Source organism: Cervus canadensis, chromosome 12 (genome assembly GCF_019320065.1).
Source record: "Cervus canadensis isolate Bull #8, Minnesota chromosome 12, ASM1932006v1, whole genome shotgun sequence".
NCBI classification, from domain to species: Eukaryota; Metazoa; Chordata; class Mammalia; order Artiodactyla; family Cervidae; genus Cervus; species Cervus canadensis.
Window position 1 is genome coordinate 4,981,255 of NC_057397.1, and position 72,089 is coordinate 5,053,343.

Below are 72,089 nucleotides of genomic sequence, written 5' to 3' on the forward strand. Positions count from 1 at the left end.
CATCAGAAAGGGACTGAGTGGACAGCAGCAGAAAGTCCCTTATAAGCAGGGGCTCCTCCTCCAGTGGATCTTCCTGTCCCAGGGATCGAACCCGGGTCTCCCTCATTGTAGATTCTTTTCTGTCTGAGCCACTCGAGAAATTGGGATTGTAGTATTGAAGACTTAGCCGTCCAAACGTGTCCCCCAGCCAAAGACAGCCCTGTTAGGTCTGGAGGGAAGAAAAAAACAAAACTTTTGTTAAGTCTCCTTTCACGTTTTCCTCTCTCTCTCTCTCTCTCTTTTTGTGTGTGTGTGAATTTATTTGTTTTCATTTTTGGCACAAGAAAAAAGCAGCTTTCTTACTGTCCCACCTCTCTGAGTCATAACTTAACTGGAGTCAGAAAAATAAGATGTTTCACACAGAATTCTACAGCCAAGTTGATTTCCTGCTTGAGTTCCAAGATGGAGCAACTGAAAATATTAGGTGTCCCTGAGGTCCCTGAGGCCTGAGGAGGGCACAGCCTAGAAATCCCAAGCAAGTCGAATAGTGGCCTGCTTTCACTGTCACAGGACTCTCTGCTGACCTCCCTGTCTACACGGGGTGATGCCAAGTGGGGAAGGGTCAGCATGCAGTGAACCAGGGTGCACTTGTTCCTAAAGTGTCAAAAGGTAAATGGCTCAGGCTCTGCGGGCCTCATGGTCTCTGCACTCCAATTACTCAGCTTACTCCAGAGAGCAACACCAGCCTTCGACTTCACACCAACAAATAAGGGAGCTGGAGTTCCAACAGAACGTTGTTTCGGAAGGCGGGATCTGACCCATGAGCAAAGCTAACCTCTGCTTTGGAGAAAAGAAGGCTAATGCAGCCTATGAAATTGCAGAGCCCTGATCTTCTGTGATTCTGATATCTTGTTTATAAAACGGAATAATTTTTGACCCCCCCCCCCCCCACCAAAAAAAAAAAGTCAAGGCTTCCCAGGTGACACAATGGTAAAGAATCCACCCTCAATGCAGAAGCCGCAAAAGATGCAAGTTCAATCCCTGGGCCAGAAAGATACCCAGAGGAGGAAATGGCAACCCACTCCAGTATTCTTGCTGGGAAAATACCAAGGATGAAGGAGCCTGGTGGGCTACAGTCCATTGGGTGGCAGAGCTGGACACAACTAAGGATGAAAAAAAAAATGTACAAAACATACGAGTAGACTATTTGTATTTAAATGATTTAATTGTCACTGTAGCTTGGAAAGATTGATATGATTCTTGTTGTGTGGATATAGAAACTTACAGAAGATAAGAGACTTTCAGCCCAGTGATGTAGTAAGTGAGGGGCAGGACTGGAAAATAAATTTGATTTTAAACTAAATGGATCGGGATGGGGAATACATGTAACTCCATGGCTGATTCATGTCAATGTATGGCAAAACCCACTACAATATTGTAATTAGCCTCCAACTAATAAAAATAAATGAAAAAAAAAAAAAAAAAAAACTAAATGGGATGCCAAAATACATGAGTACCTCAGCTATAATCATAAAATAAGAAACCAGCATTTACAATGCTGGTAAGTTTCTTTGGGATTCTTTATGTCTTTTTAAATTTATACTTCCACATATTTTCTTATTTTATTTTATTCCTGTGAAGTAGCTTCAATATATATATATGTATATATAATATATATATATATTATTATACATATGTATAATATGTATATTATATACATATAATATACATGAATGGAGAAGGAAATGGCAACCCACTCTGGTATTCTTGCCTGGGAAATCCCAAGGGCAGAGGAACCTGGCAGACTACAGTCCACGGGGTCACAAAAGAGTCAGACATGACTGAGTGACTAAATAATATACATGAAAGCACTTTGCATAGGGTTAAGCCTGACTGCATGCACTCACATGTCACTACCAACGTGTAACTTCATAGAGGCAGGGTGAGCACTAGCCTAGCATAAGAAGACAAGAGGCATGGGATTGAACTGTGAAACACCAAGAGCTGAGTCATTCCTCCAGGGAGGTGCCAGAACAGTGCAGAATACCAAACAGGGAGAATACCAAAATGTGCAAACCCACTCTGGGGTCTGCTGGGAAGGAGGAGGAGAGCTCTGTGGATCTGGGAGACCATGCTGCTGAGGCTGCTAAACCAACCACGCTTCAGGAACTGCAGTTGATATGGTGTCAGTGTAGAGTGGAGATGAGATGTGAACAAAGGAATCCCCAGGGAAGAGAAGGAATTCAAAGAAAAGAAACCGCTGTGACTCAAACTCAGGTGAGATCTAGGGCTATGTTTAAGGATTAAACTGAGAATAGTTCACCCCTGCAGGTATCTGGGCAAGGGTTTGACTTTAGAAGAAGAGAATGTGGAATCTTCCAGAGATTTTTTAAATTGTAAACACATGCATGCTTAGTCATGTCCGACTCTTTGCAACCCCATGGACTGTAGCCGCCCAGGTTCCTCTGTCCATGGGATTTCCCAGGCAAGAATACTGGAGTGGGTTGCCATTTCCTTTTCCAATAACGTATATGGCATGGATCAAAAACTCTAGCAGAGTCCATAGTATAATATGATCAACTGGGTTCATTCAGTTCTGTCATTTCAGTCACTCAGCTGTGTCCAACACTTTGTGACCCCATGGACTGTAGCACACAAGGCCTCCCTGTCCATCAACAACTTCCAGAGTTTACTCAAACTCTTGTTCCTTGAGTCAGTGATGTCATCCAACCATCTCATCCTCTGTTGTCCCCTCCTCCTCCTGTCTTCAATCTCTCCCAGCATCAGGGTCTTTTCAAATGAGTCAGTTCTTCACATCAGGTGGCCAAAGTACTGGAGCATCAGTCCTTCCAATGAATATTCAGGACTGATTTCCTTCAGGGTGGACTGATTGGATCTCCTTGCTGTCCAAGGGACTCTCAAGAGTCTTCTCCAACACCACAGTTCAAAAGAATCAATTCTTTGGCACTCAGTTTTCTTTATAGTCCCAACTCTCATGTCCATACATGACTACTGGAAAATCCATAGCTTTGACTGGATGGACATTTGTTGGCAAAGTAATGTCTCTGAGTTCATTTCCAACCATATATGACACACACGTGACTTAAGCTCTCTAAGCCTCAGATTTCTCTTTTATTGCAAAGAGATCATAGAAGTTTTCCTACAGCACCTTGTTTGTGGTTCAGTAAAGACTGATTGGTACTAGTTGTTATTATCCTAGAAACCTGTGCATCAAGGTGAGCTGTTAAGTATCATAGAATATTGATAATACAGCAGGTGGATGTCTGATCACACTTGGAAAGGATGGAGCCAGAAAATCTCTATTCAAATTTCCACTTATTCATGGGGCAGGAGCCACCTTCAAGTCATAGCTATCCTTTCTGGGTCCAGAGGAAGGAGTAAACTGACTATCGTGACCAACTGGTCAACTGAAAAGGGATGGGGAGTGGGGCTAAACCTGACTTGGATAATTAAGACCCCTGAATGCCTGCCAACATGTTGGACTGCTCTCCTGTGGGCAAAAGGCATGAGGAAAGGCAACTGCACCTTTCATTCTACTGAGAGTCAGAAGTGATGCTCCATGTTTTCACTGACACCATCTCGTTCAACCTGGAAGCCAGCCCTGAGGAAAGAGAAGCCAGCTGATTTGCCAGACTACACAAAAATCAGCGTTGAGGTTTGAAAATATGCCTACTTCTAAACTCATGCCTTTTCTCCAAATTCTATTACCTACTGTATTTTGTATTTTGATGATACATACACAGTTTCCTTCTGTTGATTTCCTACCTAGAATATTGCATGTGCTCAATCACTGAGTCATATCTGACTGTTTGTGACCCCAGGGACTGTAGCCTGCCAGGCTCCTGTCATGGAATTTTTCAGGCAAGAATACTGGAGTAGATATCCATTTCCTCCTCCAGGGGATCTTCCCGACCCAGGGATAGAACTGGCATCTCCTGCATTGACAGGCGGATTCTTTACCACTGTGCCACCAAGGATGACGTTGTTGTTGTTCACTTGCTCAGTTGTGTCTAACTCTTTATACCATGGACTGCAGCACGCTCAGTCACATCTGACTGTTTGTGACTCCATGAACTGCAGCACGCCAGCCTTCCCTGTCCTTCACCATCACCTAGGTTGTATTTTCACAGAAATTGCATTTCCACAAATATTTACTAAGCATGTAAGTGAACAGGTAGATCACCTCATTAAACTACTTTGAAGAAAGTAAGACTGAACCATTTCATTTAATTCATCTCATTTCATTTTCATGAAACCTCAAGTTTGGTTATAAGATTCTCATTTAACAAAGGAAGCAACTAAGGCTCCAAAAGGCTATCTAACTTAAAGTAGAAACTGCCAATAGATTGAGTTGCTGAAATTCAGTATCTGCTTACACCCCTCCCAGCCCACTTTACCTAGCACCGCCTTTGCCTTACGAGATCTCAGTAGCTTAGACTCTCATGTTTCTGTACCTGCTGGGAGCATCCAGAACCCCAAGATCCACTTCAGGAGGTTGAGGAGAGAGGCATTCTCTGATGTCTATAATAACACCTTATGGTCATAGATTTCATCTACTGCTAGATCCTCTGATCCATTTCCTCTTGGATATATTTCCTTAAAGTGGAAACATGGATTGCCAGAGATGGTTCTATTGATGGGAAGATTCTGGCATGAGCATCAGGTGCTAATGGTTCCAGGTCAGCTGAACCAAAAGAGCAGTGTCTATTGACATCCCTGAGAAAATAGGTCATTTACACCATGGACTGTGAATATCTCCTCACTCAGAAGGCAATAGCCCCAGACACTAGCTCCAGGGAACAGATATTCAGAGAGCTATTAACTCATTCAAAAAGGTATTCAGAAGCATTACTGTATCTTGCGCGTGTCAGGAATAATACAGTATGTAACTCTGGGCACAGAGAATGCTGAGACCTCAGCAGTGAGCACCTGGTGGAGGAGCTGGATTCTATTTAGAGAATTCAGGGGACTAACACAGCTTCTCTCCAGGAGAAACCCTCCACGTTCACTAGGGCACAGGGGACTCTGGGTTTCTTTACCCATATATTCAGTATTAGAGGCATGTGGTACCAAGAGGCAGGAAGATGCAGCGATTGAAAAGATCATCTCTGTAGCACACTCCCTAGATTAATTTCCCTTCCCAGTCACTTTTTGGGAAATTTCTTCAGCCTCTCTAAGTCTTTTTCCTCCTCTGTAAAATGAGGGTTAAAAAAAGAATATGTATGATAATTCAATAAGTGAATGCCCAAGAAGTATTTATAAGCATTTAATAAAGTTTAGCATTACTATTCACCCATTATAGAGCCAGACATTGAGAGGTGGAGGGAAAAAGTAATTAATTCAAGTATGTGAAGACTGACAGTAAAATGTAAGGAAGCAGAAGGCAACAGCCCCACTCATCCAAAAATCTTTTCATTTATCACCAGATCACAGATTAAGTCTGGGGGCAAATGAAGACGTGATCCAGAACCTCGCATCTCCTCTCCTACCCCCACCACTGTTCACCACTGTGTGGCTTTGGTGTCCTACTGAATATGTAATCTGATGCATTTTCCCACTCAAAATTAGAAGTCTACTTGGTTTCAGGTCATTAACTATTTCTTTATTTCTCATGGGTCATCAAGTGCACAGAAATGAATTAAATTTTAATCCTTGATACATAACACTCTCTCCATTGGTCCATTCAAGTTTCCCTTTTCTCTTCTCTCTGTTAATAATAAATGCACAACTAAAAGTTTGATACCCAATTTGATACCCAACAGAGGCCATAAATCCCTCATCCTGATTCCCCTCTATCCTTCCAGCCCCATGTCCCCACCCAAGTAAACATTTCTAAATTCTGAGTTCATCATTGCCTTCTTTGCATTTTAAATATTTTTTCATATCTGTATGTGCTCAAGAAAAGTATATTTGCATATTTGTTTTTTTTCTCTCTAATATCATTAAAACAAGATCTCATGTTATATGTAATCCTTTGGAATCTATTTTCCAATTGAAAATTATGCTGCTCACTTTCATTCACACTATTGAAAGGGGGGGTAGTTTATCCATTGCAACTTGAACACTATGCTTAATGTACATTAGATCATTTTTCCATTCTCCCATCAATGAGAATTTGAGAAATTTCCATGATTTTTTGTACTTTTAGATACTCTATTGATGCACAATCTTTCTAACCCCTGAATTTTTACTTTCCACTTTTACTACTTGAATAGCAGAGGAATGATGCCTCACAATCTTTATTGTCTTTCCCTGAATACTAATTCAGAGGAAGATATCCTCATATGTTTATATGTATCTTCTGGCCAATAACCATATATTGAGTAATTTTCTGAGAATCACAGAGCCACGGGGCTGGTAGTCAAACCTAAATCATTCAGATTTTAAAGCCAGGCCGTTTCCTGCAGTAAGCGGTAATGATGACAGCATTGGAAACAGACAGCGTTAGTATTGATGTAGCTGTCGGCTCTGAGAGTTCTTTGAACTTCTTGTAAATTTTTTAATGTAGACATTTGGAGCTCATTTCATTGACAACAGATCTGTGCTTTCACAATGAGATATTTATAAACCATCCTCCAAGCTAGATTCTTTGGAAAGAGGAAACGAATCTTTGAATAACTTTGAGGGGGAAAAACGAGGAAAAAAAAAAATCAAACTTCCTTCTGCATAATCACTGAATTTTAGAGTTGGAAGAAAACTAGAAATATGTGCAGCCTCTCCTAGCTCTCTAGCCTGCTACTTTATTTTACAGTCAAGAAACCTGGGCACCCCACCTCAGCGTGACTTCCTCAGGGTTACAAATTGCTGGTAGAGAGGTATCAGCTGTCTTTTGATGGGTGATGAACCACCCCATATTCAGTGGCTTTAAACCACACTAATGTCATTTACTCATAATTCTATAGATTTTCAGTTTAGTTCAGCAGAATGCTTTTTCTGCTGGGCTTACTTAGAGTAACTTTTGCTATATTGGTCCAGTAATAATAGGTTGACTGACCTAGGGTTTTTGAGCTGGGATAGCTTGTCTTTGTTCTATGATGCCATCTCCTTTATTAGACCAGCCTGGACTTCCTCTCTTGGTTGTGATAGAGTTCCTGGTAGTAGAGAAGGTAATCCTCAGTCCACAAGCACACGCCAAACCTCTGCCTTTTCACATTTATTGATTTCACATACTGTTGGGCAGATCACATCACATGGTCAAGGCCAGATTTCATGGATGAAGAGAAAGATTTTTAACTTGATGAAAGGAACGGCAAAAATCACATTTTTTTTTTTTCACACTGTAAGCTATTTTTTTTTTTTTTTAATGAATTGACTTGAACTATCCTCCATAATGGCTCTACCATTCTGCATTCCCCTCAACAATGAATGAGAGTTCCTGTTGCTGACATCCTCACCAGCACTGGGCATTGTCAGCGGTTTAGACTTTAGCCATTTTAGTCAATGAGGGGTGATATCTCAGCTTCAGTGTGTTATTCCCTAGAACCTGTGGTATTGAGCATCTTTTCATATGTTTATTTGGGCCAAGTTTTAATCTCTAGATCAAGTTGGAAAGAAACAGTGTCAGCATTTTAAAAGTGTATCCATAAAGTGTATATAAAAAAGTATACAACATATAATATAATAATATATACATAAAGAAATGGGAGGAGTTTATAGTCATTTTTTTTTGCAATCTACACCACAGATACATGTATAATATGCTTTCATTAACAGTTGATCTCTTTTTGCAATAAACAAAAGCAACTATAAGCAGTTTATAAGAGAAACTTTTTCCTAGCATTGATCATTTGTTAGGTTAGAGACAGGAAGTGGCACATAGTATTTTATCTAATACTCTCTCAAATGCACGATGGTAGGCATGAAGACCCCACTTCAAAGCAAAGAAAGTCAAGTTTTAAAGAGAGGCGCGGGTGTTGGCAAGCACTGTTTGCCCTCCTGTCCTCTCCTGGCCCTTCCCCTGGTCGGCCCCCGTCTTTGGGCCACATTCCCCGAGCAGCTGCATTGGACATCTTCCAGGGTTGGCCAACAGGAGGCACTAGAAATACAGTGAACGGAACGAGAAAGACACGCAAGGGACATTTATTTCTCTTTTTGCTTTTCTGCCTCAGGCTGTATGTCTGACAGCTGCTGCCTCTGAAGCGAACCTCCCTCTCTCTCCAGGCAGGGCCACCTTACTTTCTGCTTTCAGGTCTACGGCACAGACCTTGGTAACAACAATACCCCCTGCTCTGTTACCCCGAGAGGTAACAGAAGCTTCCTCTCCTGCTAATGCCTCAGTTGCCTCATCCTCCTCCACCTCCCCCATCACCTGTGAATCCAATCCCCTGTACAAAACCCACCTGTATTATTCAGTGCTAATATTTTAATCTCCTTTGGTTGGACTCCGATTCACATTGCAGCTTTTCCCAAATTCCCATAGATTTTCAGAGGTGAAAATAAATATAGGTCCAGATTGAATCCCCAAGCTTCCCATTCCCTGCTTCCTCCCTTGTGAAATATTTGTGCGTAATATAGAATAAACCTTCTGAAAAATAATTGATGTCCCCAGAAAGATTAGAGCAGATGCTGCTTCTATAAAAACGAGAACAATATCATCTGAAGTAAGAATAAATATCAATTCAACAGTTTAAAGATAAATTTGAAGAAAGCCTCTGGGAAATAAAACAAAAAGTCAAAGAGACGGATACTTGGAGAGGAAACATTTACAGATTACTATCCGCAAAGAAGATTTTATAAATAATGCAATGTACACACAGCTTCTAGTAATGATAAAGTGGTTTGGCGAAACTCCTGTGCCCACGAGTCATATTTATAAAATCTGGACAAAAGATTAAAACCACCACCACCACCATCCTTTTTGAAAGTAACCAGAGTAGGAAGAAATTGGAGAAAGGTATCCGCTGTACCAAGGGAGATGTAACCTTCTGTAGCTTTTTCTTTTAAAAAACACAAGGTTATTCTTCAAGCTGGCTTCCATGGCGGCTTAGTCAGGAAAGGGTTTGCCTGCAATGAGGGAGACCTGGGTTTGATCCCTGGGTGGGGAAGATCCCCCAGAGAAGGAAATGGCACCCCACTCCAGTACTCTTGCCTGGAGAATTCCACGGACTGAGGAACCTGGTGGGCTACAGTCCATGGAATCATAGGAAGTCAGACACGACTGAGTGACTTTCTTCTTTTCTTTCATTCTTCAATCTACATGAGCTGTTGGGACAGTAGAAAGTTACAATCTTACTGGTTTGTGGTGTCAAAGGAGAGAGAGTCTGGAACAACAGAGGGATGTTTAGCGGGGAAATGAAAAGGAAGCAGCGATAGGAGGAAGAAGTGCTGACATGCCCTATGTAATCCCTGTCTCTAAACTGTGCATCACACTGGGAGATGTCAAGGGGCCCAGTGAAGAAACAGAAGCTGGAAACTGAAAATATTGAGAAGAGATTACAGCTGATGTTTAGAGAGAGAGGCCAGTGAACTAGCAACTATGTGAATGAGATTTATAGGAATTAGCCTAAGTGAAATAAGCCTAATACAAAAGAATGCATTCTTTATGAGTCTATTAATGTGGAGTTTTAGAAGAGGCATAACTAACCTATGGTGAATAAAAATCATAAAAGTGGTTGCCTCTCTGCTGGGGTGGGAATTGACTGGGGAGAGACCTCATGAAAATGTTTATCTTGAGAGGGGGATAGGTTATATGGGTGCATATATTTTTTAAGAGCATGCACTTAAGATGTGTATGCTTCAATGTATAGAAAGTTTACTTCAAAATTTTATATTATAATAATGTGCTCAGTCCTGTCCAACTGTTTGGGACCCCATGGGCTGTAGCCTGCCAGGCTTCTCTGCCCATGGAATTTTCCAGGCCAGAATACTTGAGTGGGTTGTCATTTCCTTCTCTAGGGGATCTTCCCAACTCAGTAATCAAACCTGTGTCTCTCATTTCTCCTGCATTGGCAGGTGGATCCTTAACCACTGAGCCAACTTGTTTTACTTTTATCTCTCAATAAAGTATAATCTCAGTGAGGTGGTGGGATCTTACTCATTTGGTTTCACTATTATATCCTGGCAGATAAAATAATTTCTGATATATAGTAGTTGATTCATCAATATTCATTGAACAAACTAATGATTTGGGCTTTCTACAAATCCTTTATTGACTCCTAAATGTCTACATCTGTGACATTTACAATTACATTTTGCAATCTGTTTATATTCATACTGTATTCATCACATAACCAGAATATCTGACAATCACTATACATAAAGTTTTATTATGTGAACAATGATAGAAACCAGTGTTAAATGGAGAGGGATGTTTGAGTGGGGATTAATATAATTCATCAAGTCAGTAGAGTATTTTCTTTTCTTTTCTTACTAGGCAACCTCAAGAGCCACCTCACAATAGCTAATGAGTGTCCCTGCATTAGTAACACAACTCAGCAATATGTTAAAAAGCAATAAAAGACCAAGAATAAATGAAACCATTCTAGTTCCAAAAATGCAGGAATATTTTATATTGGAAAATATACCAATATATTTCAGCTCCTTAAAATATTATTAATGAAAACCAAAATAGTCTCATCTAAGTAGACAGTGAAAACACATACTTGAGTAAATGAAGAAATCTAGTTAGTTCAAGGATGATAAGAATCGATATTGTAAAGACTTTCTTCCTCTTTAAATTGATTTCTACATCCAAAGCAATCCTAATCAAATCCCAAAAGGGTTTTTCATGGCATTTGACAAAGCATTCTAGCATTCATATGGAAGGGAAAATGTGTAAGAATAGCAGAGCCTATCAAGAGGTACAAAGTTCCAGTTATAAAATAAATAACTCATGAGGATGTAATGAAGAGCATGGTGACTATAGTCAATAGTACTACACTGCAAATTTGAAAGTTGCTAAGAAAGTAAATCTGAAAAATTCTCATCACAAGAAAAAAACATTTGCAACTCTGTATGATGGCAGATGTTAACTAGATTCATTGTGGAGATCATTTTGTAAATTATGCAAACATCGAGTCATTATATTGTGCACCTGAAATTAACATAATGTTGTATGTCAATTATACTTCAATAAAACAGAATAATCTAGCTAATATTTCAAAAGAAATGTTGCTGTTTGATCAGAAATAAGTTATTTTAAAGCTTAAGTAATTAAAAGATAGTGACGTATGTGTAAACTGCATACAGACTGGTCATTAGAGCAGATAAGTGAGTGCATTAATAGATTATCTTGCATTTGGAAATTCAGTTAATGGTTGACATTGAAGACGGAGACATCTGTTACACAGCCCTAATAGGTGAGTCCCTATTGAGGGTTGTGTGAATGGCGCCCCCTAGTGAGGGAGACCGTGCATTATCTGCAGGGTCCTGAAAGTTCTTCGGAAAGGGGTAAACTAGTTCTTGGGCTTCCCTCATAGCTCAGTCAGCCCGCAATGCAGCAGACTAGGGTTCGACTCCTGCGTCGGGAAGATCCCCTGGAGAAGGAGATGGCGACCCACTCCAGTCTTCTTGCCTGGAGAATTCCATGGACAGAGGAACTTGGTGGGCTACAGTCTATGGGGTCACAAGAGTCAGACACGACTTAGCAACTAAACCACCACCAGCATCACCAAACTAGTTCTTTACATGGCTTAGGATCATTAAGTCATATATCTGAAGAACAAATAAAATTGATCAACACTTCACACATTTAGACAAATAAGTGATCTAAGAATACAATCTTAAAAAAGAATTTCAACAAGTTTAAAAGAAATTATGTGAGAATATGATTATATTGTTTGTATAAAAGAAATTATCTCTAAAAAGCCACAGGAAGCAGAATCAATACAGGAAAAAAAATTCAACTGAGTCAAACTTCACTTCTGTGAAAAACTATCTCATAAAACACACAGAAATAAGTAAAGTGCTGAGAAAAAATATGTGCTGCAATATATCAAATTGCCCAAGCTATGTACAGAAACTCTTCAAATAAATCTAAAAATAATATAACTTTTAAAAGTTTCACAAGTTAAACCTTCTTACAAAGAAAAGAAAATACAAATTATAAATAAAAATTTAAAAGATACTTAACCTAACTATTAATTAGGAAAATTATGAGGTACTTTTTTTTTTGCAAAATAGATTTGTCTATTCTTTTTTAATTGAATTATATGTGTTGTTAGCAAGTTGATGGAATTAATATATATATATATATATATATATGTATGTATATTCTCATAAAATGCTGCTGGGATTGAAATTTGATAAAGTATCATTTTATATTTCTATTAAGGGTGGAAGATTTTTACAATATAAATGATCATTAATCCATATCATAAAAAAGTAGAGAAAATGGACTATAGCTCTGTATACTAACCAGAAAGATTTTCAAATTTTATGCTACCTGAAAGCAATTAAAAAAATCATATTATATTCATGATTTAAAAATCATATTTAAAAATCATATTATCAATCAAAATGTAGTATATAAATCCACGAAGCAAATACGTAACTGCTTACATATTTATATAATTTCTATATACATAAAGTGAGGATAGAGATGGTAAAATATAAATTATATAAAATAAAATCTCCATCCTTCCCTTAGTAGATGAAAGTGTGCAAGAGAAGAGGGGCATTCATTCTATCTAAATCATATAAAAGTCTTTTTATGAGAAATTATTCCCAATTTCTATACTTGCAATATACAAAAATGTAAAATAATATGAATTGAATTATGCACTGTGTGAAATAACTTTTAAATTAATTTAATTTACTTTGTTATTTCAGATCTTGATTTTTTTTTTTTTGCTTTCTTCAGTGAATCATATTTTAAATCAATTTAGTTCTTCACTAATATTTTCTCTACCTTTCACTAGGCTGGGGCTTCCCTGGTGGCTCAGATGGTAAAGAATCTGCCTGCAATGCAGGAGACCTGGGTTTGATCTCACCTGGATTTGATCCCCAGGAAGGGAAGATCCCCTGGCGAAAGAAATGGCAAACAACTCCAGTATTCTTGCCTGGAAAATTCCATGAACAGAGGAGCCTGGTGGGCTACAGTCCATGGAGTAGCAAAGCCTCGGACACGACTGAGCGACTAACACTTCACTAGGTTGAATTTAAAAGCAAACATTACTTTGCCAACAAAGGTCCGTCTAGTCAAAGCTATGGTTTTTCCAGTGGTCATGTATGGATGTGAGAGTTGGACTATAAAGAAAGCTGAGTACAGAAGAACTGATGCTTTTGAACTGTGGTGTTGGAGAAGACTCTTGAGAGTCCCTTGGACTGCAAGGAGATCCAACCAGTCCATCCTAAAGGAGATCAGTCCTGAGTGTTCATTGGAAGGATTGATATTGAAGCTGAAACTCCAATACTTTGGCTACCTGATGTGAAGAGCTGACTCATTAGAAAAGACCCTGATGCTGGGAAAGATTACAGGTGGGAGGAGAAGGGGATGACAGAGGATGAGATGGTTGGATGGCATCACTGACTTGATGGACATGAGTTTGGGTAAACTCTGGGAGTTGATGATGGACAGGGAGGCCTGGCGTGCTGCAGTCCATGGGACACTATTGAGCAACTGAACTGAACTGAGGTTGAGTTTGCTCAAGCTGCAGACAGGGAACCAATATGGCCTCTGAGCTGATGTTTCTGTTTCATCTGGAAGTGGGGGCACTCCTCCCAGGAGTGTCCTAATGATGCTCCCTCCACTGACATGGCTTTGTACAGTGCATCATCCCATCTCATGCTAAGAAGAAGGCATGAATTAAGTAGCTACTAAAAGAATTTTGTTCTTTATATTTATCTTATAAATTTGACTCAAGCTCTTCTGCATTATGTATATCTTGTATTTAAAGGAAAATACATGTTTACTGTTTACATTGAGTATCTCACACACCATCTTCAAATACCTCTGAAACTCCTAACTCTACATACCATGTGGTTTTTGACATGAAATAAAATATTAACACATTATATTTTATGCTGTAGATAGCTGATGTTGTTGTCCTATGCACTCTAAGTGATATAAGCCTTCAACTTATGGCTGTTCCTCAGATCAAGCCATATCTTTTGTTCCTACTCAAATTTTTGAAGATTTCAAAGGGGAGGAAAACAAAATAGAATGTGTGATAAAAGATTTGTGTTTACTGAAATATTAATGTTCTATGGCAGACACGTGTGGAGCTGGCTGCTGAGTTCTTGAAACTTGAAGGTACTTTGTGAATCTTGTCCAAATCGCTCCACAATTTAATATCACATTTTCTTTCTGGAGCCTCCTGCCTCAGTCACAAAACTTCTGACAACACACATATTTTCTAGGACAAGGAGGCTGTCTGAAACACATATTTTCTCTCAGATCAAATATACAGTCTGTCAACAGTGCCTTATCCTGCTTGATGTTATGCATTTAGCATTTGGCTTGTAGTATAGGGCAATAAAAGAGGAAAGAGGCTGAAGCCACAAAGCCCAGACAGGAGAGGAGTATGAATGGTATTTTTACAAAAGTTTAATTAACTTCAGGAGCCAGGGAAAATCACTTGTGAACTTTTTTAAAGCAAGTCTTCAGTAATTTCTAAAGATCAAATGGAAAGATATACTGTCACACGGCTTGCTACACAATCATCTACACACCCCACACACCTGCATATCTCCACCCAGCATCACACACTCACGTACACATGGATATACACAAACACCAACCCCCACTGCCGTCTGAAATACCACAAATAATCCCACCCACAGACAGACACACAGACACACATTCTCTCTTTACTCACCACTGTGGCCCTGTGATTTATATTATGATAAATATAAATATATAAATTATATAATACAACGAAATACAAATATATAAATTTATATAGATATATAAATATAAAATATAAACAAATACGATAAATATAAATCTTAACCCTGTTTCTGGCACAGAGCTCTTAAACCCTTTGGGATGTTCTCTGTGATGAGAGCAATAAACGTGTCTCTTTGATGTCACCTTTTGGACTCATCTAAACTGTGGTGTTGGAGAAGACTCTTGAGAGTCCCTTGGACTGCAACGAGATCCACCCAGTCCATCCTAAAGGAGATCAGTCCTGGGTGTTCACTGGAAGGACAGATGCTGAAGCTGAAACTCTAATACTTTGGCCACCTCATGCGAAGAGCTGACTCATTGGAAAAGCTCTCATGCTGGGAGGGATTGGGGGCAGGAGAAGAAGGGGATGACAGAGGATGAGATGGCTGGACGGCATCACCGACTCGATGGACATGAGTTTGAGTAAACTCCGGGAGTTGGTGATGCAGGGAGGCCTGGCGTGCGGCGGTTCACGGGGTCGCAAAGAATCGGACACGACTGAGCGACTGAACTGAACTGAACTGAAGGTTAGATGAGGGCTCACTGCCTGGAGAACCAATCTTGTGATTAAAGGATTGGAATTTTCAGTCCTACACCCTGACCTCTGGGGAGGGAAGAGGACCTCGAGGTGAAATTAGTCCCTGGTGGGCCATGATGCAATGAATCATGCCTCTGTAATAAAGCCTCCACCAAAAAACCCGAAGGACTGGGTTCAGAGAGCTCCCGGGTGAACACATGGGGGCGCTGGAAGAGCATCTCGCCTGGAAAGGGCGTGGGAGCCTTCTGCCCTCCTTCCGGGTCCTGTGCGTCTCTTCCGTCTGGCTGTTCCTGAGTTCTATCATTTTACAATGAACTAGTGATTTAGGCTTTATTTTTTTGGGCTCCAAAATCACTGCAGATGGTGACTGCAGCCATGAAATTAAAAGCAGCATATTAGAAAGCATAAAAGCATATTAGATAGCAGCATAAAAGATAGCATATTAAAAAGTAGAGACATTACTTTGTCAACAAACGTCCGTCTAGTCAATGCTATGGTTTTTCCAGTGGTCATGAATGGATGTGAGAGTTGGACTGTGAAGAAAGCTGAGCACCGAAGAATTGATGCTTTTGAACTGTGGTATTGGAGGAGACTCTTGAGAGTCCCTTGGACTGCAAGGAGATCCAACCAGTCCATCCTAAAGGAGATCAGTCCTGGGTGTTCACGGGAAGTACTGATGCTGAAACTGAAACTCCAATACTTTGGCCACCTCATGGGAAGAGTTGACTCATTGGAAAAGACCCTAATGCTGGGAGGGATTGGGGGCAGGAGGAGAAGGGGACGACAGAGGATGAGATGGTTGGATGGCATCACCGACTCGATGGACATGAGTTTGAGTAAGCTTCGGGAGTTGGTGCTGCAGTTCATGGGGTCGCAAAGAGTCGGACACGACTGAGCGACTGAACTGAACTGAGTGATCTAGGGAGTGAAATGTTTCTCGGAGTTCTGTGAGCAACTCTAGCCAATTAACTGAATCCAAGCGGGGTTGAGAACCTGTGATTCAGGGGTACAGATGGCAACCTAGGCTTGTGGAGGAAGTCTGAAGGGGGAGAGTGGGGAGGGGTCGGTCTTGAGCTCTTTGCTGTGGAATCTGATGATCTCTCTGGGTAGAGCCAGGCGCAGTGGAGGAGGAGACACTAAGCTGGTGTAGGCCGCCCAGCTGGTGTCGCAGAGGATCGCTCCTTGTTGACGGGGGAATCACCACCCCCATTCTGGAATTGGGTCCAGGGAGCCTCAAATAAAATAACCACCAACACATGTGTATATTCACAGACCCATCAGTGTACATACACGCAAGCGAACATACACAACCCGCTGTTTTCAATCCAATGTGACCGTCCAGCAAATGCATTTCCCAAGTAAAACCACTATCTGGCTGAAGTTACTCGCATCAAAGAGAAGACAGTAATATTATCTTGGCAAGGATAATGATCAGAATTGAAGAATAAAAATATAAAGTAAAACAGACACTTCTCTTGCTTTCAGCTTTTCCTAAATCCTATTCAGCCTCCCACCCAATCCATGCCCTCTGGCTTTGGAGGCAACGCAGGGCGCCCCCATCAGGCTGTCCACACGCCACCTTCTCTGTTTTCTACCCCCTTGTGAGAAATGAGGGCATTCCGGGTCTTGAGCTGTGACTCTTCAGTCTCCTCAACTCTCACCTTGACTCAAAATTTAAGTTCCTGGGACTTCATTGTTTTTGTGGCACTCTTAAAATTTTACCCCTTCCCCCCACCCTTGGAATTTGCCATTCGGGATAGAATTGCCAAATAAAACATAAGGCACACATCTAAATTGGAAATTTAGATAATTAATTAATTGAAAGTATGAACCCAGAAACGGATGGGGCATAGATATTCTAAAAAAATTGCTTTTTATATAAAATTCAAATTTAGCCGGGCAGGCTATATTTTTCAAATGCTCTTATATCCTTTTTTAAAAAATCAAAGTATAATTAATTTACAATATTGTGTTAGATTCGTATGTACAATATTGAGACTGGATATTTTTGCAGATTATATTTCTTTACAGATAATGGATATGTCAGCTGTGCTATATCGTGTATCTTCTCCTTGTTTACCTATATGTTTCAAATACAGTAGTTTGAATCTATTAATCCCATACCCCTAATTTGTCCCTCCCCTCTTCCCACTCCCCTTTGGTAATCACAAGCTTATTTTCTACATCTGTGAGCTTGTTGCTATTTTGCATATTCATTCATTTGTATCATTTTTAGATTCTATGTATCAGTGATATCATATAGTATTTCCCTTTCTCTGTGTAACTTATTTCTCTAAGTTTAATATTCTCTGGGAACTTGTCTTCTTGGCTCCGTGGTTAAGAACCCACCTGCCAATGCAGGAGATGCAGGTTCAATCCATAGGTCAGGAAGATCTCCTGGAGAAGGAAATGGCAGTCTACTCCATTTTATTCTTGCCTGGGAAATCTCATGGACAGAGAAGCCTGGTGAGGTATAGTCCATGGGGCTGCAAAAGAGTTGCACACAACTTAGCAACTAAGCAACATTATTCTCTAGGCCCATTCACATTTTGCCTGTGGCAATATTCCCCTTATATTTTAAGGCTGAGTAGTATCCCATTGCATACATAGACTATATGTTCTTAATCCAACAATCTATTGGGGAGTATGTGGGTTGCTTTCATTTCTTGGCTATTGTAAATAGTGCTGCTATGAACACTGGGGTATCTTTTTGAACTAGTGTTTTCATTTTTTTTTTTTCCTGAATATCTACCCAGGACTGGTATTGCTCTATCATATGGTAGTTCTATTTTCAGTTTTTTAAGGTATCTCTATACTGTTTTTCATAGAGGCTGCACTAATTTACATTCCCATCAATAGTGTACAAGGGTTGCTTTTCTCCACACACTCTCCAGTATGTATTATTTGTAGACTTTTTGATGCTAGCCATTCTGACAGTTGTGAGGTGATGTTGTGCAATTGTGAGACATGCAATTCTTGTGAGATAGTTGTGAGACAGTTGTGAGATATGCATATTGAAATCAAAATGATTAGTGATTTTGAGCATCTCTAATAATAATAATTAGTGATATTGAGCATCTTTTCACATGCCTATTAGCCACCTGTATGTCTTCCTTGGAAAAAAAAAAATGTGTTCAAGTCTTGGCAAACTGTACTTTTAATTGCCACACTCACAACTCTAATTCTGAATGAGAAGCAGGATAAAAAAGAAAATGGCAAAATTTTTCTTTAATTATAATTTAAATTTTTTTTTAATTAAAATTAAGTACAAACATGCAAAAACAGTTAGAGGGAAAACATTTCTTCTTCCCTGGGGGTGACCTACAAGGAAGTGGGCAGAGACAGACCTACATAAGAAAAAGCTTAGAAGGTCTTCTTTTCCTATTGTAAATTGGGGGAAAACAAATTATGTTCCCTTGTGGCTCAGCTGGTAAAGAATCCGACTGTAATGCAGGAGGCCTTGGTTCAGTCCCTGAGTTGGGAAGATCCCCTGGAGAAGGGAAAGGCTACCAAGCTCAGCATTCTGGCCTGGAGAATTCTTGGGGGAGCAAAGAGTCAGACATGACTGAGCAACTTTCACTTTCACTTTTCTAAAGAAGTTACAAACTCCTCTGAATTAAAATTCTCTATTTTTAGTTGAAAAGAATCTGTGTTATGTTCCTATATAACTATATGATCTTAGACACAGAAAAGATTCTAAGAATCTCAGCTGGTTGAGGGAATAGTTAACATTTGGTCCTTCACTAACTGAATGAGATGTCATAAGACAGTATACGGCATAGGCGGAACCAGGTTCAATAAAAGTAGATGTCTTGGCAAAGAATCAATCTAAAAGGAGTCACAGATTAAATATCAATAGCACCATGTTAGGACATTTCTTATCATCATGTTATTGGTCCCACACTCAGGAATGCAATCATTTTATTCTTTTGGTCTTCTTCTATATAATGAGAAGATTACATTTGTTCAATATTTCTCCCCTCTAAGTAGAATCCTGTAACTCAAGTCCGTAATAGAGTATACTGCCCTGTGGATCTCCATTAGCCAGCCAGAATGGATGTTGGTGTTCCAGCGTACCAGCGTACCATACAGTATAACCGATCTGCCTCTGACCGGTTACGTACTCAGCATGCTTCTGGCTGCACGTAAGATAATAACTGAATTAATGCAGCTTAAAATAACGTGGGTTATTTTAAGAGATAACAGTGAGCTCAAAAATTTGGTTCACTACTCAGATGAATCGTAGAATTTCCAGTCTTTTCTGATTAAAAAAAAAAAACTACCTCCTTAATCTATTGGCAATGTCTCAACAGATTGTAAGACATGATGGTAAAATGGCTATGACAGCTCCAGGGGTTGGGACCTCATAAAGCAATGCTTGTCGTGGCAAAATAAGAGCATAGTCACCATGGCACCACTCTTAATTAGAAGGGATGCCTTGCCTAGAAGCCCACTCTGCTCCTGTTCCCAGGAGGACTGTCTTGTGTCTCATTGACTAGTAATGAATACCCCCCAAATGAAGAATGAATAAAAAATTAGAATAAAATTATTTTGCAAGTCCTAATGAAAGAATAGATATAGCCAATAATTATCAATGACTGCAGACGTCACCATAAAAGAGGCAATCAGACCTGGTGTGCCTTCTGCTGGATGAAAGTCTTGCTCACAGGGTTAAAATTGACCAAATCCCTAGATCTAATTACTGATTTGCAGAAAATGTAGAGAGGTGTCTCAGATGGGTCAGTGGTAGAGTCTGCCTGTCGATGCAGGGGACGTGGGTTTAATCCCTGGGTCAGGAAGAGCCCCTGGAGGTGGAAATGGCAACCCACTCAGTATTCTTGCCTGGAGAATCCCCATGGACAGAGGAGCCTGGTGGGTTACAGTCCATGGGGTCACAAAGATTCAAATATGACTGAGGTGACTTAGCACACATGCTATGTAACAAGTGAAAACAATGTATGTACATTATTTGAATCCTAATTAAAGCAACCAACTCTTAAGATAAAGAAGATTATTGTCCATTTTAGACTCTATTTTAAGGGGTCATTTCTGTCACCAAAAAACGAGGGGCCTGTCGGTGTTTACCCAGGGTTAACGAGCCATCTGACTGAAATGGCCAGAGAATGCTCATGTCACCACACACTAGGAAAAGTTATTTCCAAACAGACATATTCTAAGGTTTATGATATTTTCACATTCACTTTGTTTATTTGCTTCCTGCCTTCCCCTTCCCACTGGGAGTACGTTCAGAAGAGCCAACTGTTACGGAAGTATTTTTGGTCCAGAGCTATTGAAGGAAATGTTCAGAATCTCCTGGGAGAGTCTGTCCTCAGGAGGCAGGCCGCATGAACCTTGTGGGGCTCAAAGACACAAGATGCAGGAACACACTGTAACTTTAGAATTTATTGACAACCCATGTTGTCTGAGCTATTTTCCAAAGTAATAGAGAGATGATCCAGATAGCATTTTACATGATATAAAGGCTTTTTATAATTGTTTTTTCATGTGAACTCCCCAACCACTACATAACAGAGGTGGTTGGTGGAAGGAGGAAGTTGTACCTTGTTGAATGCTTTCTAGGTGCTAGACACCTTGTTAAAATTAGTTCCTTAATTTATAAACAACCCTGGCCAGTATATTTTCCTTTTTCATTTTATAGATTGGAGATATTGAAATTATCAGAGATGATGCAAAAAGACCATGATAATTAAGTGGTTGACTTCAAATGTGCCATGTGGTATAGAGAGGATGAGTTGGGGTAGCGCCTACTCTATTTCATGATGACTCAAGTGGTATCAACTACATTTCTTGAAAGAAAAAAATAAAAATAAAAAAGTTACAGTCTGTGCAGTTCCCATGGGAATACTGGTCTGGAATTCAACTCTTCATTTGCCTGTTCTATATATCTTCTATATCTTGCCTGTTCTACATATGCCACAGCTGCTTCTCAAGAATCTATCTGGTCACAATCTGTCATGCCCTCAGATTTTGCTGGGGGCCATGGGGGAAGCAGAAGAAGCATGAGTCACGTCTGCAACATCAAAGCACACCTGTAACAAAGGTGCTTAACCCCAAGAACAGTGTAATCTCACTGAAACACAAAGGTGCAGATAGAGCTCATTACCGTATCAAGAGCCAACAACACAAGAAATTTAGGAGGAATGAACTTAGTGGATAGTGAGAGGAAGGAGCAACAGAAAGTGTTCTTTCCAATAATCAGAGGTAAATTCTATTGTATCTCCCATTGCCAGGTAGCTGTGCACTGTGAGCAAGTCCATTAACCTTGTTGAGGCTTGATTTCTTTGCTGCAAAATGTGGATAATTACATCTACTGAGCAAGGCTTTATGTGTGCTCTATCCTTTGTGCTATCTTATTTCTCTTAGCAAGCTGGGAGCCACGGCGGGACATGTGCTGCGTCATGGCCATCAATGTTGGAGTCTTGCTCCTAATTAGCTCAGACACAGACGTGCCAATGAGTCAAAATATTTCTGCAATGGTGGACAGAATTACCTCCTACTTTTGCTTTCTAGAACTAGAACTTTCTAGGTTTTTTTTTTTCTTTTTCCTGTATAAAATAGGAATAACAGTAATACAATAGATGTGAAAACATGCTAACTGCAAATGGCATAACAGTGTTCAGTTCAGTTCAGTTCAGTCAGTCACTCAGTCATGTCCAACTCTTCGACCCCATGAATCGCAGCACGCCAGGCCTCCCTGTCCATCACCAACTCCCGGTTAGGGGATGTTAATTACTAAGCAAGTTATTTTTATATACAAATGGCTTTCTTGAAAGTGCAACACTGAAACTACAATAGTAGAGTGTCTCTTTTAAAATGTGCCTTTCACATATCAATTATATCTACTGGTTTCAAAATATATCCATAGAGCTACTCATGCAGACTCCAAATGCACCAGTTACCTAAAGCAGAATTATTCCTTTTTCCTTATCGCGTGTTCTAAGAAATCCCAGCCATGAAATCAGTCTGGGGATTGGCCATGCTTGGATGTTAAGAAACTGAGGATGCTGGAAGAGATACAGCATGTTTCACATACACATCTGTGCACACAAGCATGCTCTGGTCACGCTGTCTTAAAAATATATTTACTCAATGTAAGGTGTACAGTTGAGTTTTGTGTAGGTTGATTTCTAAAATAGCACATTTTGTGAGAGTAACAGTAGGTGTGGTCCATAGCACATTGACCCCTATTAAGTTGAAAAATGCTGCAAATAAAAATATTGCTAATAAATATAGCAAAAATGTTTGCAGTGTGATACACAAATGGCTAGTGTATCTACTATAAATAATTCAAAGTCATTACTCCTCAAGTAAATGAAAATTAAAGCCATGAGTTGATACTATTAGATGCATATCTTTTTAAAAATAACTATACTGAATGCTAGCGAAGGGCATGGAACAACTGGACCAGAATTCTCAAATACTGTGAAGGCCTGTTTAAAACAGTACTTGCAAATAAATTGGCAGTTGATTATAAGTTAAGTATACACTGCAACACTTGATTTTATGTGTCAAACTGGCTAGGTCATGGTTCCCAGGTAGTTTTCAAACATTATTCTAAATATTCTGTGAAGGTGTTCTTAAGATGAGATTAATCAATAGTAAGTAGATTCATTTCCTAATTTCTCTTTTGATTTTTCCTTTGATCCATGGATTATTTATAAGAGTATGTAAGTTCCAAATATTTGGAATGTTTCTGGAGATTTTTTTCTTATTGATTTCTAATTTATTTCAGTTGTGGTCAGAGAAATGCTTCATTAGTTTCAATCAGTTTAAATTTATTAAGACTTGTTTTATAACTGAGAATGTGGGGTTTCTTGTTAAGTGTTTTGATTACTCTTATTTACCTTGTGTAGTCTCTCTATGCCCCAGTTCTTCTGCGGGGTGATGTGGTAAAGACAGGTGTCATCCTCTATGTGTAGAGTGGTTGATACTATAGGAAAAAGCCTCAAACTTATGAAACTTGGAGCTTTTATAGGAGCTGTGATAGCTCAGTTGGTAAATCATCTGCCTGCAATACAGGAGACCTGGGTTCAATTCCTGGATTGGGAAAATCCCATGGAGAAGGGAATAGCTATCCACTCCAGTTCTCTTGCCTGGAGAATTACATGGACAGAGGAGCCTGGTGGGCTACAGTTCGTGGGGTTGAAAGAGTCGGACACGACTGAGTGACTAAACACAAAACAGCAAGAGAAGGGTAGAAATCATCACTATGATGGGCAGAAGTGACGTGACATGGTGATTCCCAATGGCTTGACCAGCAAAGGTCTTTGGTATTGGCTAATTGATTTTTGTGTCCCTAGACAAAAGTTAGTGAGCAGCCAACTAAAGTTGTAATATTTAGGATAAGCTAAAATCTTTAGGTCTGGCCAGCAAGTTTCTCATTTTTTCTCTTCAGAGAGATGACCAGAAGTGTGGACATACGATGATTCATAGTTAGTGACTACTAGTTTGGCTTAATGTCAACGACTTGGAAAGAATAAAATTTTAAAATATGCCTATGAATGCTTGCCAAAGAAAAATCTCAGAAGAGAAAAATTTTCATCATCATTGAGCAAATGACAAAATTTTCCTCATCATTGGGCAAATCAATCCATCTTGTGGATGTCAGTCAACCTCTTTCCCAGTCACGTGTGTTCTTCTACAGCGGGTTTATGGACCAAATGGAATTGACAAAGGCGGTGGAAGCCATGCGTGGGCTCAGCTACAGAGCTTCCTCTCACCAAGGCTCATTTGGCTACAGCACCGCTGAGGAGCTCTGCTGCTAACAGCACAGATGAACATCACTCTCCAGAGGGGTCCGTCAGTCACCTCAGGGTAGACTGATCATATTTGACCATGTCTGTTACAGACGAGCGATGGTTTACTCTACTGCTCACTCAGGGCACTGACTCTGCCCCAAATTCTGTGTCAACTCACCTTCTTTGGACTTACATAATTCTCTATTTATTATCATTGTTGTCCACATAGGATTCTTTATGGCCAAGGAACTCATTTTACAGAATATAAAGTGCAACAATGGTCTTTTGCCCATGTAACTCACTTGTCTTTTGATGCTCCCCATCACCTGAAAGGAGAGGGCCTGAGAGAAAATTGAATGGCCTTTCTGGAGGCTCAATTACAGTGCCAGCTGAGAGGCAATAGCTTACAGGCTGATGCAATGTCCTTAGGATGTACATGTGCCCTAAATCCGCCAGCAATACATGGGGCTACATCTCCCCTAGCCAGGACCCAAGGGTCTAAAATCGAAAAGAGAAAATGGGAGTGGAACCTCCTACTACTAACCCTGAAGATTCATTAGTGATCATTTTCTTCTTATCTCCACAACACTGGAATCTGCTGGTTTGAAGATCTTTGTTCCTAAGAAAAAGAAATGTTCTCATCAGGGAACACAGCAATAGCAGTCTATTGAACTGGAACATGAGGGGGTCATTTGGCCCCTTAGTGCTTCTTAGGCCAGTAAGCCCAGGAAAAAAAGGGAACTGTTGTCCTGGCTGGTCTTAACTACTGCATTGGTCAAAAAGTTCATTTGGACTTTTCTGTACCATGTTATGGAAAAATCTAGACAGACTTTTTGGCCAAGCCAATACACAAAATAAGGATAAGGAAGAATTTGGTTCCTACATACGATCATGATAGAGAAGGTTATATCTGGAATGCAGGAAATCTCCTTGGATGTCTCAATATTTTCATATTTTCTGATAAAAGTTAGTGGAACTCTACACAGTCCAATACACCTAGGACTACTAATAGCCCAGAGTCTTTAGAAACAAAGATCTGGAAGCACTAGTTAGGGAAACATTAAACACCAGTTAATGTATGTTTGCTGAGGGCAAAGGAAATATAGAATAGTAGAGATAGAAGGAAATTATAACTGTGAACTACAAACATGTGACCAGTTACAGGAATAAGTAGTAGTTATTAGTATTTCTATTTAATTTTAACATGGATACATTTGTGATTATATTAACAAATTGTTTTCCTTTTCCATGCCCTAGTTGTAGATGTGTTAATCACCATTAACATTATATCTCAATGTTTGCATTAAATGACATCTAACAGGTAACATGACACCATTTGAAAAGGAATTAATATGACACAAAGATGAATAAAAAGAGACTTGGTATTTTCTTTAATGGGGAGGTTTAGCAAGTTTTTATTTATGGGAGGGATATTAGCATATGCTGGGCTTTGCTGGTGCCTCAGCTGGTAGGGAATCAGCCTGCAATTCAGGAGACCCTGGTTCAATTCCTGGATTGGGAAGCTACGCTGGGGAAGAGATAGGCTACCCACTCCAGTATTCTTGGGTTTCCCTGGTGGCTTAGATGATCAAAAAAATCCACCTGCAATGCAGGAGACCTGGATTCGATCCCTGGGTTGGGAAGATCCCCTGGAGGAGGGCATGGCAACCCACTCCAGTATTCTTGCCTGGAGAATCCCGTGGACAGAGGAGCCTGGCGGGCTACAGTCCATGGGGTCACACAGAGTCGGACACCACTGAGTGAGGGACTAAGCGCATCTACACATGTTAGATGAAAGCGCAGAGGGTGTTTAGAGAGGTGAAACAACACTGCGCACTATAACAGTGGATACACTACATTATATTATACATTTGTCAAGAGTCATGGAACTAGGTGGCACAAGGAGTGAGCTCTGAAATAAATATGGATTTGGTAACAATAGATATCAGTTCATCAATTTAGTAAATGTACCACACTAAGAAAGATGATGAAAATAAGTGAAACTTGGGGTGGAGAAAGAGAATATACAGAAATTCTCTGTATTTTCTGCTCAATTTTCTTTCTGTAAACCTATAACTGCTTTAAAAATAAGTTCTATTAATTAGAAAAAACACTTCAAAGTTGTGATTTCTTAGAAAAAGTAACCGGCAAGTATCCTTTTCTTTCTCTGCCTACCTCCAGCTAGCCATCCTTCCCCACTTCCACCCTGCTGGTCAGCAGCAACCCCAGGTGCTCAGCTGTGAATTCGCAGAGGGAGGAGCCACGAAGACCCTCGACCGCCCCTCACCCCATACCTGCCCTTCATGGCTACACCCCAGGGACTGCAGGCACCCATCATCCCAGAAACGATGGCTCATTCTCCCAAACAGAACAAATATGTGCTCAGACATTTTCTGATTCTTCTGAGAACTTTCCTTCCCCAGCTTCTCCTATAGTCGTGTAAGATCTAATCCTTGATATGAAGTTCTTATTCCATAATACGTGCATGGCTTCTGCTTCCCTGATTAAACCTTAACTGGATAGGTTGAAAAATAGCCTTTCCATTATATTCTAAAGACTATCCGTGGAAGCAGGGCAATCATGTTTACGGTCACCAAGTAAAATTAAAAGGCCATTGTGAAAAAAGACAGGAAATTTCTATTGCTTCATTCCCTGGTGATAGGCCTTCAATATTTGTTTCTCATTTGTGGGCCTGTGGATGAAGACTTTATCTGGAATTGCAATGCATATTTAAAGTGACTTGCTATTAAGTGTCTTGCAGCACTGGTAACGTGCGCTTCTACAGACCACTTAATTTGTATACCTTATCCAGGCACACATTCTGCAGAATAAATAAACAGTAACTCATTCCTGTGCTTGATAAGTGACTAGGCATTGTATATTTTAAGCAAGTTAGACCATATCTAATTCAAACTGCTTTTAATAGCTTATATTCTTCTCCCAACAGCTGCTCCACACAGCAGAGGTAACTCTGAACTAGACCACAAGTGTTTATGTAAAAATTTCGGCACCGGATATATTATCTGCCATAATTATACCTTTGACAGATGCAAATGTGAAGCCTAAAACTCTGAACATGTTGTGAAATGTTTTCTAATTAACTAATTCCCTATGTTTCTTGACCATTGTTAGCGATAACATTTTATGATTAATCAGCCTGATGGGAATGTGTGTGTGTGCTTGTGAGTGTGCATGTGCATGCATTTGTGTGTTCACATGGCAATGTTTAGGCAATGGTTCATTGTTGTTTAGTCACAAAGCTGTATCTAACTCTTTTGCAACCCCATGGACTATAGCTCACCGGACTCCTCTGTCCATGGGATTTCCCAGGCAAGAATACTGGAGTGGGTTGCCCTTTCCTTCTCCAGGAGATTTTCCTGATCCAGGGATGGAACTCTGGTCTCCTGCATTGCAGGCAGATTCTTTACCAACTGAGCCACTGGGGAAGCCTTAGGCAATGACACAATATCTGTTAACTGCCCCTGTAGTTGTCTCCTAGAAGACAGGCAAACCTACTGTTCTATTGTCTTCAACCCGTCCTGTCCATTTGAATGAGAGCCTGGAGTCACTTTGAAAGAAAACTAACAGTAGAATTTCCAGCAGCGTGTGACAGTTGGACTATAAAGAAATTGAGCACCAAAGAATTGATGCTTTTGAACTGTGGTGTTGGAGAAGACTCTCGAGAGTCCCTTGGACTACAAGGAGATCCAACCAGTTCATCCTAAAGGAAATCAGTCCTGAATATTCATTGGAAGGACTGATGTTGAAGCTGAAACTCCAGTACTTTGGCCACTTGATGTGAAGGACTGGCTTATTGGAAAAGACCCTGATGCTGGGAAAGACTAAAGGCAGGAGGTGAAGGGGGCGACAGAGGATGAGATGGTTGGATGGCAATCACTGACTCAATGGACATGAGTTTGATCAAGCTCCAGGACTTGGCAATGGACAGGGAAGCCTGGTGTGCTGCAGTCCATGGGGTCGCAAAGAGTTGGACATGACTGAATGACTGGACTGAAGTGAAAATTTTTCACTGTCCATGAATAAAGCTTGTTCACATGTGTGTGTGAGATTGTTTTTGTTTACTATGTAGCCACATTAATTCATTTACACATTGGCTGCTTCTACACTACAGTGATGGGGTGACTGTAACAGAGACCTTGGTGTACTCACTATGTGTCCATTTACAGAAAACATTTGCCACCGCCTCGATTAGAGTATTGTCTGGTATATTTTGGTATTCAAATAACATTTTCTGATTATTATATCTGGAAAAGGTGCAGTCGCTACCAAACTGAATCTGTCTATATATCCATGAATAATAACTTAATATTTAGCAAGTCTCAGCTCTTCAACTAAATCTTACAGAAGAGTTTTGTCCATCTGATCAGCCTCATGAAGCCCCAGGGAACAAATAAAATATAAAAGCAATTGAAATCTAACTTCTAAATTTACATGGGAACTGGGAGTGGTGGGAGATATTAGGGGACATATGATGGGCTACATGTTTCCAAATATCTTTATAGTTCAATGAAAATGTCCAAAGAATAAAGTTTCACAACTGAACTTTTCTCTGGCCTTTTACTTTAAAATTATTATTCAATTATTTTTCATTTAATAACAATTGGATTGGCCAAAAAGTTTGTTTGGATTTTCTTAAAAAAACACAAAAAACAGAATGAACTTTTTAACCAACTCAATATTTCATAATCATCAATCAAGAGAAACAGAAAAAAAGCCCAAGTTTTCAAGAACCGTGGACTCCAGTCATCTCATGAACTATCTTAAGAGTCAAGAGAGTAAAGTAGAAAGATGATGGAAATTTGTTCAATGACTTGAACTGATGTATAAACCTACCTGAGGCTCAGTTTTCCTATCTTTTAAATTAATGAATTAAAAATTCTCCTGTTTTAAATTGCTGAATTACAATTTTCCTTTCCCTCACACTATTGTTTTGAGGTTTACATGAGAGATTACACTGTCAAGATCTACACATATCTTCCTGGTATCTAGTACAAAATAGGTACACAGTGATTAAATAAAGTTTCATGCTTCTGAAAGGAGTTTTGATTGAGACTCTAATACGCCAAAAAAGAAAAAAAAAGCATATGCTGAAGACATGGATTGCTTGGATCCAGCCCCAAAAGTCTTGGATTTATTTCTAGAAGGTAAAGTTCAAGAAGACTATGATTAAATTCCACAAAAAACAACTCAAAACCTCCAAAACAGATGCAAGTGTCATCATGATTAACCCACAGAGCACATTTTAATGCTTTTATAATAAACCAGAATGAGTACATTGCATTCCCATCCACAGAGTGAGCGGTCTGGATATTGCACATTAATGTGAGTTACAGTGTCTGAGAGCTGTTATTTCCAAAGGTATATTAATAATCCCAACTCTGTCTCCAGGGAGATTGCCATGGAACTCCTCCAAGGTGCTAGTTTAGAAATCTGGAGTCCAGAGCAGGTCTACACAAAAATCAAATAAGATAACATAGACAAGCAAGGCAACCTTTCAGGTAATTAAGTCATCATCTTGTAAACACTTGCAGAGAGTATCTGGATTGGTCAGGACCTGTCAGACTTTGCTTTATATCAGAATTATTCGGGAGAACTTAGTTACAACAAAGATGCCATTTACAGATCATTGAAGGGAGATGCAATTTAGTGCCACCTTCCTGAAAATTTTCCCCTCTCTGATTGTTTCTTCTCTGTTTTACTGGTTTTTCTTCCACTTAATTAATTAATTAATTCATTGTCTCATTCATATATTGATTCAAGAAGTCATTTTCCATGACAGATACTAGATTCTGAGTATATTTATTTTTTTTAATAAAGTAAACATGTCCTTTGTCCTTGAGTTGTGTGCAGCATATTGGGCCTATCTGTTCAATTTTTAGTTTCTACTATTCTAGGTAATAAAGATAACACACTGGATATATCTTTAAGGAATTGAAATTCTGATGAGAAAGACTGAGAACAAATAATGCTTATACAAAGTGAACTGATCTGTACAAAAGACAACTCATAATTAAATGTTTATGCTGATGAGGGATTGACTATTGTGTACTGGGATTGAGTCTTAGAAAATTTCTTTAGAAAGGAGAAATATTAGAGGTATGTGCCCTGTACCACATAGAAGGAGAATGTTATTGGCTGAATTATGTTCCCCTCAAATTCATATGCTGAGTACCCAGTACCTCAGAATGTGATTGTGTTTGGAGATAAGTCCCTTAAAGGGGTAATTAAGTTAAAATGCAGGGCTTCCCAGGTGGCGCTAGTGGTAAAGAACCCACCTGCCAATGCAGGAGACATAAGAGATGAGGGTTCAATCCCTGGGTCAGAAAGATGCCCTGGAGGAGGTCAGTGACAACCCATTCCACTATTCTTGGCTGGAGAATCCCATGGACAGAGAAGCCTGGCAGGCTACAGTCCCTGGGGTTGCAAGGGGTTGGACACAGCTGAACTACTCAGCATGAAAGTGAAAGTGAAGTTGATCAGTCGTGTCTGACTCTTTGTGACCCCATGGACTGTAGCCCACCAGTTTCCTCCATCCATGGGATTTTCCAGGCAAGAGAACTGGAGTGGATTGCCATTTCCTTCTCCAGGGGATCTTTCCGACCCCGGGATTGAACCCAGGTCTCCCGCATTGCAGGAAGACGCTTTTACCCTCTGAGCCACCAGGGAAGCCCACACATAAATTAAAATGTGGTCATTTGAGTGGACCCTAATAAAATATGACTGGTGTCTTATAAGAGGAAATTTGGAAACAGACGTACATAGAAGGAAGGCCATGTGAAGGCACATTGAGAAGATAGATGTTTATAAGCCAAGGAGAGAAGCCTTAGAAGAGACTAGCCCTACTGACACCTCGATCTTGACTTCCAGCCTCCAGAATTGTGAGCAACTTTGCTGTCAGAGCCACCAGTTTGTAATTCTTTTTATGGTAGCCCCAGCAGTCTAATCTAGGTGGGGGGGGGACTGAATAGACACTCACCTCTCTTCTTTGAAGCCCTCCAGTCACTCCTACTCTCATTGATTTTGCTGTAAAACTCTTGAACTTTTTTCCCCTTGTTTTTATTCTTTGGGATTACATTATTCTTTTCTGCCTTATATAATCTTCACTTTTACTGTCCTGATACCTAACTGTATTTTGAAATTACTCGTGAAGTAAGAGAAAGAAGCAGAGTCTCAGGACCTCATAAAATTCTAGTTATGCTACTTACTCATGGCCCTAAATGAATCTCTTCCTGATTTCGAGCACCACTAACTGGGCTAGTAGATGGAGACAGTGCATAATTTACCAGCTGGCTGTAAAGAATAAATATAAGACTACAAACCTAAATGCTCAGGAGACTAGCCACGTAATATATTTATATTCTAGTATGTATTGAATCTGGGTGTCTTGAGGCAATTTATTCCAGTTTAATGAAACTAATTTATGGAGGAAAATGTTCATATTGAATCCAAACCTTACTCAGTTACCTTTTACTCTTTAATACAAGTTCTACTCTCAGAACCAGAGCACAATATCTCTCTGTAGAGTCAGAAAAGTAAATTAAATATTTTTTCCTCCCTTTATTTAGTTTGTATATTTTTTGGCTAGTTGTATAATTTGATGCTTCTCTGATTGGTAAAGAGACCAAGTCAGTTTTACTGGATCACAGGGGAGAAGGAAGGTAGACTAGGGATGACTAGGACTTTTCATAGGGAGGTTGCTATACTGAAATTATACTTTTAAAAAATCTGGAAGCATCTGTGGGGGCGGGGGGGGCAGTCGGGGGTTCAAAGGACTTATACATGAATGAATGGAAACTGGAGAGTCCAGGAAGAAGAAAGTGAGAGCTTCAGGTGAGACGCTGTGATGGGAGGAGGACAGATAAAATTCCAGAGATGTTTGTCAATATTACCATTGACATTTCCTCTTTAAATACCCTAATAAAACAGATAACTTTTCTTAGCCCCAAAGTAACATCCATTTAAAATATTGTAGTAAATTGAAACAAATAAATAGAATAAGTTAAATGTGACTTAAAATCCTATCATTTAGAAAGAATCACTATTAGCTTTTTGTAGCCCTTATAGCCTATACACACACACACACACACACACACACACACACACATATACACATGTTTTTTAATTCACGAAGTGCAATTTGTTTTCTATAGTCTCATTTGTAGCCCAATTTTTGTACTTAAAAACTGATAAATATTAAATATCTTTACATGCAGAAACATATTTGATTTTGTAACAGGGTTTGGTGTATATTATCGGTACCTTTGTAAATGGTACAATCTTTCTAGAAGGTAATTTGTTAGAAGCTTAAAGTGAATCAGCACTTTGATGTCAGTGTGGTATTATTTATGTTTTAATTTGCATTTCTTTGATGAGAATTTCAAAAATGATATTTTCCATATTTACATTGGCTATTTCCATTTACTATTTTTTGCCTTTTATTTTATTATTTTAACTAATTTGTTTATTTTAATTGGAGATTAATTACTTTAAAATAATTTTTGCCATACATTGACATGGATCAGCCATGGGTGTACATGTGTCCCCATCCTGAACCCCCCTCCCACCTCCCTCCCATCCCATTCCTCAGGGTTGTCCCAGTGCACCAGCTTTGAGTGTCCTGTTTCATGCATCAAACTTGGACCAGTGATCTATTTCACATAAGGTAATACACATGTTTCAATGCTATTCTCTCAAATCATCCCACCCTTGCCTTCTCCCACAGAGTCCAAAAGTCTGTTCTTTATATCTGTATCTCTTTTGCTGTCTCACATATAGAGTCATTTTACCATCTTTCTAAATTTCATATATATGCATTAATATACTATATTGGTGTTTTTCTTTCTGACTTACTTCACTCTGTATAATAGGCTCCAGTTTCATCCACCTCATTAGAACTGATTCAAATGCATTCTTTTCAATAGCTGAGTAGTATTCCATTGTGTATATGTACCACCACTTTTTTATCCATTCATCTGCAGATGGACATCTAGGTTGCTTCCATGTCCTAGCTATAGTAAACAGTCCTGCGATGAACATTGGGGTACACATGTCTCTTTCAATTCTGGTTTCCTCAGTGTGTATGCTCAGCAGTGGGATTGCTGAGTCATATGGCAGTTCTATTTCCAGTTTTATAAGGAATCTCCACACTGCTTTCCATAGTAGCTGTACTAGTTCGCATTCCCACCAACAGTGTAAAAAGGTCCCCTTTTCTCCACACCCTCTCCAGCATTTATTGTTTGTAGACTTTTTGATAGCAGCCATTACTTTTTCTTGAATGGAATATTCATACTCTTTACTCATTTTCCTATCTATGTATCTATAATATCTCATTTATTGGTAAGACAGATTTCACCTATTCAGTAATCTATTATCAGTCTTGTATTTTGGTGATTTGTAATTTACCTTTTTATTTTATAAGGTTGGATGATTATAGAGTCCAATCACTTCTACTCTGATGAATTAATCTATGCTTTTTCTGTCACCAAAGAACCTAGGTTTGCAGGATTTTGAAAGTTAAAGAAGACAGGAAAAAGGAAGGAAGGAAGGAAAAGAGGAAGGAAAGAAGGAAGGAAGTAAAGCAGTAGTAACCAATGATTTGGCAGACTATAGTCCATGTGATTGCAGAGTAGGGTACTTAGCAACTAAGATCATCACCACCAATGACCAACCATATTTTAAGTTATCATTTTTTGAAACTTGCCCCTAAGATGTTGCAATTCAAACAGTTTTCATCAAAAGACAAGAAAAAGATAAATTCCAATTCAATCTCTTCCTGAAACCCAATACATACTTGAATGATTTGACTAAACCTTGAGTTCACTAAGTAGGTTAATTGAATTATGTGGTTTCACCCAATGAGAATTTCTTTTCACTTGTCTCCAGAGGAGTTTGAATGTTATCAGGCCCTTTCACTAGAGGTCAAATGGTGATAGCTTCTGGGATCAATTAGTGAGTTGTCTAATTAGATTTGGTTAACCAGCTCTGAACCATGACTGATTCTTGTATGAGTAATGCCTCTTCAGTGTATGGGCTTTGCTGACTAACTTGGTGACTTCTGATGGGCTGTATACAAAGAAAGGCTTTACCCATTTGCAGAGATTATGTCCCATGAAGAAGATAGAGAAAGCAGCAGCAAGTAAAATCTGTAACTTTCCCTTTTTTCAACATGCCTATAATTCATGGAAATACATTTGGGCACTCTTGTGTTGAGCATGATTATAATATTAGTACTAAACTCTTGTGAAAGTGAAAGTGTTAGTTGCTCATTCATGTCCAACCCTTTGTGACCATATGGACCATCAGGCTCTTCTGTCCATGGACTTCTCAAGACAGGAATACCGGAGTTGGTTGCTAGTTCCTCCTCCAGGCGTCATTCCCTACCCAAGTCAAACCAGCATCTCTTATGTCTCCTGCAATGGCAGGGGGGTTCTTTATCACTAGCACCACCTGGCAAGCCTCCAAACATGTGTGTGTGTGTGTGTGTATTAGTCACTCAGTTGTGTCCAACTCTTTGTGACCCCGTGGACTGCAGCCCTCCAGGCTCCTCTGTTCATGGGATTCTCTAGGCAAGAATACTGGAGTGAGTTGCAATTTCCTTTTCCAGGGGATCTTCCCCATCCAGGAATCAAACCTGGGTCTCCGGCATTGCAGGCAGACTCTTTACCATCTTAACCACCAGGGAAGTGATACCCTGTAAATTGTTTCTGCTCATGAGTTAGAGGTGAAAGAGCATAAGCACTGAAATCTTATCAGTCCTGATTCAACTCTTGACTCTATCGTTTACCCCTCCACTTTGCCAATCACAGCTTACTGCTTTCCTGAGTCTCATCACCTATACACAAGCTCTAGAAAGTTCACTTCTCCTAATTCTGTTTCCCTGAATAAGACTAATGTTCAGGTAGTTAATAACAACCAACCTAAAAATGGTGACTGTTGCTCAGGGGTAACTTTGTCCCCTCAAGCATACTACTTCTACCCTCAGTGAGCTCACAACAAGCTTGAAAGGAGTCACTTGGCTTCAGGGAAACCAACAGAGAATCAATGACACTTGGCCTCTAGAGCACCAGTTAATGTTACCTCCAATATAGAACCGTCTCTGATTGATTCCATTGCCTTACGTCTTGTGTGTGTGTGTGTGCTCAGTCGCTCAGTTGTGTCTGACTCTTTGTGACACCATGGACTGCAATCCACCAGGCTCCTCTGCCCATTGGATTTTCCAGACAAGAATACTGGAGTTGTGAGGCGAGCAGAAGTAATGCGACTTAGATTAGGAGTAGGCCTTCCTACTATCAGGTAGCTTGCGCTTAACAATGACCACTGTTTGCTAATTAGGACCAATTAGCTTTCACCGATGTTTGCCAATTAGGAAATTAGGAACGGGGCGGAAACCCCCAGGAAAGTCCCGCATGCACGAAAGTATTGACCAATGAAATTGCTTTGCAAACGTGTAACCAATCCGCTTCTCACCCTATAAATTTGTGTAACAGCTTGGGCTCGGGGCTCTCTGACCCGCACCACTGCGTTGGTTGCGGGTGGAGAGTCCTGGCTCGAGTCAGTAATAAACTTCCCTTCCTGCGAGTTGCATTGTCTTGGAGGCCTTCTCTCTTCCCGCTCGGGGATTTGGACAACAGGCGTAACATTTGGGGGCTCGTCCGGGATCCCTTTACCGGGGGAAAAGAACACTTCCAGGACAGAGGGGAAGGATAGATAATAGCACCGGTGCTCAGGAAAACTCAGGGGGCCCGAAAACCCAGCGCTGTGTTGTCAGCTGTCCGTATGTTTGTCTTTGGCTCTCCGTGTTTGTGTGTGTGCCAGCATTGTCTCAGGCAGGACAGGAAGTCCAGAGTAAAACCGGGGCTCTGCTGTAAAGCAGGGAGGTATCTGGCACAGGAGAAAGCTTTCTCTAGCTGGCGTAAGGCCGAGGCCAGCGAGCGCGCTAGAAGGCAGCCGGCTCTGTGGGAAGGAGAGTTCCTCTTCTGATCCCGAGTCTGGTCTGGTCAGGGGGCCCAAAAACCCAGCGCTGTGTTGTCAGCTGTCCGTATGTTTGTCTTTGGCTCTCCGTGTTTGTGTGTGTGCCGGCATTGTCTCTGGTTTTTAATTAGACTCTTTTCAGGCAGGAGTTTCAGCGAACAGGCGAATGGTTGTGGGGCAATTGATGAGTCCCGGCCAGGGCTACACTCTGGTGGACTCTGAAGGCCCTACAATAAGTGAGCCTCAGTAACTAGAGCCCAACCAGGTGAAACTCTCCTTTCACTACGATTGTCAGCAGCTGTTGCAGGAGCAAATTCTGGCAAAAGCACGGAAACGGGTCCCAGGGGCCGACGGGAGGCCAACCGCTCAGCCTCATCTTGTGGACAAGGGGTTTCCTCTGTTGCGGCCTAACTGGGATTTTGAGCAAGCAGAAGGTAGGGAGCGTCTCCGAGTGTACCGCCAGACTCTGATGGCTGGCCTGCGGGCCACAGCAAGAAAGCCGATTTAGTAAGGCAAGAGCCCACTAAGAGCCCGGCAGCCTTCCCAGAGAGGCTAATGGACACCTATGGACCCCCAGGCTGAGGAGTCACGTGCTACAGTTCTGTTAGCGTTTGTAAATCAGGCAGCCCCAGATATTAGGAAGAAATTACAAAAGATAGAGGGATTGGGAGAATAATAGGGAGACTCCAGAAGAAAGAGAAGAACGAATTCAACGGGAGGAAAGGGAATTAGCTGAGAAGATCAGGAAGGATAGAATGAGGGAAAACCGGAAGAACCAGAGGGAGCTAGCCCAGATTCTTTTTGTGGGGATAAAAGCCAGAACAGAATTGAGGGAACATCGAGACCCCTGGACGAGAGAAAAGGAGAAACCAAAAAGGCAGGCCCTAAAGAAAGATCAGTGCGCGAACTGCAGAGAACAGGGGCACTGGAAAAACGAGTGCCCTAAGAGGAACCTGAGGAGAGGTACGACCCAGAGACAGAGAATCTCCCCTGAAACTCAAGTTCTATATGCGGGGGAAGACAGTGACTAGGGGAGTCAAGACTCGGCACCCCTCCCCGAATCCTGGGTAACCATATATGTGGAAGGGAAACCCGTTGGCTTCATGGTAGACCAGCTTGGTGCAAGGAGCCACGGGGACAAAAAGATATTAACGAAAAGTAGATCTGGGGACCCACCAGGAGTCCCATTCGTTTTTGGTGATACCAGAATGCCCAGCCCCTCTACTTGGAAGAGACTTGTTGTGGATGTTGGATAATTGCAGTCATGAGGAACTGGAAAATTCTGCTGAAGGTTACATGTTAGATCTGAGGTGTGGGGACCCTGAAAATCCAGAATGTTTTCCTATTAGCCTGTCAAATGTAGGCTTTGTACCTCTCTATGGTGGAGATCAGACCCAGAAAGTTCTTGCTCTTTTTGCACTTAAGGACTTACTCACAGCTGTGGCACTTGACCTTGCTGATCAGTGGTGGGCTATTGATGATATTGTGAACATCTGTCCCTTCTAGAGAGGGGCTTAAGCAGGTGAGAACTCTTGGGGAGAGAGTGGTTAAAGCAGGAAATGGAGAGAAATGAGATCCCATTCCTGTGTCATAGCAGTACTGATTATGCTAAGAAAGGAGAGGCCATTGGGTTTTATTCAGTTACAGAGCTGGGAGAATGATCCCTAGCCTTAAGAGATGAATAAATACCCGTTGGCCTGGGCTGAAACGGCAGGGATGGGACTGGCCAAACAGACATCCAGTCATCATTGAGCTAAAGGCCTAGGCAACTCCTGTGAGGGTGAGATAGTACCCCATGAGCCAGGAAGCTCGGTGGAGGATCGCTCCCCACATTCGACGTCTCATGGATGCCGGAATTCTCAAGCGGTGTCAATCCCCTTGGAACACCCCCTTACTGCCAGTGAAGAAGCCAGGGGGGACAGCAACAAACGGGTGAGTGACATACACCCCACTGTCTCTAACCCGTATATCCTCCTGAGAAAGATGCCTTTTTCAGCCTACCCCTGGCAGCCCAGAGCCAGGAGATATTTGCCTTTGAGTGGACCAAGGGGGAAGGCCAACCGATAATCCCACAGAGGTTCAAGAGGCGCTGAGTGAGGACCTCTACGAATATCAGACTTGCCACCCAGAGGTCTTTCTGCTACACAATTAAAAGCCCAGCAAGAGGTCACCTGTTTGGGGTATAAGATCAGGCAGGGGCAAAGGTGGCTAACCCAGACCATGAAGGCCCAAGACCCCCCGCCAGGTGAGAGAGTTTCTGGGGACTGTTGGATATTGCAGACTGTGGATCATGGGGTTTGCTGAGAAGGCCTGGCCCTTGTATGAGGGAAGTAAAGAGACCCCAAACTGACTTGGACTGAGCCAATGAAACAGGCTTTCCAGACACTCAGATGGGCCCTACTAGAAGCCCCAGCCCTTGCCCTGCCTAACCCAAATAAGCCATTCCAGCTGTTTGTAACTCCATGATTGCAGCGAGATACTGGCTGAGGCCCTGGCGGCACAAAAAGACTTAACTGATGTACCCCTAGACAACAGTGAGCTAGTACGGTTCACCGATGGGAGCAGCTATGTAAGAAATGGGCAAAGGAAAGCTGGAGCTGCCGAATATGGCTCCGTGAAGTTTTATGCATTGTGTGGCTTTGGTGGGGTCTTAAGTTGTGGTCTGACACACACTGCTGTTGTTCCTCTGGATTGGGTGAAATGCCGTATGCAGGTGGACCCACAGAAGTACAAGGGCATTCTTAATGGATTTTCAGTTACACTCAAAGAGGATGGTTTCCGTGGTTTGGCTGAAGGATGGGCCCCGACCCTCATTGACTACTCCCTGCAGGGGCTTTGCAAGTTTGGCTTTTACATGCTTGGAGAGAATGCCTATCTGTGGTGCACATCACTGTATTTGGCTGCCTCTGCCAGTGCTGAATTCTTTGCTGACAATTAACTTGGACCCGCCTCCCACAGGGGTTCAAGAACTCCCCTAATGAGGCTCTGAGTGAGGCTATGGAAGCTGCTAAAGTTCGAATTCAAACCCAACCAAGTTATGGTAACACTCTGAGGGATGCAGCTCCCAAAATGTATAAGGAAGAAGGATTAAAGGCATTCTACAAAGGGGTTGCTCCTCTTTGGATGAGAAGTTTGCCTGCTTTGAACATACTGTTGCCGATTCCGTGGTGTCTGTGTTGAATAAGGAGAAGGGTAGCAGTGCCTCTCAGATCCTCAAGAGACTTGGATTTAGAGGTGTATGGAAGGGTATCATCATGATCGGCACTCTGACTGCACTACAGTGGTTTATCTATGATTCTGTGAAGGTCTACTTCAGGCTCCCTCGCCCTCCTCCCCCTGAGATGCCAGAGTCTGACAGAAGAAGCTTGGGTACACTCAGTAGATAAATGAAAGCAAATATGGACTGAATCTGCATGTTGATCAGTGTTTGAGGAAAATACAACTGGATAATCCAGGCTTGAGAAGCGTGAATGAGGTACTGAGGGGAAGAGCCAGGGCAACACTGGGAGATAGATTTCACTGAGGTAAGGCCAGGCAAGTACAGGTATTGCTATATGTTGGTTCTGGTAGATACCTTCTTGGGGTGAGTGGAAGGGAGAGCTTAGAGGAGATAGTGCCTAGGTACAGGCTGCTGGTGACCATGGGCTCTGATAACGGACCTGCCTTTGTGAGCCAGATTGTACAAGGGCTGGCCCAAGCTCTGGGGACGAAATGGAAGTTATATTGTGAATATAATCCCCAGAGCTCAGAACAGGTTGAGAGAATGAATCAGAACAAAGTTGGCAATAGAGACTGGCGGGGACTGGGTGACCCTCCATCCCTTCGCACTCTTTCAGGCACGTAACACCCCTTATAAGCTGCCCTTTTGAGATTCTGTATGGAAGACCCCTCCTGTGTGTATTAGAACCTAGATGGAAAGGCCCTTATGTTTTCCTTACCACTCCTACTGCTGTAAAGGTCGACGGGATTGGACCCTGGGTTCACTGCAATCACGTGCGGCAAGCCACACCGGAAGAACAGGAGCAGAATGGAAGGCAAGACCTCACCCGTCAAATCCTTTGACTCGTCTGCTGGGAGGTCTCCTAATTCTCCTGATTATTGCAGGAGCTGAAGCTGTGTAACCTCTTGTGATGGGCCCCGGGAATGGGACATAGAAAACAGAGATTTGGTAGACTCGAGTGTGGCACAACCCGCAGGGCCAAGTACCTCAGATATGGGTGAACCAAGCTTTACTATCTCTGCAAGGCCAAGGGCTTTCCTCCCTACGAGCTGCTGTAGATGACTTGATTTTTCTCCAACAGGGTAGGGTCTGCAAGGTTTCTATGCAGACCATACAAGAGTGGTAAGAGAATCAGTCATTTAGAGAAGTCTTTGACTTCCTTGTCTGAGGTGGTCTTGATTAGAAAGAACAGGAAGCCCAGCAGAGATGCTTTGAGTCTTGTTTTCAACTACCTTATAGTATCAGCGGCCCAAGATGGAAAAGAGGAAGATTCCTCTACTTGAACAACAGACAGGGGGGAATGTGAGGCGAGCAGAAGTAACGCAACTTAGATTAGGAGTAGGCCTTCCTACTATCAGGTAGCTTTTGCTTAACAATGACCACTGTTTGCCAATTAGGACCAATTAGCTTTCACCGATGTTTGCCAATTAGGAAATTAGGAACGGGGCGGAAACCCCCAGGAAAGTCCCGAATGTGCGAAAGTATTGACCAATGAAATTGCTTTGCAAATGTGTAACCAATCCGCTTCTCACCCTATAAATTTGTGTAACAGCTTGGGCTCGGGGCTCTCTGACTAGCACCACTGCGTTGGTTGCGGGTGGAGAGTCCTGGCTCGAGTCAGTAATAAACTTCCCTTCCTGCGAGTTGCACTGTCTTGGAGGCCTTCTCTCTTCCCGCTCGGGGATTTGGACATCGGGCATAACAGTGTGTTGTAATTTCCTCCTTCGGGGCATCTTCCTTACTCAGAGATCAGACCTGAGTCTCCTGCGTCTCCTACATTGGGAGGCAGATTCTTTTACCACTGAGTCACCTTGGAAGCCCCTTATGTCTTCCATGTAATAAATTCAGATGCCTGTCTTTATCTGGTATTCACTCTTTACTCTGGCTCTCCTTCCTCACCCCTGTACGCAGTTTCTAAGTTCTACTGGTTCAGTCTCCTAAGATCTCTGGAATCCACTCGTCCCCTTCATGTTTCTCAGGACTCCCTCAGTTACAGGTACCATTAAGCTCACTCATATTACTGCAACAGTCTTTTTCTTCTTCTGCCTTAATTTTTATCCAATCACATCCATCTTTATTTACAGACTAGTCAGTGAGATTTCTTCTGAAATAAGTACCTGATGATGTCGTTTTCTCTAAAATCCTTTAAGAGTTACCAATTACACAGAGCAGAATCTTGATGGCCTCACATAGATGCAGACCTACCATGTGGTTCCATGAACTTTAAATTTCCCACAAACCCACCTTCATCTCTCACCACGTATGAACTCATATGTCTTAGAGTCCTCTACTGATCCATTGGTTCTAAACCCTTAAACAGAACATCTACTAGCTTGTGCTAGGATTTTAAGATGATCTTCCAGGAAACTTTCACCAGTTTCCACCACCTACATTAGGTGTCTTTCCCCTGAGCTCCAAAATACATGCAGTGCATACCTCTATTTTGTCTTATACTGAAATGCAGTTATCAAAAATGTAATAAAACATCTTTCATCCCTTTGTCTCCAGCTGTATGCAGTGTCTGCTTATATTGTGTTCAAAACAGTTCTCAGTTCAGTTCAGTTCAATCGCTCAGTTGTGTCCAACTCTTTGTGACCCCATGAATCACAGCACGCCAGGCCTTCCTGTCCATCACAAACTCCCAGAGTTTACTCAAACTCATGCCCATCGAGTCGGTGATGCCATCCAGCCATCTCATCCTCTGTCATCCCCTTCTCTTCCTGCCTTCAATCCCTCCCAACATCAGGGTCTTTTCCAATGAGTCAACTCTTCGCATGAGGTGGTCAAAGTATTGGAGTTTCAGCTTCAACATCAGTCCTTCCAATGAACACCAAGGACTGATCTGCTTTAGGATGGACTGGTTGGATCTCCTTGCAGTCCAAGGGACTCTCAAGAGTCTTCTCCAACACCACAGTTCAAAAGCATCAATTTTCCGGCGCTCAGCTTTCTTCACAGTTCAACTCTCACATCCATACATGACCACTGGAAAAAACATAGCCTTAACTAGACGGACATTTGTTGGCAAAGTAAAACAGTTCTACTTGTGACTCAATTAATGAATGACATTTTATTACTTTTTCCCCCCTCCATTTCTCAAAGATCTTTAACTTACTCTTGTCTCATGCAGATGATGCTTATTGGTACACATGCTTTATCTCCCCCATAGAATTGTGAAAGCCCAAGGAAAGGAGTCACGTTTGAACTTTTTATATAAATTTTTTGTTGAAGTATTTGTAGGAATAATACAAGGAGAATTATTCTTGTATACTACACCCAGGTTTCTCTAGTTTTGCAAAACTAGTTTTTGTATTCCTTATACTTGTTGGCACAATACATGACTTGTGTAGGGACTATGTAAATAATTGTTGACTGATTCACAGATTTATTGGACAGCTTCTGCATAGTTACCCCACTCAGGAGTGTCCATAAAACTTAGTGACCAAGGAAAACACTGTAGTGGATAGAACTTCAAGTAGCATGTTAGATGAGCTACTTTGTATGGACTGAGAGATGGCCAGAAATATGAATCTGCATTCAGCTAAAGCAGCTGATCAGTGTAACCTGCTTGACTACATGAGGCCCCATTCATCATGGTGTGGGTATGGGGGTGGTTCTTTTCTAGAATAGACATGTATTCTGGTTATAGAATTATCATTCCTGATCAAAATGCCTCTTCCAGCAGGGCCATCTGTGGACTCAAAGAATGCCTCATTCACAGTCAAAATAGTGCACATAGCATTACTTCTAATCAAGAAATCCATTTCACAGCAAAGAAAGTACAGCAAAGCTTACATCCAAAGAATTAAGCACTTGTTTGGTTGTTGTTGTTTTTTTTTTACTTCATACCCACTCATTCAGAAGCATGGGTGTCACAGGGAGATGGGTTGACTTACTGAGGACTCAGTTATGATGTCAGTTTTGAGACAGAACTCTAAAAGAATTAAGTTCTGTGTTACACCATGTTTAATATGATTTAAAACAATCTGGGTCCATGTTATAAGATGCTTAGTTCCTTATTGCTAAAGTAGGTGGGGTTGGAAGAGGGATGTACTGGACTGGCTCCTATTGTTATTAGACCAAATAGCCCACTCACTTCCCTTGTGGATCAGCTGGTAAAGAATCTGCCTGCCATGTGAGAGACCTAGGTTCAATCTCTGGGTTGGGAAGATCCGCTGGAGAAGGGAAAGGCTACCCACTCCAATATTCTGTCCTGGAGAATCCCATGGACAGTCCATGGGGTTGCAAAGAGTCGGACATGGCTGAGCAACGTTCACTTTCCCTTTCAGCCCACTCACAGAATTTTCAGTTCCCATCCTGGCAACTCCAAACTCTGCTGGTTTGAAGACCTTAGCTCAAAAACAGGAAATGCTTCCACTAGGACACATAACAATGCTTCCAGTGAATGGAAAGTTGAGACAGTCCTCTGGTCGTTTGGTGATCCTATGTCATTGAATCAAAAGGCAAAGAAAAAATAAAATTAATTAAAAGACAAGGAGGGGAGTTATTATTATGGGCTAGAGTGACTGATCCATATTATTAAGAGGAAACTGGACAGTTGCTCCACATAGAGACGAGGAGAGCTATGTCAGGGAGCCAGAGGATATTCTGAAATGATTAATATTTCCATTTCCAATAGTAGAAGTTAATGGAAAACTGCTAGGAACAAAATAAGATGACCATAAAATATTCAGACCCTTCAGAAATAAAAGTTTGGATCATTTTCCCAGCACAGACCTTTAATCAGATGGGTTCCTGCTGAGGGTAGTAGAAATATAGAATGGATAGTGGAAGAAGGAAGCCATAGATATCAACTGTGACCTCAGAGGAAGCCGTAGAAACAAGAAAATGTAGGCGGCTTACATGTTTTCTTTTTGTTTTGTGTGTGTATAATTATTCCTACATATTAATTTTTTCTTTCCCTTTTTATCCTTACAATTTTGTATAAGTTTGTTGCAGATTAAGTTTCATAGCATTACTTAGTGCCAGAATATTTAATGAGCCTGTGATTAATCTGAGGAGTAAATAATGTAGTCAGCAATTAACAGTTAACACAATGACTGTCAAGAGTGTGTGTCTTCTCGCTCGGGGGGCAATATGAGAGCTCGGACACTTGTTCAGAGGCTAGCAGCCTCTTGTGAGGTAAAAGCAGAGCTGTTTTGCTGTAGCATGAAAGTCCAAGGCTGTGCAGAGGGGTATTTAGGAATCCTGTGTGTCCCAAATGGGGGACTCTGCAGATAATTAACTTGCTCCTAAACCACTCTGCTTTGCAATGCTTGTGATCTGAGGGACCAGGCACTGCACACCGTATTTCTGCTTTGCCTGCCGGTTCTATGTTATGTTAGGGTCTGCCAGCAGCCAGTCCTGGACATGCACTGCAAGGCTAGAAGGAACCACAGGGTCCCCTGCTTCTCTACAGCAGAAAGGGCATCTGCGTGCAGGGATCCTGGGCACCATCACCAGCCAGCGGGGTCAGCTGGTGGGGCCCACTGCGTGGCTTCTTCCGGAAACTGAGAGTGGTTTTCGGTCATCATGGCTCTACATCTAGACGCATTGTCCCCACCGTGCAGGAAATGTGTTCCTGTGTCAGCCACGCCCTCTTGTCATAGGGCTGGCTATCAGCCTGGCAGGGCCTCCTTCTCTGAGCTTTTATTCTTTCTCTTTTACTTTCCCTGTCCCTAGGGGTGGTGGCCACTCCCCATTGTTAATAATTCTTTATTTCTTAGAATTCTTTTTTGCCCTTTTTAGTTGGTTAGATATTGTTTTGAACTGAACGTCTGTGTCTGGTCAACATTCCTATGTGGAAGCCTTAACTTTTAGGGTGGCTGTATTTAGAGTAAATTGGGTTTCCCCGATGGCGCAGTGGTAAAGAATCCACCTGCCAATGCAAGAGATGGGGGTTCGATCCCTGGGTCGGGAAGATTCCCTGGAAAAGGAAATAGCAACCCACTCCAGTATTCTAGTTCGGGAAATCCCATGGACAGAAGAGCCTGGTGGGCTACAGTCCATAGGGTCGCAAAGAGTCAGACATTACTGAAGTGACTTAGAACACTCTGTCTTATGTGTGTGAGTTGTCTCCTACTCCTTACAGGAGACTTGGGGTGAATTACATTACCCACGTCTACTGGTGGTGGGAAGAATTAGAATCCCAATAGGTATCTCAGGAGGCAGATACTTATATCACCTGGGATATTGTACTTATATCCATGCTTATATCAGCTGGGATAAGTACCGCTTACAGTTGGTAGCCCCCTGATGACTAAATGGACTTGTCATGGAGTTGGTTGGTGATGGTGGTGTGATAGTGGCAAGATTTCAAACAGGATCTTGAGTGGGAGAAGACAAGGAGATGGACTTTGATTTGGATGAAGAGCACAAAGCTATGCTGTTTACAGTATCTGAAACTTTCATGAAAAAGTGAAAATATTAATAGCTCTTTTTTCCTTATGGTCTACCCTTTTGCAATGTCTGGTCTGCTGAATGTCTGTGTGCTTTGCTTTCTGCATTCCATTCTGACACCAGTTATGTAGATTTTTGCTGGTCAGGTGATCCTAATGTCTGTTTGAAAGACGATCCACAATTAGAATAGTGGATCAAAGTATGAATAGAATGGAAGTACGATCCATAGACCAGATTTCTCTAGGTTTTAAAAATTTTGTATCCTTTTATTGACTACAACTTCAAGAAACTAGAATTCTGAATCTATCTGTTCAAGATTGAGATGTAAATCTAGCAGAATATATCCAGGGATCAGGTTACTTAACACAATTCCAGTCAGGATAAATGGAAGCTTCTGTTTCACTCATCTCTGTAGGGCTAAAGAACACATGGAAATGCAGAGTTGGATCCAAAGGTGGTAAAAATCAGAAAAAAAAATAGGAATCATATATGTGCCCCTTCTGAATCAGAGATTGGGACTCCTAATAAAATCTCTTTATAAAGTAGATGTACCAATGGCCTCCTTAAGAGTCACACACAGTGCTAGGGACACTGATATGACAAGATACAATCCATTTTCCTTGTGCTCAAGAAAATAATGCAGCAGTGTATAATTCAGAATAAAATACATGATTACAACAGCTTGAAAAGGGATATAATAGCATGCTGCAGAAAAGCAGATGTAGAATATATCATTTGTTGTAGACATCTGTTATTTTTTGCCTGTCCAGTCTCTGTTTTTTGTGTTTTGTTTTGTTTTTTTTTTCTTTCCTTCCTTTGGTAATAACACTCTGATTTCCTTTTGGGAATGCACACCTCCTCCATTCTAGTCCACCTCTTTTGAATGCACTCATCCAAGCTCCTGGGAAGACACTGATACAAGTTGTGCCAGTGAGAATTCATAGTAGACTTTATCTAAGTGTCAAAAAAAGAGAAGCTTTCTCTCTGTGTGTCTGTCTTTGTCTCTCTGTTTTCTCTTTTTTTGCACTTAATAAAGTTCTAAGGCCACTTTATTAAGTGCTGACGGCCACTTTCACCTCCATATACAAAGACCCTACATTGCAGTGTGACTTCCACAGTGGTAAGTTGAGGAAATAGTTGAAGAAAGAAAAACAAAGACTATATCTTTGGAACCCATGGTTCCAGCCACAACAAAAATCATATTTATCCCTGAAAATTTCAGTTGTGAGAGGTAATAGAGACTTTTTTAAAATTATTTATTCCATTTTCTGTTTGGCTTATTTATAACATTTTAATAAAAATGTATTATGATCAATACACAATACAAACAGCAAAGACACTGTCTTCAAACCTATTTGTGCATCATAGCTAGCTAATAATAAAATATTCATCTGAATCTTATTCACATAGACTGACCTGAACATGGAACATCAGTGTCTCTCAGTTACCAAGCCTACACTTCAATAGCCCTTGTGAATTTCTTTTCTCTCCATTGTTCCCTCTGACTTCTCTGTAAGAACATGTACCCGTTAGCCTTCAGAAGAGATAAGACCTCTGGAGCAGACCTGTGTAGCCTGATTATCCCAGTTGAGACCTCAAACTTTTGATAAAGTCATGGTAGGATTAGAAAAGCTGCTTGGTTGATCTGCATCTGCCCAAAGATAGATGAATCCACTTTGCCAGGCTTAATTTAGATCTGTAGAACTGCAATACTAACCCACAAATTCCTGGGGGGGGGGGGGAAGACTATGAATTTAAGCCCTAAATTCTGAGATGTTCTGTTACGCAGCAAAAGCTAACTGATACACTCACACGTAGATCCCCACTGTGTGCAAGTGACATATCTGGGACTTACAGTCCAGTCCTATGTCACCAGGGCCCATGGTCATTTCTTACTCACTACTGCCTTGGTTCTTCTCTGCTGAACTTTTTATTCATAGATTTTATAAATATAATCCTTCTGAGAAGTATAGAACCCTGAGGTATACTCTCATTTACAGTGGAGATTACTCGATTTCTTTTCAAATCATTTTCTTAACCTCTTCAGCACTTGTCGTTCGTGCTTAGCATACCAAATGGTTCTGAGTTACCTTTGCAATTCAACTGCACAGACCAGGGACTGGCTTCTCTGAAATAAACACACCTCCAGGAGGGTTTATCTGTCAGTAGAGGTTTACTACAAGTTTCTGAAATACAAGGAGACATCCCTCTTCATAAACAACAGGGAAGCTGCCTGCCTCAATGAATCCATGGTCCACTCAGAGTGCTCTTTAGGTTACCCACTATTCTTTGTAACTATTTGTGATTTAGAAGAAGATATGGGAAGAAGAGCAAGGAATGAAAAGTTTTGGAGTTCTTTTATTGTGCTAGAAATATAGCATACTCAATTTATTTAAATAACACAGAAATGGTATGAGGTATGAGTTATAGCCTGAAGATAAACTAACAGTTTAATAGAAGGTAAATATCTTATGTAAAATGCTCAGCTTGTACATATGTGAAGCTGGAATTTGAACCACAATTTTTCTTTCACACAGTACTGTGGTATAATAATCCAATTTCTGGTATGATGAAATCTAACAGAACGAGCAGCTCACACTTCACGGAGGTGTGTATTCCTTTCTCAGTCTAACTGCTAACAGTACTATGACCTAGGAATAACCCAATCTAGCCATTTTTGTTATTTAAGAGCAGAGGAACTGGCCCCCAATTTTTAGGCTCAAGACTAGACTATTTTAATAATCATAACAATAACTTCAAAAGATATACTTTCACATGATTTCCAAATTTTATAAAATTTACTTATTACCATTGAGGGTGGGGGGGAAGGTCAGCACTGTTTAATTTTCCTTAGTGGTATTTTGCCACTGTTGTTCAAAACAATGTGGAATGATTGTTCAGTGTTTCCCCAACAGACATAATCAGAAGGAAAAGGGGAGGATAGAGTCAAGATATCTCTCTCCAAATGCTTTTATTACTTGAAACATAATCTGTATCCCTAACTGGTGAGAATGCCTGATGCCTGCTATAAGACAAGCACTGATTCTGAGAATACTTTTGAGAAGTTTTGTTCTGATATAATGAGATATTTTCCCAGGCTTTATTATTACTTAACACTGCAAAATGTCATGCTATATGAGAAGAAATTACAAAAATGTTTTTATCTGCACTCAGCTAGATGAATGCAGATTGATTTTCATTGTGATTTTAGTAGTGCTCTTTCTTTATTTTCTGTATGTGGTCTGCATTGCATGTGGATCATGGGTTCAGGACTCCAACACGTGGGTTGAGAGCCAAGGCTCTCAGATCAACTTGCATGACCCAGAGCAAACAATTTCTTGCTCAGTAGAATGGGGCTAACAGTAAGACCTACTTGGAGGTGTTACAGCTAAGGAGGTAAACAAATATCAAAGACTTGGTATACAGCAGATAGTGCATGCTTGATTAAGTCTCCTTGTTTGTTTTTCTGGGGGCAAGAGTCAAGTGAACATGAATTTTGGACCCAAACTCTATCTTCTGCTTTCCAGGCCATCCACCACAACTCATGTCTCTGCTTTGAGTTAGCTGTCAAATGTCACCATGTTAGCAATATGGTGTTAAGTTCTCTACAGTCTTTCTGAGGATTAGTAATGATACATTATCATTCTGAATCTTAGCACTTGGCTGGCCCAAAGTAGTGCTTGGGGGAAAAAAAAATGTAGCTCTTATAATTAGATCCCTTGGTGTGGCTATACCTTCATTTCTGAGTCTCGAGGCTACAAACCTAGAAGTTCCTCCTGTAGAGAAGCCTCACAAAGCAGATTACTGCAGCGTTTAATTTTAAAATATAACTACACAAAGCGGCATGCTGAGATGACTGCCTTGCATTAGTCTTCAGAACAATTAAGCATAATGCTAAATCAGGGTAAACTACGCTTCTGAATTGATCTACAGTGTCATGAATAACATCTGCATCCCCAGGGGAACAATTTACACTCTTCAGTAAAGTGCAACACATTAGTGAAGAGATTCTCTCTCTCTCCTCATCTAACATTTTTTTGTTATTTGGTAAATCTTTCATTTTAGCCTCATGCCAGGGTGGGCAGGAATCTTTTGGTGGTGGTTTAGTCGTTCAGTCTTGTTTCTGGTGACCCCATGGACTGTAGCCCACCAGCCATCTCTTTCTCCAGAGGAATCGTCACAACCCAGGGATCGAACCCGGGTCTCCTGTATCACAGGTGGATTCTTCACTGACTGAGCCACCAGGGAAGTCCCAGTACCTACGTACTTAATTTCAAAAAGAAAGACTCTGGGGTGTAGAGACACTAAATCATTACCTGAGGGTTTCCCACGTGGAAAATAGCATAACTCAGCTCAGAATGCAGGAGGCAGTACCCTGGGTAACGTGCAGCACAGACTTCCCTGACAACTGGCACCTCTGGTTTGGACAGGAGCCAGGGAAGTGGTGCTTTCTTCTAGTCAATTCGTGCATCCCTTCTGGGTTACCGACAATGACCATTAGTCCTTTTTCAAAACTATCTGCATTGACCAGAACTGTGCTACTCTGAGTGCTAAATTTCTAATATTAAGAAAAATGGGTGAGCGTGTTGGGGGATCAGAAAGTTAATGTGTACAGGAATAGATAGATCAAATTTCCTAAAATCACCTTCAGATGTCCAGGTTTTAATTTCCTAATTCTTGTTGTTAGCAGACTTGATGCGTGCATGCTAAGTCACTCAGTCCTGTCTAACTTTTTGCAACTCTGTGGACCATAGCCCACCAGGCTCCTCTGTCCATGGGGATTCTCCAGGCAAGAATACAGGAGTGGGTTGCTACGCCCTCCTCCAGCGGATCTTCCTGACCCTGGGACTGAACCCACATCTCTTATGTTTCCTGCATTGGCAGTTGAGTCCTTTTCCACTAGTGTCACTTGGGTAGTGGGCTTGATAAGAAATCTTAAAAACAAATAGTTTTATGTATGCAACATTTCTAAATTAGTTGAAGCCATGAAAAGTTTTATTAAAAAAAAGTATCAAAATACATAAAATACATACATTCATTATAAATTCTAACTATAGTTTTTTTCAGTGTAAGAATATTAAAATCTTTGGTGAAGTTTGTTTGGCTTTTTTGAATTATTAGGTTCATCATATTTCAATTAGAGTTATTAAGAATCTAATATATATACCTGGCTCACTGCTAAGGATTTTATAAATGGTATCTTATTTAAATTATTTATCTCATCCAAAACAAGACAAAAAATATTTTTTAATTGTCACTCTTACATCCACGAGTGCTAAGTCGATTCAGTCATGTCTGACTCTTTTTGACTGCATGGATTCTAGCCTGCCAAACTCCTCTGTCCATGGGATTTCCCAGGCAAGAATACTGGAGTAGGTTGCCATGCCCTCTTCCAAGGAATCTTCCCAACCCAGGGATCGAACTTGAGTCTCTTAAGTCTCCTACATTGACAGATTCTTTACCACTAGCACCACCCAGGGAGCCCACTCCAGTATTCTTGCCTGGATAATCCCATGAACAGAGTAGCTTAGTAGACTCTATTCCATAGGGTTGCAAAGAGTCAGACATGACTGAAGTGACTTAGCATGCACCCACATGGTCAGTTCAGTTCAGTTCCGTCGCTCAGTCATGTCCAACTCTTTGCGACTCCATGGAATGTGGTACACCAGGCCTCCCTGTCCATCACCAACTCTCGGAGTTTACTCAAACTCATGACCATTGAGTCGGTGATGCCTTCCAACCACCTCATCTTCTGTCATCCCCTTCTGCTCCTGCCTTCAATCCCTCCCAGCATCAGGGTCTTTTCCAATGAGTCAACTCTTCGCAAGAGGTGGCCAAAGTATTGGAGTTTCAGCTTCAGCATCAGTCCTTCCAATGAACACCCAGGACTGATCTCCTTTAGGATGGACTGGTTGGATCTCCTTGTAGTCCAAGGGGCTCTCAAGAGTCTTCTCCAACACCACAGTTCAAAAGCATCAATTCTTCAGCACTCAGCTTTCTGTATCATCCAACTCTCACATCCATACATAACTACTGGAGAAATGCACATAATGGTTCTACATAAAGTTCTACATAAATATGGTAAAAAGTCAGTGGTCTTAAAGCTTGAGCATGAATTAGAATCACCCGGAGGGCTGTTAAACAGATTTTGTGACCCCACCCAGAGTTTCTGATTCTGTAGTATATGGGTGGGGCCAGATAATTTGCATTTCTAAGGAAATTCTGGTAGTGCTGATCCTGCTGGCCCTGGGCCCACACTTTAGAACCAGGGCAATAAACCATAAGCTCTTCAAACTTAACAAAAAATGAAAGAAAAGCTCATCTAATTCAGCTTACCAGCTAATATCAAGCATATTAATCTCTCAGAAACACACTTTGATCATCTGTAAAATAACATTTCACTTTGAATTCATTCTAGATGGTTACCACATACTGTCATTTCCAAGACAATTATTAAATATTCGTTATCTTTCCCTCTCCTCTTCTGAAATCAAAAAGGCACATTTATGCCACGGACCATGTATGTATAAAAGTCTTCCTCGCAGTATGAAGTGTAAGAACGCCGTGGCAAGATGAAGAGAGCCCCGGAGTGTTAAGAGGCTTTATTGGGCAATCGCTCCCGGGCAGAGCTCCCAGGAGCGAGCAGTGGGTAAAGAGGGAGTCTGCAACCCGCGGGAAGGGGGGGCGACACTTACATACCCTGGCGGATGCGGAAGTGGCGGGACCTTTCCATATATGGTTAGAATCGGGCTCTCGGGTGCTGATTGGACTTTTCGGTCTTGTGTCAGTTTTTGATTGGCCGGAGTCTTGGCGCCTTCACGTCCATCATTCTGCCTGGCAACGGGCTGTTGATTGGTGGATGTCTTATCCGGGACTTTCAGGCGGGGGCTTCTCCGTCAGCATGTTCCGGCTGGCGCTTTCCCGCCTGCGGTCAGCGTGACCTTTCATGAAGTACTGGAAAAATCAAGGACTTGGAATCAGATTTAGGTGTAAATACTGTTTCTGTCTTTATTATTTCAGTCACATTATACACTATCCTTAAATACTTTCCCCTCCTGTGAACTGCCTCATTTAGCACTTCTGTCAGCTTCAGCCAAATAGGTCTTTCCACCAGAACATCCCAGAGGTACCTCAAACTCAGTGCAAATAACTTCATTACCTCTCTATACGTACACACTCTTTTCCTCGTAAAGTCTGTTTTTAAAGCTTTTTATTTTGTGTTGGAGCATAGCCGACTAACCATGTTAGTTTCAGGTGAACAGTGAAGAGACTCAGCCATCCTAAATATGTATCCATTCTCCCTCAAACCCCCTCCCATCCAGGCTGCCACACAACTTGGAGCAGAATTCCCTGTTCTTCACATCAGGTAGATTGCAACAAAATCCTTCAAGGCACCCAGTCTAGAAATCTTGGGGTTACAATTTGTTCTTTGTCTTTGGCTAGAGGAGAGTGAAAAAGTTGGCTTAAAGCTTAACATTCAGAAAACTAAGATCATGGCATCTGGTCCCATCACCTCATGGGAAATAGATGGGGAGACAGTAGAAACAGTGTCAGGCTTTATTTTTGGGGGCTCCAAAATCACTGCAGATGATGACTGCAGCCATGAAATTAAAAGACGCTTACTCCTTGGAAGGAAATTTATGACCAACCTAGATAGCATATTAAAAAGCAGAGACATTGCTTTGCCAACAAAGGTCCATCTGGTCAAGGCTGATGTATGGATGTGAGAGTTGGACTGTGAAGAAAGCTGAGTGCCAAAAAATTGATGCTTTTGAACTGTGGTGTTGAAGAAGACTCTTGAGAGTCCCTTGGACTGCAAGGAGATCCAACCAGTCCATCCTAAAGGAAATCAGTCCTGGGTGTTCATTGGAAGGACTGATGCTGAAGCTGAAACTCCAATACTTTGGCCACCTCTTGCGAAGAGTTGACTCATTGGAAAAGACCCTAATGCTGGGAGGGATTGGGAGCAGGAGAAGAAGAGGACGACAGAGGATGAGATGGCTGGATGACATCACCAACTTGATGGACATGAGTTTGAGTAAACTCTGGGAGTTTGTGATGGGCAGGGCGGACTGGTGTGCTGCAATTCATGGGGTTGCAAAGAGTCGGACACAACTCTTTGAACTGAACTGAACTGAACTGAACTGATGTACATCCAGTTGAACTTACAAATTTCTTTCTAAATCAATCAACTTATATTCTTTCTGTTTTTGTTCCTTTCCACTGTCTTTCTCCGAGCCCACAGCAAAAGCTAACAGAGTTGGGAGTTGTCACTGTTTTAGGGAAATGCAACATTTGACCTCCTTCATGTTTGGAGAGTCCTCTTAGTCTTAAACTGAAAACTCCAGTAAGTCCTTCTCAGGATCTACTAGATGATGGTATGTGCATGCTCAGTCATGTCCAACTCTTTGCGACCCCATAGACTGTAGCCCCCCCAGCCTCCTCTCTCCATAGGGTTTTCCCTGTAAGAATAGTGGAGTGGGTTGTCATTTCCTCCTCCAGGGATTAGATGATTAGGAGCTAGGAACACCAGAAACCAGGGACCCATCAACACTAACTCTGGTGATGACACGGCAGCAATGGAATTGATTGTGTCCTAGAAGAATGACTATCCAGGTTCTAGTAGCAGATTTTATGCCCAGTATCAGAGATGGGCAAACTATAATTTCTGTCCCCATTAATCTTGGCAGTGGTGTCTTTGTAGGCCCAGTTCTGCCATGAGAGTAGGATGACCAACTCTACTAGTTTGCTTGGAAGAAAGGGTGTCCCAGGACAGGAGACCCTCAGCTTTAAATTTAGGAAAATGGTGGTTAAGTCAGGATGAGATTCCAAGGGTACATGAGGATATGTTTTTTCCTGACCACAAAGACTCAAGTCTAAGTCTCTGAACCTCCAGAAATAAGTCAGATACTTTAGTTTCCTTTAATAAGTACCTCTCATTCTTAAATTTGCCAGACTGTTTATGTTGTTTTCAACTAACCCTAAAGGTGAAGCTCCAATACTTTGGCCACCTGATACGAAGAACTGACTCATTGGGAAAGACCCAGATGCTGGGAAAGATTGAAGGCAGGAGGAGTAGGGGACCACAGAGGATGAGATGGTTGGATGGCATCACTGACTTGATGGACTTGATGGACTTGACTTTGAGCAAGACCACTGATGGACTTGACTTTGAGCAAACTCAGGGAGATGGTGACAGACAGGGAAGCCTGGCAGGCTCAAAGAGTCAGACACGACTGAGCGACTGAACAACAACAAATCCTGGCTGAAATTGCTTCTTAAGTGATATCTCAGCCTCCAGTCTTACTCAGCTGAAGTCCTTTCTGCTATCAGCACACACACATATACACACATATCCAGGTTGCCCTATGTGCATATATCCATCAGACACCATCCCCTACTTTACCAATTCCCATAAGCACCTCATGGGCTTCACAGGTGGTGTCAGTGGTAAAGAATCTTCCTGCCAGTGCAGGAGATGCAAGAAGTTTAGACTCAAATCCTGGGTCAGGAAGATTCCCTTGGAGGAGGAAATGGCTACCCACTCCAGTATTTTTGCCTGAAGAATCTCATGGACAGAGGAGTCTGGCCAGCTACAGTTCATGGGGTCGCAGAGATAGGACACACTGAGCCACTGAGCATGCAGAAGCGCCTCATAGCGTCACCCAGGTAAGGATGGATGTCTGAGGCTTGCCTTTACATTCCCGTCTCTGAGCATAGAATGTTCCTCCTTTGTATGTGTCTTAAAGTCTTGCTGATTGAAGAAGCTGGGTAAGATTTTTCTGTTAAAGGGTGGAAAATGCTGCAACCAGATGTTTTTTGTCTCAGCTATTCATGAAGTTTTTTCCCCCTGAACTTTACTAGTTTTGCTTGCATGCTTATTAAAATTTGAGAAGTTCCTACCCCAGCAGTTTAACAAGTATACTCATTTTTACACCTGGACTCCTATTTCTGGCAGCACAGCAAGTGCTTGTAGTCTTAGCCTTAAATAAATAAATAACAAAGTAAAACAGTGCCCATGCAGGACGTTGTATTGTTAGCTGCAGGTTCATTTAGCAGCTCATTCCTTGTAGGGTGCATTCTTCTATGGAAGACACACACTACAAGAAACAGAAAAAGAGACTAGAGCCTATTTGAAACTGAAAGAAGACAGATCCCTAAATAAATAAAAACAAGAAGAATGGAGCCTGGGAGCCAAAGGATTCTTCAGATAAGAAAGAACCCTGCAGGTGAGGGATATTCCTGTCACAATAGTGCCCTAGGGCTTTGAGTGGTTTGATAGAATTACCATTTGGAGCATGGTGATTCCATAGTCACACAAACCTTTCATACATTTCTAAGTCCAGGCTGACAATAACTTAATCAATAGCAACATTTCTGGAAACACCAGGCTCTCCTTCGTGCTTTCAGGTCCAAGTTAATGGGTTTGCTGTGCGGTTTCTTGACTATTAATTGGTTAATCAATACAATTGCTGAAGTAGATGGTCATATTTTAGCTCTGTTGGGTATGCCTAAAATGTCTGTGATAGATTTTCAGTTCTTAAGTTTCACTTTTCTTTAAAGGAGCTATCATTCATCTAATGTAAAATGCAGCTTTATGACAAGAAATCACACTTTGGAGTCTAGACCCAGATTCTAAATGTATATATCTATGTCTTACAGGGATAAATCTATGGGCAACTTTCTTAGTTTTTCATTAAGCTTCATTTTTTTCACACTTGTAAATTGCTGATTATAGAAGGAGACTCAATAAAAATAAACTTATTTAAAGTTTACAAAATTGGATAGAATCTAGTCTATGCACAGTAGCTATCTTTCCAGTATCCCTGATGTATAAAGAATAAGCTATGATTACAGTGGACTTTATTGAACAACTGCTACACAATTTGATTCCTTTTTCACCCCTTTAACTATCTAATGAGCTCACATGGTTGGAGGTACAGAGGCGTAATCCTGAGCAGGGGACACAGTCCAGTGGAAGAATCAGACAATTACAGTGCATTGGGATTAGGTGTATAATATGCACAAGGAACATGGTAACAACCTTGCTTAGTCCACGCATGAAGCCACAAAAAACTTAACAGTAAAGGACCAATAAAGGCTGAGCACCAAAGAATTGATGCTTTTGAACTGTGGTGTTGGAGAAGACTCTAGAGTCCCTTGGGCTGCAGGGAGATCAAGCCAGTCAATCCTAAAAGAAATCAACCCTGAATACTCATTGGAAGGACTGATGCTAAAGCTGAAGCTCAGTATTTGGCCACCTGATGCGAAGAGCCAACTCACTGGAAAAGACCCTAATGTTGGGAAAGACTTAGGGCAGGAAGAGAAGGGGATGACAGAGGATGAGATGGTTGGATGGTATCACTTACTCAATGACATGAGTTTGAGTAAACTCCCGGAGATAATGAAGGACAGGGAAGCCTGAAGTGCTGCAGTCTACAGGGTCACAAAGACTAAGACAAAAATTAGTGACTGAACAACAACAATGCAAAAGGAACATGGTCCCATCCTTACTTAGTCCAACCATGAAGCCACAATAAACTTAATGGTGAAGGGCCAGTTAAATGTAGTTATTGAAGAAGAAGAGGACAGGGATCTCACAGCTGGAAAGGTGTGAGGATGGCATTCAGGGAAGTGGAAGAACCATGTCCTGGGCCAGGGCCCAGGCTTCAAAGTGTAAGAAAACCATAAAAAAGGGTGCAGGAAGGTGAATGGGAGGAAATTAAGATGAAAGAGAGTTTAGAGCCTTGTCAAATATATTCATTGTATGAAACTTATAATGGATACTTGCTGAATTTTGGCTTAGGAAACTTTCCTTTTTATTAATTAATTAATTTATTTTTGGCTATGCATGGGCACACTTCTCTAATTGTGGCAAATGGGGGCTACTGTCTAGTTGTGGTACCTGAGCTTCTCATTGCGGTGGCTTCTCTTGTTGCAGAGCATGACCTCTGGAGTACGTGGGCTCAGTAGTCACAGCTCACAGTGGCTGTGTACAGCGGCTTATCTGCCCTGGGCAAGAGGTTTCTTCCTGGCCCAGGGATCAAACCCATGTTCCCTGCATTGGCAGGCAGATTCTTAACCACTGGACCACCAGGGGAGTCCCAGGAGCCTTCTTTTCTTTCAGGAATAATTCTCTCTTCATTTAGAAAGTGTTTCCTTGTACTCTCCCCACATGTAGTCCATTAAGAGCTGACCACTTCTCAATAATATCAGTCGCTATACTGATAATTGGTTTAAGAGGCATTGATAGGATTGCATACAACCTAAAGCTGGCCAATCAATTCCCTTGAGAAATAGTACAGTGAGGTGGTTAGGAATGAGTAATGGTGGTTAGGACATGCAGTCACTTCACTGAGAGTACAACATAGCCACAGTCATGTGTTAGGAAATTTACTCTGGAAGCAGAGATGCAGAGACTGGAGCCAAGGAAACAACACAGAAGAGTCCAGCAGCGGTGAGCAAGGCAATGATGAGGGCTTGCCCTGAGGCGTTAGGGTAAGGACAGAAAGGAAGGAATGTGCTGGAGGTGGAATCGACAGACTGTGGCTAGGCAGAAGACGGTGGGAAGATCAGATAGAACCCATCTTCAGTAGAAGCTTAATATTATGATATCTTTCCCATGCATGCCCGTCTTGTGAATCCTCCCACTGCATGCACACATGCAGTCAGCACTCATGTTAGCAGGATTCTGTGTTATTAGAAATGCACGCCTAGGGGAGCTGTATCCTTGATTTGCACCTTTCAAGCAGTGACAGGGAATTCTGTAACAGGAGGACACAGTTCCATCTGTACAAGTTTCAGTTTACACAGAGGCATGCAAGGACAGAATTTCTTCTATGTGTGTGTGTGTGTGTGTGTGTGTGTATGCGTGTGTGTTATATTCCTCAGCTTCACGTGCAGCTTGGCTGCAGCCAGGAGGCTCAGATTGTCCTGGTTTAATCTTATCCATGAGTCTTTGACTTGGAAGTGAGTCATATGAGGATGTGCCCTGGGCATAGGCCCCTGATTCCTCTGACATTGCAGGACATGAAGCTGACATGAAGCTGAGGGTTTCTGGGACCAGAGGTGGTGGGTGACATTGCTCACGCTCCCAGTATAGCAGAGGAGTCCTATACTGGAGTTTTGGAAGTAATAAGCCCCATACAGATCACATCTTGGCAGGTGCTGTGCTTGGAAGCCCAGGTTAGATATATCTCTAAGACCATCTCAGGCATTCTATGAATCATCAAATATCTCTTAATAGCAGCAGACCTACTGAGGCAGGAGGTAGATGACCACTCTCCCCCCCGCCCACCCAGGGTAAAGCTATTGGAGATTCATTCCCTGTGAATCAAAACTCCAAGACAAGAACGACAGGAAAATTAAGGGAAGAGGCTGAGCACTGCTTAGACCACATATTTTTTTTTTTTCCTCCTCTAAGTCAGGCGATGACCTCCCTGACCACACATAGGAGCAGAAAAGGCTCCTTGGAGGACAAAGGGGAGTAATGCCAAAGGATGCCCTACCCAGACGCCTTGTTGGTAGAAACCATCTTGGCTAAGTGATGCGTGGACACACATAGCAGGATCCTGAGATATGCCAAATATGGACTATGAACCAGGCAAATCAGAATGATTGGACAAAGGGAAATTGGGAGAAAAGCCCCAGGAAAGTAATTCAAACTGCCATGAGGGCACGACTCAGGAAGTCTTCCTCTGAGTCTGCCCGTGTGCCTATCCACACGTACTGTACTCTTTTCCTCCTAATAAATACTTGCTTCACTATTTTCTGTCTTCGTGGGGACTCTTTTCTACAAAGCCAAAGGGCCAGGGCCCTTGTCACTAACCACTGATCCAGTGCTTTCACCACCGCAACCCAGCCTCAATCTCTGGCTGGGAACCCAAGCCCTGTTCCAAGCCACTGCAGGCCGAGGCCACTGGAGATCACTCCATGGGTGGAGAGGTGGGAGCGGTCTGCACCAGGAATAGATAATAAGGAGGTGCATTATGTGCAGATAATTTAAGATTCAATAATAAGAGTAACAGAAAGTAACTCTGCTTCTTATTATCACCATGGGCCAGTTCTAAATGATCTTGGTAATAACACATTCCTCCTCTCTGGGGCAGACTATTCCCACAAGACTCTCAGCCTTATTATGTCACGTTACCTACAACCAAGGACTTTGACCAAAAGAGAGAAAGGGTGTTAAAAAATCTTCGTTGTTCAGTTACAGCATAACTTGATTACAGCATTAGCTAGTTGGGAAAGGCTGGTTTGGAATAATGGTGATCAGTGCAGTTTTGGAATGTTAAATTTGAGGTGCTTGTGAGTTATGCAGAGAATGAGGACATAGAGATTAGAAGAGAGCTTAGTTCCTCTTCACTCTCTGCCATAAGGGTGGTGTCACCAGCACATCTGAGGCTACTGATATTTCTCCTGGCAATCTTGACTCCAGCCTGTCCTTCATCCAGCCCGGCATTTCGCATGATGTACTCTGCATATAAGTTAATTAAGCAGGGTGACAATATACAGCCTTGGCATACTCCTTTCCCAATTTGGAACCAGTCTGTTGTTCCATGTCCAGTTCTAACTGTTGCTTCTTGACCTGCATACAGATTTCTCCAGAGGCAGGTCAGGTGACCTGGTATTCCCATCTCTTGATGAATTTTCCACAGTTTGTTGTGATCCACACAGTCAAAGGCTTTGGCATAGTCAATAAAGCAGTAGATATTTTTCTGGAAATCTCTTGCTTTTTTGATGATCCAACAGATGTTGCCCATTTGATCTCTGGTTCCTCTGACTTTTCTAAATCCAGCTTGAACATCTGGAAGTTCACAGTTCATGGACTATTGAAGTCTGCTTTGGAGAATTTTGAGCATTACTTTACTAGCATGTGAGATGAGTGCAATTGTGCAGTAGTTTGAGCATTCTTTGGCATTGCCTTTCTTTGCAATTGGAATGAAAACTGACATATTCCAGCCCTGTGGCCACTGCTGAGTTTTCTAAATTTGCTGGCATATTGAGTGCAGCACTTTCACAGCATCATCTTTTAGGATTTTAAATAGTTCAACTGAAATTCCATCACCTCCACTAGCTTTATTCCTAGTGGAAGCTTTGTTCGTAGGAAGCATCACTATGCTTCATAAGACCCACTTGACTTCACATTCCAGGATACCTGGCTCTAGGTGAGTGATCACACCATCATGGTTATCTGGGTCATGAAGATCTTTTTTGTATAGTTCTTCTGTGTATTCTTGCCATCTCGTCTTAATATGTTCTGCTTCTGTTAGGTCCGTACCATTTCTGTCCTTTATTGTATCCATCTTTGCATGAAATGTTCCCTTGGTATCTCTAATTTTCTTGAAGAGATCTCTAGTCTTTCCCATTTTATTGTTTTCCTCCTTTGCATTGATCATTGAGGAAGGCTTTCTTATCTCTCCTTGCTATTCTTTGAAACTCTGCATTCAGATGGCGGTATCTTTCCTTTTCTCCTTTGCCTTTAGCTTATCTTCTTTTCTCAGCTATTTGTAAGGCCTCCTCTGATGACCATTTTGTTTTTTTGCATTTCTTTTTCTTGGGGATGGCCTTGATCATTGCCTCTTGTGCAATGGCACTGTACAATATCCTCTATAATAAATATCCCCTGTACAGGACATTGTACATGTCCGGTATTATGTCCTGCACAACGTCACTGTACAATAAAGAGCCTCTTGATGAAGGTGAAACAGGAGAGTGAAAACGTTGGCTTAAAGCTCAACATTCAGAAAACTAAGATCGTGGCATCCTGTCCCATCACTTCATGGCAAATAGATGGGGAAACAATGGAAACAGTGACAGACTATTTGTTGAGGCTCCAAAATCACAGCAGATGGTGACTGTGGCAATGAAATTAAAAGATGCTTGCTCCTTGGAAGGAAAACTGTGACCAACCTAGACAGCATATTAAAAAGCAGAGACATTGCTTTGCCAACAAAGGTCCATTTAGTCAAAGCTATGGTTTTTCCAGTCATCATGTATGGATGTGAGAGTTGGACTATAAAGAAAGCTGAGCACTGAAGAGTTGATGCTTTTGAACTGTGGTGTTGGAGAAGACTCTTGAGAGTCCCTTGGACTGCAAGGAGATCCAACCAGTCCATCCTAAGGGAAATCAGTCCTGAATATTCACTGAAAGGACTGATGCTGAAGCTGAAACTCCAATATCTTGGCCACCTCATGCAAAGAACTGACTCATTTGAAAAGACCCTGATGCAAGGAAAGATTGAAGGCAGGGGGATGACAGAGGACGAGATGGTTGGATGGCATCATTGACTTGACGGACATGAGTTTGAGAAAGTTCCAGGAGTTGATGATGGACTAGGAAGGCTGGTGTGCTGCAGTCCATGGGGTCACAAAGAGTCGGACGTGACTGAACTGAACTGAACTGAGAGCTTAGTGCTGTACCACTGCCATGGGAAACTGTTGGTAGATGAATGGCTTCAGCAGCGGATTTCAGTTGTTGCTTGGATACCTGCTCTTTGATGGACATGGTACTGTTGCTAATTTCATACTTATAAATATTTGTATTCCTTACATGATATAGACATACCTTTTCCTTTTTAAAAATTTTCTTTTCCTTTTTTTAATTAAAATTTTAATTTAAGTAATAGTTAATTTGCAATGTGCCAGTTTCAAGTGTACAGCCAAGTGTATATACAAGTGAGCTTATTTATAAGACAGAAACAGGATCCCAGACATAGAAAGCAAACCTCTGGCCACCAAAGGGGAAGGAGAAAGGTGCAGGGGAAAGATAAACTAAGAGTGTGGTATTAACAGATATACTCTACTATATTGCTATATATAAAACAGGCAAACAATGAGGATCATCCTTCTGTATAGTCCAGGGAACTATACTCAATGTCTTGCAATAACCTATCTTAGAAAAGCATCTGAAAAAGACAAGATATATTATATATACATATGTATATACATTATCTTTTCCTTTCTTTCCTTCCAATTTTTCCCCATTTAGAAAAACAGGAAAGAGAGATGAGGTCGAGAAATTTTGTCTAAGGCTACTCAGCAAGAACAGACCAGACCAGACCAGATTTTAATTACTATCTGCTTGCCTGTCTTCACAATGAGATGGACTATGGACTGAATTTCTAAGGAAAGGCTGGGTTTTGAAATGAAAAGGAGAGGTGCAAAAGAGTATTGCAATCTCAGCTGAAAAATTAGCTGAGGAAAAGATACAGATAAAATTAATAAGCTTGGAGGAGTGAGAGGTCAGCCTGCTCTGAAGTAAGATTCAGGCATCACGTCAACATTCACAGATGACAAACTACTTCATACCAGTCCAGTACTAGTTTCTGAGGTTGCGAAAGTGGCAAAACTGTATTTCTGATCTTGAAGAGATTACAGTGGACAAGGGTAGACATGGGTGGACAAGGCTGGACGTGGACATAAGTGCACAAGGAATCTCAGAGATCCCATTACAATACTCCATGGTGAATGTTTCAAAAGCAAAAGTTTGCAAGTGCTGTCACTCAAGCGCCTGCTCAGTCATGTCCAACTCTGCGGCCCCGTGGGCTGTAGCCCACCCGGCTCCTCTGCCATGGGATTCTCCAGACAAGAACACTGGAGTGGGCTGCCATTTCCTTCTCCAGGGGATCTTCCCCACCCAGAGCTCGAACCTGAGTGTCCTGTGGCTCCCGTATTGTCAGGCAGGTTCTTAACCACTGAGCCCCCAGGGAAGCCCATGAAGCCATTAAAAGAGGACCACCTAAAGGTTTGCTGGATTATATTCTCATTGACTCTTAAGAGCCAGAAGGGATTTGCCTCCAGACCAGGGAACATGAGAAGCTCTGAGGGGGACAGAAGAGTTTGAGCAAAGACATGGAAGGAAGCACCACCACAGGATATATCATGGGAATACAAAGTGCATTAAACACAAGGTATAGACAGTCAGGAAAGTTAATGCTTGAAACTAAAGAAGGGAAATTGGCATCTAAGCAGCTCCTATTATGTCTGTGTCAGAGACAACTTCCCTTGTCTGATTTACATAGTAATAATAGCTAGCACTTTCTGACCACTTAATATTTGCAGTTTTGTACCTAGACTTGTCCTATGCCTAACTTGGAATTACATTTGTGAGTTCCCTTAACCTGTAATATTCCTGAGGTACCAGGAGTGGCTGAATTATGCTCCACTGAATGAATGGATGCTTGTTAGCATAACAACTATGTATTAAGTGCTTACCCTCTGCCAGGGACTATTCTAAGTGATTTATGTAAATGTGCTTCTTTAATATTCATAAAAGGCCCTATGAAATAGGCTTGCTTTTATTCCTATTTTTCAAGTGAGGATGCTTCGACAAAGAAGTAAAGCCACTTGCCTATGGACACTTAAGCAAAAAGAATCTGAGCCATCTTTCAAGGGTAAGAGCATGACTCTGAGTCTGTACTCTGTACCTCTGCTGCGCAATGCCTCCTCACTCTCCCAACAGTCTGCACTGACCTCCTTCCATCACTGCTCAAGCTCCAAGCTCCTGGGAGCAAGGGCTCAGCTGTTCCTATGACGCTACTGGTACCTACCCCTAGGCTTGACACCAGTCAGTGTTCACAGGAGTTTGCATTGAGATCACTGAAAGAAAATATTATCAAGACCAAGCAGCTCCAACTAAGTGTCTCATGAAACTCTGAGCACCCCTGCCTGTGAAGCTTGTCTTAACTTCTTAGACCCCCTTGTGACACTTGCCAGCACTTTTGTGACTTAGAACAATGGCCAGCCCCGGGATCATCCCTCACAATCCTCTCCTCTTATCCAATCAGAGCTTCACGCCTGGAGTCCTTCTTGCTCCCTCGTTTACTTCTAGACCTAGTGCTCTGCTTTCAACTGCAGAAACCTGATGAAACTTGTCTCTTGAGTGACCCTTTCTCCCTTGATGGGAAAAATAAATTCGGCTTTGCTTTTAAATCTTTATTTTATTCTGTAACAGGACTTTTAGCCTCTTTATGCGCAGAGCCGACTCATTGGAAAAGACCCTGATGCTGGAAAAGACTGAAGGCAGGAGGAGAAGGGATGAGGATGAGACAGCTGGGTGGCATCACTGACTTGATGGACATGAGTTTGAGCAAGCTCCGGGAGAGGGTGACGGACAGGGGAGCCAGGCAGGCTGCAGTCCATAGGGTCGCAGAGAGCCGGACACGACTTAGGGACTGAACATCAATGACACATGTGTGTGCACCACATCTTTTCACTAAAAAGACGTGGAATGCACATGCTTTCAGACACTGAAGCAGCCGTGTCAGCTGTGCTCCTCTCAGTGGGTTCTATCTACTCTGACCATCTTCCCGAACTCAGGGACACCCCACAATGATCTTGAGACACAGACCCTGTCTACACCACCACCCTCATCTGTCACGGCCTTTGAAGTCTGCTCTGACCTCAGTCTGTTTGCACATTCCTAGATCCCAACTGCTTTATTTGTGCCTTTTGCGGTGGATTCATGCTAGCAATTAAAGATTTTCACAAACAAAATCTCAGGATGAAACATAGTAAATGCATAAATTCATATGAAGCAGCTTGGGCTAAAGTGGGGAGGGTCACAGACCCCAACCTCCTCGTACACCCCATCCTTATGTACCTGACTAGGGGGTTGAGCAGGTTGGGGTCTGTGGCCTTCCCCACTGTGTCTTCAGCGCCTCAAGCTCAATCAGGTTCTGTGTGCAAAACAGTTCATTTCTCCTGCTGGCTCTGAGGATAACAGACTGGAACAATCTTTCATAGCAGCCTAATAGATACCTTGCTTGAAACTGCTGTTTAGTCAAAACCACTGGTTTCCTCTCAATGAATTGGAAGGTAATGCAGTTTTAATTTTAAGTCCAATTATATCTTGAGAGATGAATGGTACAGGGCAAATCCTTGCTTAGGGCCAGACGGGAGTGATAAATCATTCACTTACATGATCACATTGCTTCCAAGCTCCTCTGGGCCTCTCAGTAAACAGGAAAAAAAAAAAAAAAAAAAAGTTACAATCAGCCTCTTGGGTGAAAAATAAAATGAAAGGGAAGGTCAAGGTAGACTTTGCCTGTATTAGTCAGGATATTTAAGTTACACTGTGGTTGAATAAAATCTCAGTGGCTTATCACAACAAAAGCATTGTTCTTGCTCATGTCAGTCCAGCTCATCGAGAGATTGTGCCCACTGCAGTTATTCAAGCATTCACGTCAGAGCCTCCAGTTTGATACACACTGCAAGGTCACTGCCTCCCAGAAAGGGGATATGGTGAAAATGATGAAGCACTTCCACTGGGAATCCATAGAATTGATAGGCCACCGCCAGCCACATGGGCAAAGTGAACATCCAAACACAGAGAAGAGCCGTGCGCCCAGGAAGAAAACTGGAAACAAGAAGACATAATCACCAGTAGCTCCAATGCCTCTCCCATGGCTTTTTAAAAATCTCTGTTCATGATATCCAGGTTGGGATGAGGCTGAGAGTTGAAGGAACACATATTAACTGCCCACTACCCACCACATTTTGGGCAGGTACTTTAGCATTTGAAATTCTCAAAAATATGATGGGATAGGTATGATTTCCCACTTTAAGTCTGCTAACGGCCCAGAGAGGTCCCAAGTTTCTCCTAAGATCAGACAGCTGGAGAATGGAGTCAGGATGCTCACTGAGAATAGCCTGGCCCACAGCCCGCAGCCTCCTCACCACCCGGGGCCACCCGCTCCACTGGGAGACGTCCACACTGCATTTAATAAACCACAGTCCGTTTAGCTGGAGATGCCTGGAGGTTGGGTCCAGAAAGAAAGTGTAGGGAATAACCAGGCAAGAGGGATAAGACAATAACTTCAGAAGAATTAATTAAAGTAGCTTAAATAAGCGTGCCTGTAAGAAGAATAGTGGTCAGTTACTGAGTTCCTAGAGAAGAAAATGGCAAAACTCACTCCAGTATCCTTGCCTGGAGAATTCTATGGACAGGGAAGCCTGGCAGGTACCAGTCCATGGGATCGCAAGAGTCGGACATAACTTAGGGACTAAACCACCCATCAAGCTCCTAATAGGGTGTCTAGCTAACAAAACGTGTCTGGGATGCACTACCTCAGTTAACCTTCACTAAAACCCTATGAGATAAACTCAAATTTTAGTTCTGACATCTGTTAGTTCTATGACCTGGATATATTCATTGAATTCTTGAAAATGTATTCCCCATACCTATAAAATGGAATGTTTTAATATTTCCTGCATATTTTTATTTTGAAAATAAAATTAAAGAGTGAACCAGATGTTATATCTAAACTCCTTAGGACATCCTAGGTGCCAGCATCAATATTTCCTCAGCTCCTTCCACTTCCCTCCCTTTCACTTCGGCACTCCTATATACTTAGTGTCTCTGCCCGATTTGGGTTGAGAAGGTGATTCAGGAACTAGGTTACCACTTCTCCATTCTTTAGCCACTGAATGAAATTTGTGCTATTCCAGTCTCAGCATCGGTTTCCTTATTGGCTGTGTGAATCTAGTTGAAAAAAGAAGCTCCTTGGTTGGGACAGGGGGTCTTGGGCTGGGCTGGGACTCCAGTGTGGGTCCAGTTGACCAATTCGCTAACAATTATGGAATCATATGATTCTTCCAAGTTCCCTGGAAGTTGTTAAGAGTGGCTCCTGTCTTATGACAGAAAATACCTGATATCTTACCATGTTGGTCATGACCTCTGCATCAACATTTATCCAACTGAGCAAAGCCTGATTCTACCTGGCTAAGTATCTGTCTTTAAACCTTGTTTCCTGAACTCAGCTATCACTTCTTTGGGTGAATCAGTGCCTGAGGTTCCCCTGTGTTGTAGCTGATCTCTTTTCTCCTTTGAACATCGCCCACTAAATCACCGCTGGGCATTGAGGCTGCCCCTCCTGGGAGTCTGCAACAGTCCTGCCATCTTGGTGGGGATGAGAGGCTGAGTACTCCTCCGCTTCAGGGTCCTGTGCAACTTTCACTTTATGAAGAGGGATCTTCCAGTGGGTAGAAAGAAGGGAAGGAGCAGAAAAGACCACAGTCCAGGGCAGACACGGAGGAGGGAAGCAGTGGGCAAGCCCTTGACGATCCCAGAGCCCATGATGAGGGCTGACTGCTCCAGAAGAGAGAGCGCAGCAGGAGAGACCACAGTGATAGGGAAAATGTAGGAAAGCAGAAGTAAGGCCATGTGGCAGAGAGAGACACATTCCTATGGAAATGAGCTTCTAGAGATGGAAGGGTCATAGCGCATGAACTGCTCCTGTCTTGAAGGGATTCACCACAGACAAGTATGCTCCTATTCCTGCAGACGGTGGCTACAATAGAACAGACTATTCAGAAAAGGAGGATGAACAAAACCTTGAGAAGCCTTTCCAGTAATGGAAACAGGTTCTCAATTTTTAATGATCTCCCCATCTCTCCCCACAGGGCCAGCTCTTCTCCCTGGTGGCTTGACATGTGGGGTTGATGACCTGTGTCACTGCAGTGTTCAGACTCTGAGATACTTCTGTGCCAGCAAATCAATGTTAGGATGGACACATTTGATGTGAATAAGAAATCCATAAGCCAATATTCAGTCTCATGTGGGACTTGTAGCCTATCCACAGAAGCAAAATGCGTCACTATAACTTAAAAACTTTGAAAGTTTTTCTTATACTGGCTTTATCTGTATAATATGCATGTGCTGGACTTCATGAGTTTACATCAAGTTCTTCTCTTAGGTGCATTCTTCACTGGAATGTAAGTAAATAAGGATAAGAACCATTATGTCTATCATTTCTGCCATTATATCCAACACCTATACTCCACTGGCACATTAGTGATGTTTAACTGTTTTTTATTGACTAAACGGCTAAAAGATAGGCTTCCTGAATGAATGGATGATGAAGGAATCAATGAATGATGAATGAATCAATGAACATAGGAGGATGGTAGGTCCGGGAGAGGAATACTCTAGCATTTTTTTTTTTTTTAATTGTAAAAATTTGAAGACCACTAGCCCATTGTCTGTCATCAAAGCCAATCAAAACAAAATGTGACTTAGTCCTAGCTTATGAAAGCCGGGGCTGCTCTCATCTCTCACTCTTGGAATCCGCAGCAGGGCCTCCTTTCAGCCACTGTACACGACTCCTTCGCTCACTAGGTCAACGATCTTGTTACCTCTCCACCCTCTCTAGCATTACCTGGCTCCCCATCCCTGAGAGATATGGACTGATCAGCAACACGGAAGTCCCACAGAGGCTCTGAGCATGAATACAAGTTGGAGATGATGCTTAAGGTGGAGGATGGGTCCTTGGCACCTGAATAATTGAAAGTCTGTAGTGATAAAATTGCAGGTGGCTTTTTTTTTTTTTAATTTCTTCCTCTGGATCATGGTTCATTCCCCACCCTACTCCCCAAAAAGAAATGAGACAAGGCAATCACTCACCATGCCTCCCTGGGTGGTTCAGAGTTCCAGAATATCAGTGCCTCCTCAGCGTGATACACCCTTGTACATCAAATTACCAGGAGCTGGAGAGAATTGCATCCAAGCTCAAGTCTGATGGACATGGGGTATGATTTATGTAGAGATGGAGTAATAGGCAGGGATTTTAAAATTTGATGGAGAGCTGCAGAAATTCAATAAATGTGGGTCTAGGGAGGCAAGTTTTACTGTGTGAATGTTTTCATAAACACCTCTGAAGAGATAATACTATACAGGTGAGCTTAATAAAAAAGGAGATTTTCCTTTTCACTCCTGCCAATCCAGCCCTTTCACATACTCTCCGATGAGAGAGAAATATGGGCTTATTGGGACTCTTCTTCCTTAGTTATCTAGTTTCCTTTTCAATCTTTCTAACCTTGCTTCCCCCACTTCTCAGTATTTATTGAATTTTTTCAAACAGAATGAATTTTGCTAGAAAGGGTTTTACTAGAAAGAGCGAGTTAACCTGGACTGCTGACAAAGGCACAGCACTCAAATGCCTAACGAGTCACCTGAGATAAAGATCCAGCATCCTAATGAACCCAGGTTTTCCTGGTGAGGCCAGAAGGGAGGGCAAGGAAAACACGGTGTGTCTTAGAAGAAGCAGCTACCCAGGAAAAGGTTTCACCGTGCAGAGTCTTCATCCACAAATTGGCTTTGGTGCTGAGAGTGTGTGCATGTGTGCTTAGTCACTCAGTCATCTTTGACTGTTTGTGACCCCAAGGACTGTAGCCTGCCAGGCTCCTCTGTCATGGAATTCTCCAGGCAAGAATAGTGGATGGGTTGGCATGCCCTCCTCTAGGGCATCTTCCCAACCCAGGGACTGAACCCAGGTCTCCCACATTGCAGGCAGATTGTTTACCATCTGAGCCACCAGGGAAGCCCATGAATACTGTAATGGGTAGCCTATCCCTTTTCCAGGGGATCTTCCCAACCCAGGAATTGAACAGGGGTCTCTTGTACTGCAGGTGGATTCTTGACCAACTGAGCTCCCAGGGAAGCCCTGGTGCCTAGAGGACTTGGTTTTAAATCTTGACTCAGTTTCTTACAATCTCTGTGATCCCTAACAAGTTTCTAAATTCCTCTGAGTCTGAATTTCATCTTTTTTGAATATGAGATAATTTTTCTTCCCTGGAGGGATAAATTATATGATATACACAAGCTGTTATGCCTAGAGCCTGGCCACAATACTTTCCTACAAGTTCACAAAGTTCCAGACCTCTCCCTTTTTTCAGAGTTAGAAAAGAAGCTAGAAGGAAATGGAAGTGACACATCCATTGGCTCCAGCCTTGCTTTTGGACAAGGAGGGAACCATTAACACAGAAGTGAATGGAAAGCCTGCTGATTTATGAACTTGAACTTTGATCCTTTAATGCATGAGTCACTTGGCCCCAAAGAGCGTAATGCCAGGAGAAAGATTCTGATTTCCCAGGCTTGGTTCCTCCCTGAGGCTCTTCTGGGGAATGAGAGGGAACCATGGAGGTGGGAGAGGAGTGGGAGGAAAAGCTTAGGATGCTGGAGGGGTCTGCCTGGGGAGCAGTGCCCGCTGATGCCCTTAGCCAACCGGACACCTAGGGGAGAAGCAAAGTTTGTTGAAGGTCAGTGAGTTTCAGTTGAGTCAGGTTGAGCATTCACCCTGCTTGATTCATGTCTTTGGAGTGTCAGCTTTATCTGGTGCCTTTTCTCCACTGTCAAGGTCATTCCTGACTGTAGCAAAGTAGCACATGTAGCTTGCTTATGAAAGCAGCTCCTCAGCTGCCATGTGGTGGGCCCACAATGCAGCATCAGACTTTGTACCCTTCTTGCACATCCCCTTACTTTTTCAGACGACTGTCTAGTTGTCCTCCAGGTTGTTGATCATTTATCTCATCCCTGAAAGACAAAGTGAAGTCACTCAGTCGTGTCCAACCCTTTGTGACCCCATGGACTGTAGCCTATCAGACTCCTCCATCCATGGGTTTTTCCGGGCAAGAATACTGGAGTGGGTTGCCATTTCCTTCTCCAGGAGATCTTCCCAACCCAGGCATTGAACCCGGGTCTCCTGCATTGTAGGCAGATGCTTTACCATCTGAGCCACCAGGGAAGATATCTCATCCCTGAGTTGGCTCTCTTTCCTTCATTCCAGAGTCAATCCTTTGTCTGTTGTGTTAGACACATTTTTTCAGTGGATTATCCAAGAACAAGTTTGCTCACCAAAAGTATCCCTCATAAAGGAAAAAAGAAATGCATCAGACTGTTTAGACAAGGAACACTTTATTCCAGTCTACTGCAGCAGGGAAGGGGGATTGGACCTGAGTCCACTGAAATTGAAGGAAAAGGGTTTTTAAGCACTGGTGTGAGCTAGTGGAAAAGCACTGGAGAACTTTAGAAACAGGTTGGTCTATATGCTTAGGTCATCTGTGTTTGTTAATTGGGACCATCAAATTCAGGTTCCTATCTTCCCACAGAGATCTGAAAGAGGGGGCCACTATTCAGCTGCTGCAGCGGTAAAATGATACACCTGCCAATGCAGGATACTAGGGTTCGATCTCTGGGTGGGGAAGATCTTCCGGAAGAAGAAATAGCAACCCACTCCAGTATTCTTGCTGGAAAATCCCACGGACAGAGGAGCCTGGTGGGCTACAGCCCATGGGGTCGCAAATGAATCTGACACAACTGAGTCACTGAACAAGCACATTCCTGCAATGATTGCATTTCAAAGAGATGGCCCCCAGAACCTTACAAAAGACATTCCTGAGCAATAAAACTGGCAAGAGGTGGGAAGAAGATTTACATCCAAAGGATCAGGGAGGAATTTACAGTGGAAAGCTACCTGAAGTAAATGCTCCAGGAAAAGGAAAGTAAAAAGACTAGAATCAGAAAGAAGCCTGGTGAAGTTCAATCAAGCTAAGAACTTGAACATTGGGGTGATCTGCCCC

At 41.9% G+C, this 72,089-nt stretch overlaps 1 pseudogene; it reads left to right on the top strand.

Annotated features, from left to right (window-relative positions):
- The first annotated feature begins 19,418 nt into the window (after window positions 1–19,418).
- On the top strand, window positions 19,419–39,497 carry LOC122451491 (annotated as a pseudogene).
- The last annotated feature ends 32,592 nt before the right edge of the window (window positions 39,498–72,089 follow it).